General features: G+C 48.7%; 1 non-coding gene across 1 annotated transcript; it reads left to right on the forward strand.

Moving 5' to 3' along the window:
* Positions 1–18037: 18037 nt before the first annotated feature.
* TRNAL-CAA (transfer RNA leucine (anticodon CAA)) lies at positions 18038–18114 on the forward strand. The gene has a single exon. It is a non-coding gene; the product is annotated as a tRNA-Leu (tRNA).
* The last annotated feature ends 53975 nt before the right edge of the window (positions 18115–72089 follow it).

The following is a 72089-nucleotide window of genomic DNA, read 5'->3' on the forward strand; positions in this document are numbered from 1 at the left end:
TAGTGGTCCCCAGGTGAAAGTCCCCAAGCAGCACAGGTCATCGGCCCAATATTGCACCAGGATGGTCCCATCCTGGCCCTTTGTAGGGCCGACCTTTGCCAATACGGTTCCAATGTTGGGCCAATCACTTGTGCTGCTTGGGTCGTGTCCTTTCTAAGCAGACCACTGAGGGGGCGGGCGATGTAGGAAAACCGAGCACGAATCGGTGGAAGCAGGAGCACAGCCCCAAGAAGCTCCGTACGTCGTTGCAGGAACGCGGCACCGGGAAGTCTTTCACGGCTCGGATCTTAGCTGGACCAGGGTGAACACCCGTGGCATCGACGACATGGCCGAAGATTGTGATCTGACGACGCGCGAAACGGCATTAGGGGGAGTTGAGCGGCAGGCCAGCATGCCGTAAAAGTGAAAGAATCTTGAAAAATTCATTGTGGTGAATGGAACAGCTGGTGCAGACGACAATGACATTGTCGAGATAGCAGAGGCATGAGTACCATTTTAATCCGTGCAGAAGGGCGTCCATAATCCGCTCGAAGGCGGTCGGCGCCTTGCATAACCCAAAAGGCATCACTCGGAACTGATACAGCCCATCAGGTTTTACGAACGCGGTCTTCTCACGGTCCTGGTCATCCACTGCTCTCTACTAATAGTCGAAACGAATGTCTATGCAGGAGAAGAATTTGGCACCAGAGCGGCAATCAAGGGCGTCGTTGATGCGCTAGAGGGGGTACGCGTGCTTTTTAGTTGTCTTGTTCAGGTGGTGAAAGTCAACACAAAAAGGCCATGAGCCATCATTTTTCTTCACAAGGTCGACTGGCCACGCGAAGGGGCTGTAGGAGGGTTCGACTGGCCACGCGAAGGGGCTGTAGGAGGGTTCGATAATGTTCTTATCATGCCTCTTCGTAACCTCGGCGGTAATCACCTGGCACTCAGCATGGGAGTCTCTGTATCGTCGACGACGGATAGGAGAGGCATCCACGGTGTCGATGCGGTGCTTAACACAAAGAGCTTGGCCCAGTGGGATGTTATTCAGATCGAAAATGTCCAAAAAAAGATTCGAGAAGGGCTCGAAGCTGAGATTTTGTGCGTGTCGCAGGTCGGAGTGCATCAAGTTCGTGAAGGCGCCTGTAGAAAGAGGTAGGCTGGGGATGGCCTGCATGATCTTGAGAAGGGGCGGTGACGAATGTAGCGACTTGGCACAGTGCGAGGGGTGAGATCGTAGCAACGCAAATGCCTGATGGAAAAAGTTGAGGGGAGAAGCCGAAGTTGAGTAACGGCAGAAGCAGTGCGTTCGCTTTGACCGAGACGATGGTATAGGGCAGAGCAACGTTGCGGGTCAGCAGGAGATCGGTACTAGGTGCAACGAGGTCGTCGCCATCGGGAACGGGGGGAGAGGGTGTCAGTGCAACGAAGGAGGCGCCTTGAGACGGCAGGCGAGCAGAGTCTGCATTGAACAGGCGGAGAGATGGATCGACGTGCTCCGGACGGAGTTGTGGGAGCTCGAGTTGTAGGACACCCTCCGAGCAGTCAATCAGCTGAATGGTCGGAGAGGAAACCCATGCCGAGAATGATGTCCTGGGCGCGGGTGGAAAAAACGGTGAACTGAACCGGGGTACTGTGGCCGGCAACAGTGATGCGAGAAGCACATAGTCCGTCCACAGCAGCTGCGCGTCCATGCGCCACGCGCACGCGAGACGTTCCTGCTCGAGCACTTTGCAGAGGCGACGGTGAAGGGAAGAACTCATCAGAGATACGTGCCCACCGGTGTCAATTAGGACGCGCACAGGAAAACCGTCGACTGGGACGTCCAGTAAGTTCGGTCGGGTTGCTAGCAGAAGCTTTCTGGTAGGGGTCATTGATGCAGCGTAATCTCAGGGAGCTGCATCCACTAGTTTTCGACAGTGCAGCGGACGTAGGAGGCAGTGGCCGAAAGACGGGGCGACTGCGGTGAGCGTGAGTGACGGCGTTGGGGCGACGGAGAGCGGGAATTGAGGAAGGAGGTTTAAGACTGGTCGGGCTGGGAGCGGGGCGAGAAGTGGCGCTGAGGGTCAGGTCAGTAATTGGAGAAGCCACCGCAGGGAGGTGACGACCAAGGGCTGCGGCAATGTGGAGAGATGTGTCCAACGATGGTGCAGAGAAAGCAGATGGGTCTGTCGTCAGCTGTGCGCCATTCCGACGAATTTTGGTAACGGGACGAGGAGTGGTAGATGGAGCAGAAAGCAGGGGAGAGAGGCTGTCGGATGGCTGGGCAGCCAATAGAACACACCTGGGGAGAAAGATACAGGTTTTCCAGTTCTTCTTTGACGACAGCCTGAATAAGCGGCACGAGGGTCAGCATCGTATCAGGGACGTATGATGGAGATATGACAGGTGCGAGGCCTCCAGTTCATGTCGGACGATCTGGGTGACTGAATCGGTGAGGAGAGGGGCGTCCGAGGGCACGCGGGATGGAGATCGCTGGTCCTCGCAGGACGATGTCGCGGCTATATTAGGAAGGTGGAAAAACGGCTGCGGAATGCGGTGGCCTTTCACTTTCTCAAATCTACGGCACTCTTTAATGATGAAGTCATTAGTGGAACAGTCTTTACAAATAAACAATTTCAAAGCATCCTCTGCAATGTCTTTGAGCACGTGGCCCACCTTGGCCGTCTCACTCATGGCACCTTCGACCTTATTGCAAAGAGCCAAGATATCCTGGATGAAGGCCATGCAGTTTTCTGTTGAAGATTGAGTTCGAGACGCAAGCTGTTTCTTGGCGGGTAGCTGAAGGTCATCAGGCCTGCCGAATTGCGTGCTCAACTTCTCCTTAAAGGTGTCCCAGGCTGTTAGGTATTTCTCGTCGGTACCGTACCACACTCGTGCCGTGCCATTGAGGTAAAATATGACAGTGGCTAGCATTAACGTAGCGTCCGACATGTTATAGGTTCTGAGTGGTGACGCGTTCATAGAGGCTACGCCAGTTTTCCGCATCCGTGTCATCAATGCAAGAAAAGATGCCGGGGTTGCGAGGAAGATCCATGATCACTAAAGGAGCGGTAGTGGGGCCCGTTGACTTGCCGGGTGGAGCCATGGTGGTTGACGCGGCCTGACGACCACTACGAAGCTGCGTGGTGTTCGCAGCGTAAAATCGGCGCCTTCACAAAAGATGTTACGTGGTCCATGGCGGGAACGACGCAAGAACGCTCCGGGTACAGCACACAGGCCGAGAGCACAGGACCCGCACATAGCACAGAGCACGCAAGCCCAGAAGGAAGGAAGGAAGGCCTCAGACGTTGCTGGCACGTACCCACTACGGGGGAGTGGCCAAGACACAGGCGGTTAATTACTGGATGCAGGAAAGTTTTGACGGGAAAAGGAGTGGCAATAGTATGTAGTCTGAAGATTGGAAGAGGGAAGGAAAGGGGTCCAGTTAACTTGGAGATCGAAGACGGGAGAATTGCCTAATGTGCATAATAGTACACAATACCTGTAATGCTGCAATGTCGTACTGACTGAGAGCGGGAAAAAGAAATTAGAATGGGAGTCGCTGCGTTTCTTGAAGAAAATTTTGCACAGCAGAGCGCACACTCCTGTCGCTTCGTCCAAGCAAAGAAGCGCCAATGAAAAGAACAACCGCGGAAGACACAGGCGAGCCCAGTTGATGAAATGGAATTTGCAAAAGACGCTTCTTCAAATGAGAAAAGCGGCGGCAGAACAACAGGAAGTGATCTATTGTCTCAGGTTCGGCACAAAAAGGGCAAGTGGGGAAGCTGCCAGGCCAGACCTATGAAGGTAGAAATTTAGAAGGGGAACCCGGCAACGCAAGCGCGTGAAAGAGACCTCTAGTCTGCGTGAGCGCCAGTCTTTGCTACTCCAAGGATGCAGAAGATGCTGATATTCGGGAGATGATGTAAGAGCCGAGGCAGCAAATTCCTGAAATATTGTGTAGCTTCGAAACCTCACCGCAGCTGTATATGCACACGATGGAAGGACAGCAACAATTGGACCGCTGAGAGAGGCTCTTGCTAAGGAATCTGCAACCTCATTTAAGTGAAAGCCCATGTTACCGGATACCCAAAGCAACCTTACCGAATTTAGATGGAGCGGAATCAGGAACTTAAAGAGGCGTAATGGCCGAGAGTCAGTGGGTGAGGATAAGGAAGAGCAAATGGACAGAGAGTCTGTCATAACCACGACCTGGGAAACGGTAGATTCTAATTTTCGTAAGGCTACGATTACTGCGAATAATTCAGCCAGAAAAATTGGAGTGAAGTCAGGAAGACGGAGAGAAAAAGATCAATCCAGTGAAGGCGAAAAAATTCCCACACCTGCCTTTTCGCGATCCTGCGAGGCATCGGTAGCAATAAGAACATGAGAGGGAGAGGACCTTATGTGGTCCTGCAATAGACCCTGAAGAAGCGGGAAGGGCTGCAGCTTTGCATTCGATGGGAAAATGTCATCGAATTCAATCTGGACAGATGAGGAGTTGTTATATATTTCGCGGACATCTGTGAAATGAATATTAATGCGATCAAGGAGGGACTGCACGTAACATATCGGCGGGGTATGAAATCGAGACCAGGCAGCACTAAAAAAGGCGGAAGGTTGACTAAGAAATATACTGGAAGCGTGAAGAGGTGAGTCGCACATTTTTAAAAATGTTTGAACTGTTAAAAGGAGATACCTAGCTGATAACGAAGGCATTCGCGCCTCAAGGTGCAGAACAGCACTGGTGACATATTTTGGAGGCCCCAGACAAAGGCGCAACGCCTCACGCTCCAAAAGCACAAGAGGGCGAAGTTTATAGGCAGGAGCTCCTGAGAATAAAACACACCCGAACTCCAAAATTGGGCGGACGTACATTTTATAAATCATCAGAAGCGTATCCCTTCTCAAGCCTGACCTAGCACTACAAAGCCTGCGCAGGATGCCAATGGCCCGAACTCCTTTTGCAGAAACTTGCTCAATGTGTGGCCGCCAGGAGAGAGTAGAGTCGTAGATTACACCGAGATACTTCACCGTCTGAACTTGAAGTATTATGTTATTTCTATAGACCAGGCAGATATTTACTGGAACAGAAACTGGAAATACTAACAATGCGCATTTCTTCACATTAAGGGACAGATGAATTCTCCCTAGCCACTTGTCAAGAACAGTGATGTAATTTTGCAGGGTTTGATAAAGAGTGTGAATGTCACCTGCTGATGCAAAAAATGCAATATCGTCGGCGTACACGTAAGTTTTCACATTTTGAATGCATGGAATTGAGCTTAGAAAAATGTTAAAAAGAACAGGTGAGAGAACTGATCCTTGCGGAACACCTCTTGTCTGCGGAAATCTCCTTGAGGAAACACCATTTTGGCAGCAGTAAAATTCTCTATTTTCCAAAAGAACAGAAACCCAGGATACAAAATAGCTTGGGAAGTTGAGTTCCTGTAATCTTAGTAATAGAGTCGAGTGCTACACGCTGTCGTATGCTTTACTGAAATCCAAGGTGACAAGCGCAGCAAACTCTTTTCTATTGCGAGCTAATTTAATACGGCTCTCAAGGTCAGTATGAGCACACCAAATTGAACAACCCGGCCTGAAACCACTTTGACATGAATTCAATACAGCATTTTCTGACATGAATGACATGACACGGCTGAGAAGGACCCTTTCCACCAATTTCACTAGGCTCGATGTTAACGAAAAAAGGCGTATATTGTCTAAAGTTAAGCCCTCCCCTTGCTTTTTAAGCAATGGAACTATTTCAGCAAGACGCCACTCATGCGGTATCCAGGGACCTTTAATAGAATGGTTAATTAGAGCCAACAGGTCTGCAGGAGATTGATTGAACAAAATTTTGATCATAAATGAAGTGACCTTATCGGGGCCAGGAGCCGCTGGGGATAAGCGCAGAACAATTTGCGACTGCTCAGGCATAGAGACCTCAGTGAAATCACTTGAGGTGCATGTGAATATAGTAGAAGAAGATAAAGCAGATGTAAAGCGAAGCTCTAGGCCACACGCAATATCCTCCAAGGCCTTTGCGATGTCAGCAGGGGACTGAACGAGGGATTCAATGTTGCCAGCCGGAGGAATCACCTTGTTGCGCCTCATGAAATTAAAAAAAGCTCGTTTATTTCCTGACTGGGAAAGGAAATCAAAATGATTTGTATTATACTCCTCCTTTGCACGGGCGACAGTGTGCTTAAATGTTGCTACAACATACTTATAATCCAGCCAATTTCTTGGGCATTGATTGATGAGAAGTTTCTTCCAAGCTGCTTTCCGTCGTCTATATGTACGCGTGCACTCGGAATTCCACCAATTGTTCGCGATTGCACCCTTTGTTCTCTTAACCAAAAATTCAAACTTTTGCCTTGCATGGTCCAGTACTGAACATAGATGTGCAGCCTTGCTTTCGGCACTTCTCTGAGCGCGAGTGTCTGAAGATATTTGGAGGGCTGATTTTAGCGTGTCTTTAAAGCAATTGCAATTTAATAACGTGCGCTGATGTCGCTCAGGAAGAGTTAATTTACACGCAAACGTGAAACTATTCGGTAGATGATCACTGTTTTTTGCACAGCCAACAGGCGCCGAAGACATAACAGAGACTCCTAGGGAGGAAAAAAGTTAAATCCAAGGCAGAGCGGCATTCACTGCGAACAAACGTAGGCAATCCGGAATTGTTGCAGATCAAGTTGTTGCCAGAAGCCCAATCAAATAGTCTAGAACCAAAGCTGTCTGTTTTAAACCCCCAAGTCACATGGTGCGAATTGAAGTCGCCAAGTAACAGAACCTGAGATGGGCTACTAGACATGAGTGAGTCAAGGGGCCGAGTGTCACGCACACCAGACGGGAAATAAGCATTAGCTACCGTAAAAGGCTGTTGACCTGGGACGCTGACGTCAACCGCAAGGATTTCACATTCATTGTCTGCATATTGGAAAGAAATGCATGCCCTGTGGCAAAACTTTGTAGAGATGAGCACTAACAACCCTCCCCCTCGTGATGACCGGTCAAGCCGGAACGGATGGTAATCCTTGAGATGATAATTGAAATTTGAAGTTTGCCATGTTTCCTGTAAAGCAACTAAATCTGGTAGAAGCTGATTGCATAGGCAATTTAAATCTGTTGAAGCTGAGAATATAGATCAATTCCACTGGAGTACACTTAAGAACCCTATCTTGGCGGAAGTGCCGCAGCCGCGACTGCCTTTTCTAGAATCCTGGTCTTAGCGTTTTGTCTTGCGTTACTTTTCTTAGTCTTTGACTGGGGGCAAGATGGACCTGCAATATTCAGAGGAGACCCACTTCGTTTCTGGGCGTGGAGATCAGACTCCATATCCATACAATCGATGGAGGATACGTCCATAACGCTATTCGAAGGAGAGGCCAGAGAGGTCTTTTGTTGCTCACATTGTTTTTGGCCCTGTGGAGCGGAATCGATTATCACAGAAGGAGGGGTAGCTTCCGAAGCCAAAGAAGACAAGAGCGGAGCGGTGGACGCCTGCAGAAGATTGGTCATATGAGCAGCTATGACCTGCGAAATGCACGTGGACACGTTTTCCATAATGCGATCCATTGCATTTGCCACAGCTTTCTCAACTGCCGCTGTAATAGCCTGGGACCAACTAGAATCCATTATGGGTGGCCATTTGGCGGCCACACTAGAGTAGGCTGAGGCTCTCTCCTTGACTGCGGCAAAAGCCTCTCTCCGCGTGCATCTGCGCTTGTCTATAAGCTCGAGCACCTAAACTTCTTGTGCTCGTTCAGGACAGTCAGGCGAATCAGCAGGGTGAGCACCGCTACACAAACAACATTTCTCTTGCTGTTCAGGACATTCCTCTCTGCAATGACGTTCCCCAGAGGCACAGCAGCGTAAGGCCGATTTGCAGGCTTTGCCGCTGTGGCCAAATCGCCAGCAGTTTTGACACTGAAGGGGCCGAGAGGTAAAGGCATCTACTTGAAAAACCAATGGCCACACCTTAATCTCTGACCGGCAAAATATTCCTGCAAATGTGGCAATGACGGACTCCGTAGGAATTTTTACTCCGTCAACGATCCTGCTGCATCGATGGACAGCAATAACTCCCGGAGGCGAGAGGTTCTCAAGCGTTTTCGCAGGGCTCAATCGAGAGTAGACCCCTCGGACCAGGCCCTTGGAACATGCTAGATGAGGCGGAATGAATGAGCTCACCGGGTGGCTGGCGAAGGTAGTACACTTTAGAAGATCTTCAATACAGTCTTTATCCGGCGACCTGCACAAAATACCACCCCTGCTGAACTGCTGGGCATCGGTAATGTGCATGAAGTGCTGCGATGTGGACCTAAGAGCCACCTGCACTGCATCCGGGTTGTTCAGTCGGGTAGCGCTGCCATCGGAAGGCACTAAAGCGACCAGAATGCTTGAAACACCACTGCGGAAAAAGAGATAAATTGGGAGCTGGTCTTTAGGAAGAGATGCCGACCAAGGGGAAAACCCCTGGCCAGGAGAAGAAGTAGACATTAAGCTCTCGTCCCGCACCCAATCATCCCAGAACAGGAGCAAACAGGCACAGACAAAAAGGAGGAGAAATCTAGCAAGCTAGCGCAACACCGCCACGTACTTAGCCACTGCCCCGCAGCCTGGGTAGCTGAGCCAACTCAACAGAACAGCAACCAGCGAACAGTGGCCGCTCCCAGAACACGCGCACTCTTCGAGACACTTCGCTCACCTCGTCTTCACCAAGAATATCCGTTGGAATATCTTCTAAACCGGCTTCATGCGACGCACTTGTTGCACCCACCAACACTAAAACGCGGTGACGCTCAGTTTGGAGCTCCCAGCTGCGCCTTGGTGCCAGCGACGCAATGCACCAGAAGATGAGAGTAAATGAGAGCGACGCGTGACCTGGGCACAAGCCAGGTATGAGTAGTTCAAACCTAGAAGCCTGCTTGGTTGCTCATCTAATACCCCTGTCACACGGGCACTTTCGATCCTCATTGAGTCAATGCTCATCGAACTCAATGCAGATCGACGGTTGTCACACGGCCACTTTCAAGCGCAATCGAGCTCGATCCTGCTTGACTCGATGCCGATTCCTCAAGAGTGCTTGAGGTTCCAAGCACAATCGAAAACACTCTCGCTCTCATGAAGATATAAAAATAAACACAAGTTAACAAAACCAAACCACAATTGTTGTTGCTGTAATTGATTAAAATGTAATACAGAACATTTTTCAGGTACTATGCCTGCCTACATGCAAACACCTGAAAATAATCTCCACACCACGGTCCAAGCTTCGCCGTCAGTGTAAACAAAGATGGCGTCCTCCTGCTCGTCGGCGCGGAAACTGTGGAGCGAGCGCGAGACAGCCGCTCTCATCGACTGCTGGCAGGACCGCCTAAATAATTTGCGGCGCCAGAAGAGAAACGCCGCAGTCTGTGCAGAAATCGCGGAGGCGTTGCGGGCCCTCGGGCTGCATCGCACAGCAGCAGAGGTGCGCCACAAAAACCTGGCGCAGATACGCAATGTACCGATATGGCTACGGATTTGGCTGCCGCTGCCCCCGACTGCACAGTGTTGCCGGACATCGCCATGTTATGGCTGTCGGCGGAACATTTGGCGCCACCTAACACACATGAGGGAAACTTCTCAATGAGCATTGAAAATGCCCGTGCAGCACCGGTTGTTTCGAGCGTGCTCGAAAATCTCGATGCAGATCGAGCTCAATGAGGATCGAAAGTGCCCGTGTGACAGGGGTATAATTTTGGCGCTCCGCTATAACCCCGCGATGCTCTCGATACTGGCGACTCTGGAGAAAGAAATGACCGACCCCATAAACCTACAACCCTCAGACGACCGTCCGCCTGACGCTACCTCGCGCTCCCGGGCCGTTGCAGCAATTGAGCTCCGCCTGCTATCGTTCTGGCGCAAGAGCGATCAGGGATTGTTCGCCCAGGTGGAAGCCATCTTCCATCTTCATCTCCACCGCGTCACATCGGAAACTTTTCAGTTTTATCACCTGCTTTCCATTCTCTCTCCTCAGGTCGCTCAAGAGATCGCGGGCGTCATCTTTGGACCTTTGGGTGATGCAAGATACGATGTTAATGTTTTTTCTCTGCTCTCTGCTAGCTTCCTAAATTGTTTCCGATGACGATACAGTGCAAACGGCCGTAATGTACGAAGAGACACGCCATGAGATACTGCGAGCGCAATAAACAGGTTATTTATGAGATTCCTGTAATTTTGTGGCCGATTTTACACCCGACAGACAGTGCACTGCTTCAACGTAAGGGCAAAAGAACATGCAAACACAATCTTGAATAAAGCAGGCAGAAATCTGTCGCAGCACTCCTAGCGATGTGATTGCAAGAACACCTGAAGGAAACTTTTGTAGAGGACTAGATACTTGGCGCGGGCTTATGACAAAGCAGAAACAAAACTTCTCGAACAGCTCTTCATAAAGCAGTCAGCGAGTGCCGCAGCACCACCTCCATTTATCTGATTGAAAAAGAAGTCTACTACATTGAAATCCAATTGTAGTGCCCTTCTTAATGCTGCCTTGTGCTTTTGATTGTTTCATGCTCGCCTCAGTTTTAAATTTTTACACGATTTTTCTTCCTGACATCCCCGTGCTGTTTTTTTTACGCAATGGCTCTTTACACTCCCCGCTTGTTATCAGCTTTGCTCTTGTAATGTGAAGTTTCTAGCTTCTTTATGTTCATCTTTTTTTTGGATTGCACCCGTTTTTATTTCATGAATTCGCTGTACTGTTTTTACCTATCGGCTCAGTCCAACCCATGCTTGTTATGCTGTTTCTTTTTATGCCCCATTGCCCCTTCTTTCGCTTCCTTTTAACCAAAAAATCTTTTGTTTATGTCAAGGATTTTTTTATATTCTTTTGTATTCGGCTCTGGACCAGCCTTGGATTTTTACGAAGCCCTGCTTGCGCCCGATTCTGCTTCTTCAAAGATTTCCTGAGCGCGGAAAACTGTTTCTATGCTGATTAGTTTGATCCAGCTTTTTACTGCATTCACCTTGCCGTTTATTATCAGCCTTGGCCTTCTGTATTGCACAATAGCGCTTTTCTTGTGATCATTCAGTTTGGCAAAAAATAATGTTTAACCTCTTATTATTTTATTGCTGCTTGGTTGCCACGTAGTGATGGCTTCCATTAAGAAAAGGCGCCCGCTCCTGTCAAGTTGTGTCTTTAGCCCTTGCCTCTTTCGCGCTTTGAAGTGCAGACGAGATTAAGAAGTTTGCGAGGATAAGGACACCAGAGTTAATTCGCGAGGCAAAGCACATGCTTAGTTAGCAAGCCATCCTAGAGGCCTTTGCTATGCAGGGGGCGTAGCTAGGTTTATGATAATGATAAGGCTTCTTATAAACCTAGTCTTGAAGAGGGAACTTAATTCACTATTTTGGCGGAACTAAAATAACGACTTAGTGGTATGTAGAAAAGATGAACTCGAGATATCGCTTCATAACAGATATTCGGCTTTAACAGAGGACAACGACCTAATGTCTAATCAATTAACGATGATTGCTTATATATCACCAGCTTTCGCTGGCGAATGCGCCAGCAGTGCATGAATAGAGAAGCACCACTGCATCCGTATATGAGTTTCCATCAAACAAAACAGCAGCGTTCATGTAACAGCCTTTGCCGCTCCATCACATGTCTCTATCTAACGCAATCAAAGCGCCAAAAAGTTTGTCTCCAAACTCAAGTGAACACCTTGGAAAGCTAGAAATGAAAAATTTTCCGCCAACACTGCCTCAGTGTTCGACTTATGAGCGTTAACTAGAGGAACTTCCCGTTCATCGGTGTGCTACGAAAGTGTGGATAAGATCAAATCCAAACATCTGCGAATGTTTCCTTTCCAGAAAAATCCCTTCTAATGCACTAGCAGCGCCATCTGCATCATGTATTTTGCACTACACTTGATATTTACAGTCACGTTCGCTATATCCGGTATAATTACATCAGTTAATATATCAGTTCACACACACACACGCACACGCACATGCACATGCACACGCGCACACGAACACGCACACATATATACATATACATACACATACATATGCATATACACATACATATACATACATACATATATACTTATGAAGGGAGCGAACAGTCACCGACACCAAGGTGCATAGGGGAACGTTAATTTTTTTTATTAATGTGCTGTGCTTATCAGTGGGATAGTAATACTTATATTAATAAATCGCTTAAAGGAAATTACTTATAAAGCAGCAGAAAAAACAACCATGCCGCCGGTGGGATCCGAACCCACGACCACCGAATATCACGTCCGGTGCTCTTACTAACTGATCTACGGTGACGGCTGTCCAATCTGCTGCTCTCGTGGGCATTTATGTTTATTAGGTGTAAGCATATATTGAGAGTGTTCACCAGCGCCACCCTCAACCATAGCGGCGGACGTAGCGCGTTCTGTAATACCGCGAGTGTGACGCGGAACGACATCTAACGGCGAGGGCGGAAACTGTGCGAGAGCCCTCTTATTCTACCTATGGCATCAAGACTACCACAACTGAGACCCCAGTTAAGCTATTAGCAGGCAAGGTAAAGGAAATGAGGGGCCCGTCATATATATATATATATATATATATATATATATATATATATATATATATATATTGTGAGCGCTTTGCGCGAACTTTCACCTCTTTCATCTGCATATCCCCATAATCATCGTCGTCGCTTGCCTGGGCTCCGGGGAGCACGCGCTGAGTGCCCGGCTGTTCCCGAATAAAGACGCCTGTGCAAGGGGTGGCTCACAAGTGGCGGAGGTGCTATTCGTATCCCCTACCTCTCGCTTCGGACCCGTCTTTCGCTCTCCCTGGAGCTCCGATCAGGCCGTATTTGCGTCTGCAGCCCTCAGGTATGGAGGAAGGCAACGGAACGCGCTCACCCCCGTCGCCTTTCCCGGCTGCTGCGGCTGCCCCAGCCTGGACCATCACCAGCCGTCAACGCGACTCTCGGGTCTTCGCCGGACTTCGTGGCGACGACGTCGACGACTGGCTCGACAACTACACCAGGGTCAGTACGTTCAACAGGTGGGATGACTCCCACAAGCTGCTGAATGTCGTCTTTTACTTGACTGACGTCGCAAAGACGTGGTTTCTTAATCACGAAGATGACATCGCCGACTGGCCTACATTCACACAGCAGCTGCGGCACATTTTCGGCACGCCGACAGGCCGCTCTGAGCTAGCCAAGAAGAAGCTTGCCGCGCGGCTCCAGCAGCCTGGGGAGTCCTACACCTCTTATATCGAGGACGTTCTTGCTCTTTTCCGCCGCGTTAGTGCTGACATGCCTGAGTCGGAGCGCGTTGCCACATTCTTAAGGGCATTGGGACCGTTGCGTTCAACGCCAAGAACCACTCCAGCGTACCTGCCATTACCTCCACATGCCAGCGCCTGGATGAGCTGCAGTCATGCCGCCTTCAGCCAGACCCCAGTGATGGCAGCGTCCTCGTCGATGGGAACCTCCGTTCCGTCATCCGTGCCCTGATACGCGAGGAACTCTAGGGGCAGCCCACCACTCTCGGCCCTCCCACCTTTAATATCCCGCCTGCTACACCTGACTTGCGGAGCGTCATCAAAGATGAGCTGGCCGCTTTCACCTGCGCCGTAGCCCCTGCCACCTCTCAGACACCTTCTCGCCCGCCCACCTATGCCGAGATTGCCTCGAGGCCACCCGCCCCGCTCCCTACGTCTACTCCAACGCCTGTCTGCGGTCACGTGGCTGCCGTGGCTCCGTGTCCTCCAGCAACGCCTTATGCTCCAGCCTGGTGTACTCCCCGTCCTATTTGCTACTACTGCGGGATCCGCGGTCATGTCTCAGGTGTCTGTCGCCGGCGACAGCAAGATAAACGACGCGGTTGTGCTGCTTTCGAACGTGCACCTGTGCGCCAGCCTGATACTTCCACCTCGCCGTTCTCCCAAATTTACCGTCGCTCCCCCTCGCCTCCAAACTCCCAGGATATCACTCGGTCCTCCCGTTCTACTCGCCGGCGCTCCCCTTCACCTTTTCGCCGCTCATCACCTCTTCGTCCCGCCTCGCAGCCCTTCGCTCCTAGCCCGGAAAACTAAACGAAGCAGTTTTGGGAGGGAAAGCTGCTTGCCGTGCGAACTCTAAATTTCATCCTGACCGCCCTTCGAATATGTTGACACTGTGTGTTGAAGGGGTGTGGACTCAAGCTCTCATAGACACGGGTGCCGCTTTCTCCGTCATTCACCTTGCCCTGTGTTCCCGTCTGCGCAAAGTCACAACTCCATACACCGGTCGGCCTCTCCGTGGAGCCAACGGCACGCTCATCCACCCCACTGGCCAATGCACTGTGCGTGTTTTCACCACTAACCAGCGCTATCATATTGAATTCCTTATCCTCCCATCCTGCGTTCATCCGATAATCCTGGGGTGGGACTTTTTGTCGTCCTCTTCTGCCCTCATCTCTTGCAACGACCGCCTCATCCACATAGCAGATCCAGACTTGGCACCCTGGTCCTACTTTTTGCCACCACGTGTGGTTGCTGCTGTCGACTTCGCCCTGCCCCCTGGCCGTGAACAGCTCATCCTTGCCACTTTACACTTCGTTTTTGACGGCGATGCCTTAGTCATGCCTTCGCCACGCGGACCTCCCAAGGCATCGCTCTTGCCTCTTGCCTCACATCTGTCGTCCGTGGTTGCGCGGTCAACACGGCACTGAACACTACCAGCCAGTCCATGTTACTACCCAAAGGCGCTACTATTGGTTTCCTTTTTGAGGTTAAACCCGTCCCTCTCGACACCGACCCGATTTCATGTGCTGTGCTACCAGCTGATACTTCCGCTCCGTGTTCTTCCTCGGCGCTCGGAGCCGCCATGAGCGCTGACCTAACATCTGAGCAGTCGACAGCCTTACTAGAAGTTCTTATGACCCACCAGAACTCCTTTGATGTGTGCACGTCCGCTTTAGGCCAGACTTCTGTAACGTCCCATCGCATAGAGACGGACGGCTCAGCTATTGTACGGCGCCGTCCGTACCGCGTTTCCGCATCTGAGAGCAAGATCATTGAGGACCAGGTTGCAGACATGCTTTCGCGCCACATCATTCGACCGTCTACAAGTTCCTGGTGATCTGCTGTCGTTCTCGTCCGTAAAAAAGATGGCTCAATTCGTTTCTGCGTGGATTACCGTGCCCTTAACAAGATAATCCATAAAGATGTCTACCCGCTCTCTGGCATCGACGACGCTTTGGACTGCCTCCAAGGCGCTGAGTACTTTTCAAGCCTCGACCTCCGCTCGGGCTATTGGCAAATCACCATGCACGAATCAGACAAGAAGAAGACCGCATTTGTTACCCCGGACGGTATTTACGAATTCAATGTGATGCCTTTCGGACTGTGCAATGCACCGGCCACATTTGAGCGCATGATTGACACCGTGCTACGGGGCATGGAATGGAAGACCTGCCTTTGCTATCTGGACGACATTATCATCTTTTCGTCCGACTTCTCCCAGCACTTGCACCGTCTCAACGCAGTTCTCACGTGCCTTGCGAAAGCCCGTCTTCAATTAAATACCAAAAAGTGCCACTTTGCTAGCAAAAGCATCAAAGTACTCGGCCACATCGTTAGTAAGGCCGGAATCCGATCTGATCCTGAAAAAACTGCCGCTGTCCTCATTTTTTCTCGCCGCCAGCGCCTGAAAGAACTTCGCAGCTTCCTGGGCTTAGCGTCCTACTTCCGCCGTTTCATACGTAATTTTGCATCCATAGCGTCCCCCCTCCATAAACTATTGACTTCTGAGACGCTTTATCTGTGGTCCACTGAATGCGAAGAGGCCTTCCAAGCCCTCAAGCAGGCACTCACTTCAACGCCTGTTTTTCGCCATTTTGATGAGGCAGCCCCAACCATTCTCCATACCGACGCCAGTGGACAAGGCCTTGGCGCTGTTCTCTTACAACGCAGCGATGCCAACCAAGAGCAGGTTGTAGCGTACGCCAGCCGTTCTCTTACTACAGCTGAGCGTAACTACACCATAACAGAGCAAGAGTGCCTCGCCGTTGTCAGGGCCATCCAGAAATTTCTCCCCTACTTTTACGGCCGTCACTTCACCATTGTCACCGATCATCACGCGCTCTGTTGGCTGCCGACACTGAAGAACTTGTCCGGCCGTTTGGGTCACTGGGTGCTACGTCTTCAGGAGTACACCTTCACTGTCACCTACAAATCCGGGAGAAAACACCTCGACGCTGACGCCCTGTATCGATGCCCGTTGCCTGACTCCCGGACTCACGCTGCGGCCCCCTCAACAATGTGCCCTTCACCTCAGGCGTCCGACCTCCCTCTGTATTGTGTACCCATTTTTTGTTGCACCAGTCGACGTCCACGCCGATTTGCCCTCCCATCAGCTGGCTGATCCATACTGCCGCACTATCATCGATCGTCTCCGAGGCCAATCAGCGGCACCCAACAGTCGCTCGCACCGCCAGCTTCGCCGGTTCAGATTTCAGCACGGCACACTCTACCGCTACACCTACCACCCTACGGGCCACCGGTGGGTTCCCGTTGTGCCTCGCTCCCTTCGTCTTCAAGTTTTGCAGGCTTACGACGACGACGCCTCAGCCGGTCCTTGGGTCACCTGAAGACGTATGACCGCATCAACTGCCGATACTTCTGGCTCGGGCTCTCTACTAGCGTCCCCAAATACATATCCTCCTGTGTGTCTTTCCAGCGTCGAAAGCTGTCAACATCCGTCCCTGCCGGCATCCTACACCCTCTTCCATGCCCATCCGTGCCTTTCGACACCGTCGCCATCGACTTGTTTGGTCCCTTTCCCCTTACGCCAGCTGGCCACCGTTGGGTTGTCACCGCCATTGACCACCTGACGCGGTATGCTGAAACAGCTCCGCTTCACTCCGGTGCCGCTTCTGAAGTCGCCGACTTTTTCTTGCATGCGATAGTGTTGCGGCATGGTGCTCCTCGTGTCCTGATCAGCGACCGTGGGAAGACATTTTTGTCCCATGTGCTTGAAGAGGTCCTCCGCGCAACCAACACTGTCCACAAGACATGTTCTAGCTACCATCCTCAAACCAACGGTCTCATCGAGCGCTTTCACCGTACCCTGTCTGACATGTTATCTATGTACATTCGGCCTGACCATAAGAACTGGGACAACAGTTTCCCCTTTGTCACCTTTGTTTACAATTCCGCAGTTCAACGCACTACTGGCTACAGCCCTTTCTTCTTGGTTTATGGCCGTGTTCCATCCTCATTGTTCGATACCGCCTTCTTTTCTGCTCCCGCATCTCCGTCTGCGTCTCTGGGCGAAGAGTTCGCTTCTCGGATGGCATATTGTCGCCACCTCGCCCGCGTCAACACCGTAGCCACACAGCAAGACCGCAAACACCGCTATGACCTGCACCACCGTACGGTCTCCATCCGACCCGGAGATGAGGTCCTCCTCTGAACACCCGTCCGCACGCCTGGACTGTGCGCAAAGTTTCTCCAGCGCTTTATCGGACCTTATCTTGTCGTCCAGCAAACATCTCCGGTCAACTACGCCGTTGTTCCCTCGCACCCCGTCATCGACCGCCGTCGCCGCTCTCAAGAAGTGGTTCATGTATCGCGGATGAAACTCTACACCCGTCGCCCCTCTTCTATTTAATCCGCGGCCAGGATGGCCGCTTTCCTGCCGGGGAACTATTTGTGTGAGCGCTTTGCGCGAACTTTCACCTCTTTCATCTGTATATCCCCATCATCATCGTCGTCGCTTGCCTGGCCTCCGGGAAGCGCGCGCTGAGTGCCCGGCTGTTCCCGAATAAAGACGCCTGTGCAAGCGGTGGCTCACAATATATATATATATATATATATATATATATATATAATATATATATATATATATATATATATATATATATATATATATACATATATACTTATGAGGGAGCTAACAGTCACCGAAACCAAGGTGCATTGGGGAATGTTTAATTTTTTTTAATGTGTGGTGCTAATCAGTGGGATAATGATACTAAGTTTAATCTATCGCTTAAAGAAAATTATAAAGCAGCAGCCAGCCCTCGCCGTAGCTCAGTTGGTAAGAGCACCGGACGCAATATTCGGAGGTCGTGGGTTCGGATCCCACCGGCGGCATGGTTGTTTTTTCTGCTGCTTTATAAGTAATTTTCTTTAAACGATAGAGTAAACTTAGTATCATTATCCCACTGATTAGCACCACACATTAAAAAGAAAAATTAAACATTCCCCTAAGCACCTTGGTTTCGTTGACTGTTAGCTCCCTCATAAGTTTTTCAATACGAGTCCCTCATTTCCCTTACCTTATATATATATATATATATATATATATATATATATATATATATCATTTGTTATATCTCTTTATATCAGGTAATAAGTTTATAAACTGGTGTATCAGAACACGACGAATCCTTTGACAGCATCCACCTGCGATCAACGGTTCGCCCGTAATGGCCGTCTGAAGGTCCTCAGAATGCACAGTGTGGGGGCGGAAAGGACGTCGTTGCGAATCCCACCCATATATTGGGCTGAATCTCAATTAGTTTTTTTATCGTCAGGATATGCAAACCTTTTCACAGCACTTCGAACACTCTGCATTAAACAAATGGCCCCCAAATTTTATGCAAATGGTGGTCCCAGGAGCGTCTCACTTCGATAGCAGCTATATTGGCACATATACAGGATGTTTCAGTGAAGACTTTAGGTAATTTTCAAAAAAAAGGTTTTTGTTGTAAAAATATGGGTTTCACGACATGGTAATGAAAGGACTGGCGGGCACCGGAATACCAGTGAATACCAGTGAATCATATTAACTACTAAACTCTCTAAGAACTTCCAATATATAACTTTTTAACAATTAGAGTTATGCGCGTAGCTGCGATTAGAGATTTGTAGCCGGTTGCTAGTAATAGCCGTATGAGTTATAATAGTGAAAACGCGATTACACTTGGCGCTGTGGCACGACAAAATTCGGCCTTTTCTACTACTTATGTGCACTAGAGGGGTTGCTTTACCTGCATGCTTTCGAAAGCGCATGTATTTTCGCACGTTGCAGCCATATTTTGCCCAGCCAAAGCAGCGAAGATAATTGCGTTTTGTAAATTCCAAAAACTGATATGGCAGTTACTAATGGCCGGCTAGAAATCTCTAATTGCAACTAGACGTCTAACTGTAATAGTTAAAAAAATTATTGTAGATTAGCTAGCCAGCTTACTATTTAAGATGATTCACCGGCTCTCTAGCATCTGCCAACTATCTGAATAACGCGACGCAAAATTCATATTTCTGCCTCAAAAATTGTTTTTTTTATATATTTTAAAGTCCTACCTGAAACACTAGATATAATGAATCGAAAGTGTAGGTGTCGATTAAGGCGCTACGCGCGCACTCTTACTGCGTGTTGTAATGGGGTCACGTTGGTATTCTTTTGGCCAATTTGACCTTCACTCCAGACAGACGCGTCCTTGAGAATCGTGAATAGTAAAAGCTAACACTCTAAAATGCCCAAACTAGGTGACCGCTTATTTGCACAGTCGGCATGAACGGCCGAAAAGGCGTGGCAGAGGTGGGTGGTTAGCGCTAACGGTTCTTCAGGTCTCGTTCGAGCGCGAACCTCGTCTGGCACAACAGTTTCAAAATTTCGCCTGCGAATGGCACGAAGATTAATCTTTCTGCAGTGTTGTAGCGGTGCAACCGTGTAGGGGCTGCGTGAGCGGTTGTTTGAAAATGGGCGTCTGAATGCGAGGGAAAATACCTATATGAACGCCACAAATTGCCATGCAAAAATTCGTGAGGCAGTGCCACACGTCCTTTTCGGGAATAATGTCACCGGAAAACGGCCATATAGAAAAGTTTTAAGGCGAGATATGGTACTTTTCTTAAGGATGCATGTTTATGAATTCTGAGAAAATTTTGCACTGCCCTTAGCAAAAGAATGAAAAGGGGGTGACATTTCCTGGGCCTAATTTTTTTCCCTTTTTGTCGCCTGCTGGGTAGCCTAGTGTTGTTTGAGATAAAGCTTTGTCGCTTAAACTTATACTTGAAATACGAACCGCACCGGAAATAACACCAGACTATTGGCGCAAATCACTTATTGACATTGGTGTCATTTGTGCTCCATCATGAAACGCGCACAGTCTGGATAGGCAGCAAGTCACAACTAAAACACCAAAAAGTGTGTTGAGCGCAGGTAGTTAGAACCCGTGCTCCTAGCAGACAGAGAACGCTTTGAGGTGGACCATATGAACGACTTCCGAATGAGGAGCTCGGCAGGATAACGTATGTCCGAGATGTTGAGCCGCACCGCCTACTGCAAAAATACATATCTTACCACCCGCAAACTGGCTCATCGAATGCTTTAACAAGAGCTTGCTTGGCATGATCTCTGTGAATGTCGACATCGAGCACAAAGCCTGGAACGAAGTGTTATCATTTTCGTGTTACTTTTACGTACAGCACCGCGATTTGACAAAAAAACACGGATTTTCACCGTTTTTCCCAGCTGAAATGCAAGGAAGTGACAGCCATACTCGACGCTATGATGCCACACCCGCCATGTCTTGTTAAGATGGCGTGGCCGCGGAGGGTCTATTTCCGGGTGACGCCATGAGAGGGCACTAGTGGGTCGAAAAGTCATCATCATCAACAGGATAAGCAGGCGCGGCAGGAAGAAGAGAGGCGAGTGGAATAAACGTTGTTGTCGCGGGAGCCCGTGTGTTTTGAAGTTGTGTGAGTGTGTCACGACCAAAGCACGACAAGCACGAGAAGTGGCCTAAGCCGGGATTCAGCCGCAACGTGAACTCCAAACCTTTGGCGAAAATACTGCAGCGAAGAGAAAGTTGAAGCTCGATTGCCGCGTGCCGACGACGATGCTTCTGCTGGCGGACCTGCCAGTTCCTGTGTTCTTGCCTCGGCAAGCTCTACGAAAAAATTCTGACCAAAAGAATTCAAAACTATCTAGAGGATAACGAGCTGTATCCTCATAGCATGTTTGGATTCAGGGCAAACTTGTCAACGCAGTACATCCTGCTACAACTCAAACACGCGGTCATTGCCGAGGCCCCGCAACATGGAGAAAATCTAATTATGGCACTCGACATCAAAGTAGCTTCCGACCTTGTCAGCCATGCGGCTATAATGGAAGGCATCAACAACACCCACTGCGGGAAGAGAGTCCACAACTACGTAAGATCTTCCTTGATAGGAAGAACGGCCACAGTGGGCTTGGCAGATATAAGAAGCGAGACCATAGACACTCCAAACAAAGGCACGCCGCAGGGCTCGGTCATATCGCCAAACCTTTTCAACCTAACCATGATTGGCCTGGCAAGAAAATTGGAAACCATCCCAGGCATAAGACATGCCATATATGTGGACGACATAACTGTATGGTCGAACCAGGGATCTCTGGGGCAGATGGAACAACAAATGCAAAAAGCAGCGACTTGTGTCGAGCAATATGTCAAGAAAAGGGGTTTAGCCTGCTCAACTGAAAAAATCAGAAATCCTTAGTATAGTAAAGAAGCCGACAGATGCAAGAATAGAGATAAAGCTCGAGGGCAAGATAATCCTGGAAAGGGAGATCCTTCGAGTTTTAGGCATGTGGCTACAGAGCAACGGCAAATGCAACCACACGATTGGCCTCCTTAAAAAGTCAACGGAACAAGTTTGCCGTATGATAACAAGAGTATCATCCAGAAGATACGGCATGAAGGAATGCGACTCGCTAAAGCTGGAGCCTAGTCATGAGCAAAAAAACTTACTTCCATATCACAGCATGCTGAAAAGTGAAGAAAATCAGGCAGAGGTCCTAATCAAAGCAGCCTACAACAGAGCTTTAGGCTTACCCAGAAACACGTCGAACGACAAGCTGGCAGAACTGGGGTTGCACAACACGTTCGACGAGTGAAGCAGGTGCCGCGAATATTTGCAGTGTGTTCATTTTTCAAATCTGCCGCCACATCACTTTATCGCTTTGTTTGCTACGCAAGACGCGACTAGATTTATCTCGATTGATCGCAGCCAGGCAGAGCTGATTCTACGTTGTTCCGGAATGTTCTAGTAACTTTGCGCTCTTTATCTCGAAAGTTCGCTATCAGCTTTAAATTGAGCACGGCCGACAGCGGCCGGCATTCTGTTAGACGACCGCCGAGCACGCTTGTCGCTTCGCCGCCGCCGAGTGATTCAGTCCATTTTGGGTGCAAGTCAGCCCAATAAACAGTTCTTTTAGAGGACCCTTTCGTCCGTCTTCATCGCTGCCTCGACTGCCGTCACCACTACGTGACATCTGGTGGAGGTGCTGGGTAGCCTTCCATGTTCCGGGCGCTCCCTTCAAGTCGTGAAGCAAGCCCTGAGCGCTTCGCACCCGAGGACGAGCCAGCAGCTCAGCGAGCCAGCCGACGTCTCCAGGAAGAGGAGCCTGAGTTTGGGAAACTGCCGGACCGCACAAGACAGCGAAAAGACGCGGCTACGAGCACCGCAACCTCGCCGAAGATGTCGACACCGATCATACTGCAGCAGCCGCGGGTGCCGCCAACTTTCAGTGGATCCCTAGGCGAAGACACTGAAGAATGGTTCGATCAATTTGAGCGCGTGGCGTCATTCAACAAGTGGGACGATGCGGCAAAAATTGGACACGCGTTCATCTCATTGGATGGCTCCGCACGCACGTGGTACGACTACGAGTCGTCCCTTACGACATGGGAGCTATTCAAGAGAGAACTATTGAAGGTATTCACCAGTGTCGTGAGGAAACAAAGAGCCGAACGACTACTCGAGTCCAGGATCCAGCTTCCGAATGAGCCAGTCCGCGCTTACGTCGAGGAGATGAAGCGCCTATTTCGCCGCGCCGACACCGGGATGACCGAGGAAAAGAAAGTTCAGTTTTTAATGCGCGGCGCAAAAGAAAAACTCTTTGCAAGCCTCGTCCGCCAGCCGCCAAAAACAGTCGAGGAATTCATGCAAGAAGCCTGCACGATTGAGAAGACCCTCGACGTCCGAGCTCGGCAGTACAATCGTCCTTCCTCTGCCTGTGCAATCCGTTCGGACACACCGGCCACCACCAGCGACAACTTGCGGGAAGTTATCCGCGAAATCGTCCGAGAGGAGCTACGCCGATTACTGTCATCCTCCCCACAGCCACAAGCAGCGACTCTGATGGCCGTGGTATGGGAAGAAGTGCAGCAGGCACTTGGCACCCCGACGGCCACAGAACCCCACGCCTTGACCTACGCCGCTGCAGTAAGGACTGCCCAGTCCCAATGACAACCTACATGTCCTCCCCGAGATGAGCCACTTGTTCCACAACGCCGCCTCCCAGCCCCCGCCCGCAAAAGCTATGACCGACGCTCAAGCCCCAGGAAATGCGACGCTTGGAGGACTTCCGACAATCGGCCGTTGTGCTTCTATTGCGGTGAGGCCAGCCATATTCTTAGTCACTGCCCGTACCGACGTATCGGTCTTCGAGGATTTGGCATTAACGCCCCACGACCACGCTTCGGGCAACGTCCGCAGGAAATCGACGAGTACCTGCGTCGAGAAGAGTACACGCCGAACCGCTTTTCACGCTCACCATCGCCGTCAACCTCGCGCTTTGCGTCGCCAAGCCGCAGCTACGCAGCCGCGGTACGAGGAAGGTCTCCCAGCCCCCGTAGGGGAAACTAAAGGCAGCAACGTCTGGAGGTGAGGTTGCTCAAGAGCGAAACGCCGAAGATCCTCCACCGACCATGCCCCATGAAGACGCCGCACCCGCGACGCCGCATGAAGAACCGGCACTCGCTGCACCGACGCCGCACACAATGAGAACCCCGACCGCGACGCAGGCCTCCTTGAAAACGACGCCGCCACCCAGAAGAGCTTCGACCACACGCCCCACCCGCGACTCGCATACGCGACGAAGCCGTGACCCGACGCCAAGAGCGACGTGCAATGCAAGAGCCAGGACCTCTGTCTTAGAAGAGACTATCGACGGCCGCACAGTTACCGCTCTAGTCGACACAGGAGCCGATTACTCGGTGATGAATGGAACATTCGCTACGCAGCTGAGAAAAGTCACAATGGCTTGGGACGGCCCACAAATTCGCACCGCAGGGGGCCACCTCATTACGCCATCAGGACGATGCACAGCGCGAGTGACTGTCAAAGGACGTACCTATCCTGCGACCTTTATTTTCCTACCGCAATGCTCCCGCGAAGTGATCCTGGGCATGAATTTCCTTAATGAGCATCAGGCGATCATCGACCTGCGATCCAAGCTGATCACGCTTTCAACGGACGAAGCCATCGCTTCGATAACTCGGGAAAATCACGTTGCCCTGAGTGTCCTGAAGGAAGAAGTGAGCGTCCCACCCCGATCAAGCGTTATCCTGACCGTAGGCGCCACGAAAGCCACTAACGCTGAAGCCATCATCGAGGGCAACATGCAGTTGCTCCTAGACCCAGGAATCAGCATCGCAAGAGGCATCGCACGTTGGCGCAATGGCCAGGCCGAAGTACTGCTGACTAACTTCAGCCAAGAATACCTTCACGTTTACAGAGGAATGACGATTGCTTTCTTCGACGAAATATCTGACGTACGAGACTCCTTCGCCCTTTACGACCCCTCCGCAGAAGATTCGCCTGACCAAGAGAAGTCGCCCACTTTCGACATCAACTCAGCCCTGCATCGGAACAGACAAGACCAGATCCGCAACCTGCTTCAAAGCTACAGTGAGTGTTTTTCGACATCGCCGAAGGTGCGACAGACGCCAATTTCCAAGCATCGCATTATAACGGGTCAACACGTCCGACCTCTCCGTCAAAGCCCCTACCGTGTGTCACCGCGAGAACGACAAGCCATCCGGGACCAAGTCGAAGAAATGCTTCGCGACGACGTCATCCAGCCTTCAAACAGCCCATGGGCGGCACCGGTTGTTCTAGTGAGAAAGAATGACGGCTCACTTCGATTCTGCGTGGATTACCGCCGCTTGAACAACATAACAAAGAAGGACGTCTACCCCCTCCCCCGCATCGACGACACACTGGACCGCCTTTGCAACGCCAAATATTTCTCATCGATGGACCTCAAGAGCAGCTACTGGCAAATTGAGGTCGATGAAAGAAATCGCGAGAAGACAGCATTCATCCCTCCGGATGGGCTGTTTGAGTTCAAGGTGATGCCATTTGGTCTCTGTTCCGCACCGGCGACGTTTCAGAGAGTAATGGATAGAGTGCTAGCAGGCCTGAAGTGGCAAATTTGTCTGGTATATTTAGATTTGACGTCGTTGTCTTCGCCTCGAACTTTGAAGAGCACCTCAAAAGACTTCGAACAGTACTAGACGCAATCCAATCGTCTGGCCTAACCTTGAAAGCAGAGAAATGAAACTTTGCTTGCGAAGAGCTGCTGTTTCTAGGCCACATCGTTAGCAAGGAAGGAGTACGCCCAGACCCGCAGAAAACAGCTCCTATTGAACAGTTTCCACCGCCGGCCGATAAGAAAGCCGTGCGCAGATTTTTCGGACTGTGCGCATAATACCGACGATTTGTGAAAAACTTTTCGCGCATCGCCGAGCCCCTGACTCAACTGACGAAGGCAGATGTGCCGTTTCAACGGGAAGCGCAGCAAGAAGAAACCTTCAAGGAACTTCAGCGTCGTTTACAGTCCCCACCGATCCTTGCACATTTTGATGAAAACGCCGATACTGAAGTTCATACCGACGCAAGCAGCGTGGTACTAAGCGCCGTCCTCGTTCAAAAAAGTGACAGGCTGGAGGAAGTCATCGCATACGCTAGCCGTTCCCTCTCCAAGGCCGTGGCTAACTATTCGACAACTGAGAAGGAGTGCCTTGCCATCATCTGGGCTACGTCGAAATTCCGCCCCTACCTTTACGGACGACCGTTCAAGGTGGTCAGCGACCACCACGCGCTCTGCTGGCTTGCCAATTTGAAGGACCCCTCTGGCCGACTCGCTCGATGGAATCTGTGTCTCCAGGAGTTTGACGTCACCGTTGTTTACAAGTCCGGACGCAAGCACTCTGGCGCCGATTGCCTCTCACGAGCCCCAGTAGATGCACCGCCGCCGGACGACGATGAGGACCACTTCCTGGGACCCATCAGCCCCAGCTCTTTTGCTCAGCAGCAACGCTAGGACCCCGATATAAAAGGCCTCATCGAGTACCTGGAAGGCAAGGTTTCTTCACCCCCCGCTTCATTCAAGCGAGGACTGTCTTCCTTCTGTGTGCAGAATGAGGTCATTGTGAAGAAGAACTTTACAACGAACAAAACAGCCTACCGCCTTGTTGTACCTACTTGTCTCAGCGAAGTTCTACAGGCTTCACACGACGAGCCGACAGCTGGACATTCGCGTTTACTAGCACCCTCCGCCGCATTCAAGACAAGTATTACTGGCCCCGACTCTCTGCCGATTTCGCACACTATGTGAAAACATACCGAGATTGTCAGCGACGAAAGACTCCTCCCACACGACCAAGAGGATTTCTGAGCCCCATTGAACCTCCCACAAGGCCCTTTAGCAGAATGGCATGGACTTGCTTGGCCCTTTTCGAACGTCAACATCTGGAAATAAGTGGATCATCATAGCGACCGACTGCCAGACCCGCTACGCCGAGGCGAAAGCCCTACCGAACGGAACCGCAGCAGAAGTCGCCAAATTTTTCGTGCAGTGCATTCTTCGACACGCGCCCCGACGTGCTCATCACGGACAGAGGAACAGCGTTCACGGCGGAACTAACGCAAGCCATCCTGCGCTATAGCCAAACCAGCCACCGGAGGACAACTGCATACCATCCGCAGACCAACGGACTGACCGAGCGCCTGAACAAAACCATCAACGATATGCTCGCTGTGTATGTCGATGCCGAACACAAAACCTGTGATGTCATCCTGCCTTACGTCGTCTTCGCCTACAACACCGCAGTGCAGGAGACCACCCAGATGATGCCTTTTAGGCTCGTCCATGGCGGGGAGGTCACGACCACGCTAGACGCCATGCTGCCCAACGTTACAGAAGAAGAGAACGTCGACGTTGCCGCCTACCTTCAACGCGCAGAAGCTCGAAGGCTTGCCCGACTACGGATCAAAGATCAGCAGCGGTCCGACGCCAGACGCTACAACCTACGAAGACGCAATGCGGAATACAAGCCAGGAGACGAAGGCTGGGTGTGGACGCCCATTCGCCGCCGTGGATTGAGTGAAAAGCTTTTGCGCCGCTATTTCGGCCCGTACAAGGTTCTTCGTCGGCTGGGTAAACTGGAATATGAAGTCACCCCTGACGCAACGACTGCATCCCAGCGACGCCGCGTACGACCAGAAGTTGTCCATCTGAAGCCGTATTACGCGCGCTAAAGGCCGCTGCATTTTTTCAGAAGATCCGTTTTTTCCTTACTAGTCGCATTATTTGTTTTAATGCATCGGATCGATGCTTCTTTGAGAGGGGAGTAATGCCGCGAATATTTGCAGTGTGTTCGTTTTCCAAATCAGCCGCAACATCACTTTATCGCTTTGCTTGCTACGCAAGACGCGACTAGATTTATCTCGATTGATCGCAGCCAGGCAGGTATGATTCTACGTTGTTCCGGAATGTTCTAGTAACTTTGCGCTCTTTATCTCGAAAGTTCGCTATCAACTTTAAATTGAGCACGGCTGACAGCGGTCGGCATTCTGTTCGACGACCGCCGAGCACGCTTGTCGCTTCGCCGCCGCCGAGTGATTCAGTTCTTTTTGGGTTCAAGTCAGCCCAATAAACAGTTCTTTTAGAAGACCCTTTCGTCCGTCTTCATCGCTGCTTCGACTGCCGTCACCACTACGTGACACAGGGCTCAAGTCATGTCATAGATACAAAGGCTAAGGAACTCGGCAACAGGGAGGGCCCTCCTAACAAGGCTGAACTATAAGGGGGTCCTGGACATAGAGGATAGATCGGCAAACATCCCAGACAAAATACGTCGAACCAACCAGGTTAGCCCTATACCCAGGAATAGGGATCCAAATCTACACACAGCCAGAAGACAGGCAAGTGCTGAATATGTAGAGGCGAAGATAGCCACACAAGATCAGGTAGCCTACACTGACGCCACTCTGTACCCGTGGACTCGTATCCAAAGCATCAAGAAAACGGTATCGGTTGTCACAACAAAGGAGGGTGGCCTCATCAGCGGCGCATCCACGAGAGATGGGACGATAACTGAGGCAGAGGAGATCGCCGTAACTATAGCGGCAGCCGAGGGTTATCGCAACAACAAATCACTCACAATCATAACAGATTCTCAAGAAGCGTGCAGACGCTACATGGTAGGAAGAATAAACAAGAATGCACTAAGGATTCTATTGAAAACACAGCGAACCAACGAAAAGATCCAACATAGGATCTACTGGGTACCGGGACACGCCAGAGTCTAAGGCAATCTGAAGGCGGACAAGGTAGCTCGCAAGCTTACTATCCGAGCTGGTCCGTCAAACGCCTCGGACGGCCCGGAGATAGCGGTAGAGCTTTCGTACGCAAGTATCCTGAACGTCATCAAAGGCAGAAGACGCAAATATCCCCAGCCACATCCTCTGCTACAATATGAAGCGATATGTTGGAGAAGACTCCAAACAAGAGCCTTCCACAACCTTCACATTGTACATAAGATGTATCCGGGGCAGTATAGGGATACATGTCCGTTGTGCGGGGCAACCCCATGCTGTATCATATCACATGGGAATGCGTACACAATGTAGCTTTCCGAGGTAACAAAGAGCCAAATGCGGAGCAGTGGGATGACCGGCTAACCAGCAGGCAGCTCAAGGTCCAAAGAGACCTAGTGAGCCACGCATGCCGGATGGCCAGGGACAGTGGTGCCTTGGACTAGGGGCGCCAACCACGATGAGCCTGGAAGACATCGGCAACCTTCGGGCAAGCAGCAAGACTCCTTTATTAGAGGAATACATTTTATTTACTCACTCACTCCTGTGTTCTTGTGCTCCTGCTATCACCACCTGTGCTCGCCGCCGGCCTCTACGTCAAGCAAGCCGTGACATTTGGCGCAGGTGCTGGGTAACGCATCTCATGCAACGCACCCCGCCTCGCAATTCGAGCCCGGTACTAAGCCCTGGCCGTCTGGTTTTCCTGGAGCCCTCGGGAGAAACAGAGACTCGCTCTAGCCGACGTCAGCAAGGCGAAGCACAGGAAATCGGTCTCTTGCCCCAGGGTTCGCGGACATCTAGGAACAACGCCACCATGCCGTCCCAGTCACAACAAGCTGACCCCCCACGATTGCGCCAAGGATTGTCAACGTGCCTGTCACCCCAAGATCTGTCGCCCCGTTCCGTGGCGATGGACTTGATGATGTTGAAGACTGGGTCCAGCACTATGAACGGGTAGCTCGACATAGTGGGGTGACACCCGACCAATGTCTGCAGAACCTGTACTTCTCCTTAGATGCCACAGCGAAATGCTGGTTCCAGAACCACGAGGGTTCGCTAACATCATGGGACACATGCAAGAGCGAACTGGTACGCACATTCGCAAACCGGCACCGGCGACAGCATGCCGAAGGTGTGCTCCACGCTCGTATCCAAGCTCCCACCGAGAGCGTGAGAAGTTTCATCGAAGGCGTAGTGCGTCTGAGTGCCCGCTCTGACCCACGGGCTACTGAAGAAACGAAGGTGAGGGCCTTGATGAGGGGTGTCCGGAATGACATCTTTGGAGGCCCCATCCGCAGTCCTCCTACCACAGTGGCCGAATTCGGCGCAGAAGCTACCAACATTGAGCACGCATTGGCGACAATAATCAGTCACTTTCAGCGAGTGAGTGCCCTTCCTGTCGTCTAAAGTCGCCTTCGTCTGGCCTCAGCGGTGTTGTCGCCGATGTTCGCGAAATTATCCACGACGCCATCCGATAGGAGCTGAAAAGGCTGTTCCCAGCCCCTGAACAGCCTGCATCTGTCACCATCGCAGCGGCTGTTCGGGACGAACTGCGAGACGCGCTGGCGTCTGAAGACGTACCTGTTGAAGCTGCAGCCGACCAACCATCTCTGAGCTACGCCGCCGCCGTCCGTCGTCTACCTCCCGTACATCGTCAGTACCAGACCACTGCCGATTACGGCTCTCGACGACACGAGTTCGTGCCCCCGTCTGATGCACGCCTGGAACAGCTGGGCCGCAGGAAAACCGACATCTGGAGGACTGCAGATCGAAGGCCGCTGTGTTTCCACTGCAGTGAGCCTGACCACATGTACCGCTACTGTCCGTACCGCGAACTCGGCCTTCGAGGTTTCAAAACGAGCTGATCCGTGACCCCCTACGGTGAACAGCCCCGCGAGATGCAGGACTACCTTCAACGCTCTTCATCGTCAGTGCCAGCTCTACCTCGCACCTCCTGGTCGCCACCCCCTCGCCGATCATCACCCCCTTCTCGCGGATCCTGCCGTGAGAGCCTTACGCCACTTCGGGAAAACTATGTGCGGCGACGCCTGGAGGTGGCGTTGCCGGTGTTGCACGCAGTAAAGAACCTGCGCCTAAGTTGGAATGTCACCGCTCGACTGATGGCACTCTTGGAGGCGAAGACTGTTCTGTGGCCTCTAGCAATGTACACGTTTTAATCGACGGTCGTGACGTAACGGCGCTTGTCGACACCGGTGCCGATTACTCGGTCTTCAACAGCAATTTCCCTCGGCGTCACAAGGTTACCACCCAGTGAGACGGCCCACCCATACGTACCGCGGGAGGTCACCTCGTAAATCCTCTTGGCAAGTGCACTGCCCGCGTTGAGATTCACGGTGAGAAGTGCCCAGCCACATTCGTGATCTTGGAGAATTGTTCCAAAGATGTTATTCTTGGCATGGACTTTCCCCGTGAGTATGGCGCTGTAATCGACGTAGGGCGGAACAAGTTCACCCTCCGCGCACGTTCTTGGTCGCCGATGCCTCCTCGAGCCCCTCGCGCTTTGATGAAAGTTGATGCCGACCATGTTCACTTGCTGCCGTTGTCGACAGTTTTTCTTACGGTGCGAGCAGATACAACCGCATGTGGCGAAGCCGTTCTCGAAGGAAGTGTCCAGATGCTACTTACTCGAGGCATTGGTGTATCTCGGGAAATCGCCATTGTTCAACGTGGGCGTGCCAACATTTCAGTGACCAACTTCAGGAACGAGACGCAGCACTTGACGAAAGGGGTTGTTATAGCCCAACTGAAAGAACTCAGCGACGTTCGCGAAGCTGCATCGCTGCCTGAGAAGTAGGCCCAGCCCGGATCATGTGACTGAACAACAGTTTCCCTGGACATCGATCCCAAGCTTGAGCCTGCCAACACACGCGAATTGCTGTAGTAATAACCGACTACAAGAGGGCTAATTTCGATGCCATCAACCTCGCATTATCGGAATTTTATAACTCTTTTGTTAAATCCTGTTCTGCTCGCTCGGTCAATGCCAACTGGGAACTTTTTAAAACTAAAATGCTCACATTGAAAAACGCACACATTCCGTCCTTCCTTGCAAAATTCGATTATAACAACAAATGGTTCAGTAGAGACCTGAAAAGGCTTCTTAATAGGAAAAAGCGTCTTTATCGTAAGGCTAACTTGCAGAACCTGTCTGAAACTTGGGAGCGATACCATCAATGCGCTAAAGAATACAATGAAAAATTATCCTCCGCCAAATTCGTTTTTTTCTTCCCACTTACATTCTATCCTCCAAACAAACCCTAATACATTCTGGCGTATTCTCTCCCCCAAACTGCGATCCTGTAGAATTGAGCTTCTTGACGCTGACCGTGAGCCAATAGACAGTAATATGTGCGCGGCTATTCACAATAATTACTTCTGTTTAGTGTTGTCCTCAGCAACTAGCAGCCCCAATTTGTTGCCAGCCATCGCCGCAATACCGATGCCACAAGTCACAGTCACACGAGTAGGAATAGCGAACTTAATCAGTTCTCTCAAATCTTCATCATTAGCTGGCTGCGATAATATAAACAGTAAACTCCCGAAATATACTAGTTCAATCTCAAGCCTTATCCTGCATCTAATTTTTACCCAGTCATTGGAATCCGGAGAAGTCCCCGATGACTAGAATATAGTTCAAATCATTCCAACATTTAAGAAAGGTGACCGCACAAATTCTTCCAACTATCGTCCCATTTCGTTAACCAGCATTCCTTCAAAATCACTTGAACATGTTATATCATCAAACTAAATAAGCCATCTAGATTGAATTAACTTCTTTTATCCCCACCAACACGGTTTTCGAAAGCACTATTCCCGTGAAACACAGTTGGCCGAATTTGCTCATGACATCCTACACTTTATGGACAATAACATTCAAATAGACGCTATTTTTTAGACTTTTCCAAAGCCTTCGACCGTGTTCCTTATTCGCACCTGCTCGCAAAACTCTCCTCCCTAGGCATTCCCCATAACCTAATAACCTGGATTGATCATTTCTTAAATGGGCGCATGCAATTCACTTCATGCAATGGCTACCGCTCATCCCTTACCGATGTATCATCAGGTGTCCCACAAGGGGGCTGGCTTATCCCCACTGCTTTTCCTCATTTACATCAACGATCTTCCATTAAACACAAGCACCAAATTAAGACTGTTCGCGGGCGACTGTGTAATATACAGCCCCCTTCGTGATCCCACCGATAGTCACCTGCTACAAAAAGATATCGACACAATAGCCACATGGTGCCACACATGGCTGATGCCTTTAAACCTTGATAAATGCTTACTGTTGTCGTTCTCTCGCAAACGTGCAGTTATTCATCATTCATACAATATAAACTCAGTTCCGATTGTCCCAACGACGTCATATAAGAATCTTGGATTGCATCTGTTATCTTCACTATCTTGGGTAAACCACGTCCAAAGAATACGTTCAGATGCCTCCCGTGTCTTAGGTTATCTACGACGTAACCTCAAGTCAGCATCTCCCGAAGTTAAAAAGCTTGCTTACCTAACATTTGTTCGTATTAAACTTGAATTTGCATCATCCATCTGGCACCCTCTCAAGCCTACCTCACCATCGAACTTGAGGCCATCGAAAACCACGTGACCAGGTTTATCACCTCTAAATACACAAAAGAAATTAGCATCACTGCACTCAAACGTTCTATCTCCCTCCCCACACTTGAGTCACGCCGCATTATTTTACGCCTTTGCCTACTACACAGCTTTTTTTACCATCCGACGTCAAAGCACCCCCTGCTGAAACCACCAATCCGAACTTCCAGTCGCCTCAGCCATAGCCAGCTCATAGGCACCAGCATCAAGAGCCGTACTTTAGCAATAAGCAGTTCTTTTTTTCCTGACGCAATAACACATTGGAATGCCCTGTCAAACGACATAGTTTCATGCAATGATCGCAAAACATTTCGCGCGAAACTCACTAGCCATTTTCAGAACACGTGAACTTGTAGTTGCCCTGTACTTTTTCCTGTATTTTTCGCAGTATTTTTGTGCTTTTTTCTTTTTTGCTTACCCTTTTTGTAACCGCTTGATATTCCTTCTTTAGTGCTTTTTTATGTTTACAGTTCCAGTGTTAGGTTCATTGTGCCTATATTTTCATCATGAGTGCATTTACACAAACCTATTTGTAAGCCGCTCCTTATGTAATGCCTTCGGGCCTTTAAGGATGAAATAAATGAAATGAAATGAAATGAAGGTCATGCCGTTTGGCATGTGTACAGCGCCTGCGACATTTCAACGAGACATGGATACTGTGCTCGCCGGACTGAATTTGCAGACGTGTCTCATGTATCTGGATCACGTTTTCATCTTCTCCAGCACTTTCGTTGACCATCTTGTGCGCCTTGAAGCGGTTCTTCAAGCTCTTCTGACAGCCAGACTCACGCTCAAGCCTTCGAAGGGCCGCTTCGCATACAGTGAGCTGAAATTCCTAGGCCATGTCGTCAGCCAAATTGGTGTGAAGTCAGATCCAGAGAAAACGGCTGCCGTAGAGTCCTTCCCTCCACCATCCGACAAGAAGACTGTCCGCAGCTTTCTCGGCCCCTGCGCGTACTTCAGACGTTTCGTTCGCAACGTCGCCCAGATTGCAGCCCCACTTTACCGCCTTACAAAGGATAGCGTCGCCTTTGAGTGGACCGAGGAGCAGCAATCAGCATTGCACCAATTAAAGCACGCCCTTGCAGCGCTTTCCGTATTAGGCCAGTTCGATCACGACGTCGACACTGAAGCCCCACGGTCGCAAGCAACCAAGGATTAGGGGCAGTGCTTGTACAATTCCAGGACGGCGCCGAGCGTGTTATTGCCTACGCCAGCCGAGCTAAGAGTGTCTCGCTGTCATCTGGGCGATCACCAAATTCCAGCCCTATCTGTACGGTCGCCCTTTTCGCGTCGTTCCCGACCACCATTCGCTGTGCAGGCTCACCAATCTCAAGGATCCCGCAGGCCGCCTTGCTCGGTGGAGCCTGCGGCTACAGGAGCACGACGATACCATCATCTGCAAATAAGGCCGCAAACATCATGATGCTGACTGTTTGTCTCGAGCCCCCGTGAATCCGGCGCCAAGGGGCGATAATGACGACGAGGACGGCTTCCTTGGGGCGTTGGAGACGGCAGATATGGCTACTCGGCAACGCAATGATCCTCAGATTCGTCGGCTGATGGCACACCTGGAAGGCCACGAAGACGTGGTGCCCCGCGTTTTCCTACATCTTCTGCCTACGTTCCGGATTCTGCACGGCGTATTGTACAAGCAGAACTTCGACAGCAGCCCGAAGTCATGGCTCCTTGTTGTGCCAGAAGACTTGCGCGCCGAGGTGGCCGCAGCTTGTCACGATGATCCTACAGCTGGTCACCTTGGCTACAGCCGAACACTTGCACGTATTTGAGAAAAGTATTATTGGCCGCAACTTCCTCAAACGTGGACTATGGTTAAACGGCGGAACGAATCACTGACCCGTCAACACACGGGTTTTGTCCACAGCCCTTTTTCCAAGATTTCGCCAATTCTGAGCAACCCGAGAATTGGGGAAAGCTTGGAAAGACTTGTCGACAGTGCCAAAGGCGGAAGAGACCTTCTACACGACCAACTGGACTTCTCCGGCCGCTGGACCCACCACATACATCGTTGCACACAATCGGAATGAAATTTCTCGGCCCATTTCCAACGTCCATAACAGGCACATGATCATAGCCACTGACTACCTAGCCAGATACGCCGAGTCCCGAGGACTTCAGTGGGCGACGGCTGCTGAGGCAGCCCAGTTTTTTATTGTTGTGTATCGTGCTGCGTCACTGTGCCCCTGCAGTTTTGATCACTGACCGGGGTGCCGTGTTTCCGGCACTGCTCACACAGTAGATCCTCCGTCTCAGCTGCACCAGCCACCGCCGAACTATGGCGTACCACCCGCAAACCAAAGAGCTGACAGAGCTGCTGAACAAGACGATGGCTGACATGATCGCCATGTATGTGGATGTCGCCCATCGCAGTTGGGACGAGGTACTGCCCTACGTTACATTCGCGTATAATACCGCGGTCCAGGTGGGTTACCCGTGGTACAGCAGTGGAACGGGGAGTCCACCTCTTTGGACTCATCTACTATCTGTCCAGGTGGGTCCCCGGGAGTCTAAATCCATTGGCTGGATCCACCACACATACTTCCGGAGTCTGAAAAACCGCGAAAAACACTTGACGGTTAGTAGGTGGGCAGCGATTCGCAAGTCCGAACCGGACCCCTAAAAGTCGTGGAGGAGCCCGAGGCAGCTGCCCCGGGTTAGGATTTCCTGTCTCCCAGTCGGAGCTATTGCGTCGTTGGGTGGTCGGGCATCCCGTGAGTGGAGCCGCACCATTGGTCAACATCGACACCCTCCCTGTCCTGGCCAGACAGGAGTCGAGCAATGATAAAATGAGGGTCAATGTCTCGCTGTCCCCAGTCCCATCCCATTACCCATAACCCTTCCCTCATTCCCATTCCCACAACCTACGTCCCAGGGGAGATCAGGGGAGTCTCCCCGGGCCCGCTCCCCCGGCTGTGGGTCGCTTAGTAGCATTACCCCCTCATTTTTTTTATTTTCCAACCTATGGGTGACAAAAGCACAACATTGCCTTCGGGCCTTTTATTTATATTACGATTGGGTTAAGCCTGTTATACTTAAGTGGCACAGGCAGGGGCCTATTGGTTTACATTCCTTTTCTGGTTGCCCCACCATACTTATGTCCAGGAGCCGACAGGTATGTCCCCTTTCCGACTGGTTCATGGCTGACAGGTCACCACGATGCTTGACGCTATGTTGCCACACGAGCCGTCTGTCGACGTAGTCGATGATGCCCGTCTAGTCTGCTAGCGGGCGGAGGAAGCTCGGCAACTCGCTAGACTCCACCTCCAGCACCAACAGCATACAGAAGCTCGTCGGTACAATCTCCGTCTACGTGACGTCCATTTTTACCCTGGAGACAAGGTCTGGGTATGGACGCCGGTACGCCGTCTAGATGCCTCTGAGAAACTCATGAAGCGCTACTTTTGCCCGTATACGGTTCTTCGCCGCATCGGTGACCTGAACTATGAGGTGCTGCCCGAAGGAATGCGACCGTCATCTCGTCGTTCCCCCCGCCCTGAAATTGTGCACGTTGTCCAGCTTAAGCCGGTTTACGCGCGATAATTGCCTGAATTTCCCACTGCCTTCTACATCGGCCAGCAAGATTTCTCGGCCCCTGTGTAGATTTCCGCCAACTGTTTTTTTTGCTCTCGTGTTAGCATCGGGACGATGCTTCTTTATAGGGAGAGGTAGTGTAGCGAAGAGAAAGTTAAAGCGCGATTGCCGCGTGCCGACGACGACGCTGCTGCTGACGTACCTGCCTGTCCGTGTGATCTTGTGCTCATGCTATCACCACCTGTGCTCGCCGCCGACTTTTGCGTCAAGCAAGCCGTTACAATATAATGCAGCTCTTAGCGAGCCAGATGGTCGCATCCGCGCTGCAGCGGGAGGGCGTTGCCGCACTGGTTCGGGAGCGTCTTATGACGGCACATGTGCCCTCCGGCGTCGGCGGTTAACAGGAGGCTGAGGCGGCTGTGACGGCGATGGGTGCTGTACATACGCCCAGAGATGCTGTGCCATGGATTACCTCACAACTTCCGAGATTCACGGCCTTTAAAGATGTCTAGACGCCCGAAGAACTATTTCAACGCCTCGAGAACCGGCATTGCCGCAGACAAAAGTCTTACTTAGGGGTTGCCGGCCGCACTAGATGGTAGTGCCAAGTTGTGGCAGCGTTTTGTCGGACAGCTCGCCGCTTGGAACGACTTTGTGCTCGAATTCAGCACGGAAGTCTTCTCCATCGAAGCCAAACGCCACCTGAAGGAGGAGGTGGAAAGCAGGACACAGGAACCGGAGGAAAATTTTAAAGAATTTATGCACTTCATATGGACCTATTACGAGCAGATCAGTGGCGACGTACCAAACTCTGAAATGGTGGCCTATATCCTCCGACAAGTGCACCCACAGCTGTAAGAGCTGGTGGTTGGCGTGCAGTTCGCTAACCTTGCGGAGCTGACGAAGGCGGCCGACAGCCTAATGGAGCGGGTTTGGCGTCGACTAAAGTACAGTCCATCTCCTTCCCCGGGCAACCAAGTGGCCAGGGACTTGACCTATAGGCCAGCTTTGCCCGCACTTGGCGGTCCAGTGCTGCAGCTTGCTCTGAAGGCGCCCCCCTCCCCCGACCGCGTATCAGTCGGCAACCACGACGGTATACCAGCCCGTCCCAACGTCGCCTGCATACCAGTGGCCCGGCATCCAGCCATCGTTCCTCAGGGATCAGCTGTACGCTTCAGCTATGCCAGCGCTACCGGCATTACCCACTGTTTTGCCTTCGCCTCTGCCCAAGCGGGCCTACACTGGGTGGACTCGGTGCCAACGCTGCGGAGGAGTGGGCCACGCTGTACGCGACTGCTCGACTCGACGCGGAAACAAACCACCAGTGTGGTACCGCTGACAGTGGCCAGATCATCTACCACTGCACACCAGTCTGCTACCGCTGCCAAGCCCAGAGCCTGAGAAACGGGCACCAGTAGACGCTGCCCCGGCGGGCGTCTACGACAGTGCGCTGCAAGTACCAACTGCAGCAGGTGGGAGAGAGCCCCTCTTGGATGTCCAGATCGGACCAACTACATTCCAGGCACAGCTCGACAAGGGCCCCACTGTTAGTTTGCTGCGGCTGCAAGCGATGGCAGCTGAAAAGCCTACTGGGGCCACGCACAAGAGAGAGGCGGACAATGCGTCTGGCAACAAATTGGTCCCAGTCCACCACATCGGTCAGGCGCAAGATTAAGTGGGCAGCCAGCTATGGCAGACAACGGTTCTTGGGTGTGCCCGATCTCTGCAGGGACATTGTATTGGTAAGGGACTCTTTTTCAGTGACTGACGTTTCCATACATGTGGCAATAGGTGGCTGGAGAGTAGGGATGGCACCACAATGCACTATACCCTTCGTCAAGGCTGAGATGGCGATGGTGAGAGAACCCCTGCCTAAGGAAGATTCTTACTGTGCGGACAGCATCTATTCAGAGCAAGCCACCTTTGATGCCGGTGTGGATGAAGTGTTCACAAATGGCAATCACTCAGACAACATCACCACGGGTCTAACCGAAGGCATGTAGAGGGTGTTAGAGACCTTGAAGCCAATTTTTACCACGGCCATTGGCTGCACCACTCTTGCTGAACATTGCATTGGCACCGGAGATATCCTGCCAGTTCAGCCTGCGACCTGTGAATAAGAATAATCTTAAGGTAATTGAAACCTGCATTGACGATGTGCTCCAAAAAGGCCTCATACGCCGTAGCACAAGCTAATAGACCAGTGCTCCTGTGCTTGTGGCGAAGAATTCAGGAGGCTATCGCCTCGCAATTGACTACCGCCCATTCAATTAACGTACCAAGGTGCCTGTCCCAGTGCCGCTGACAGACTGGCTGCCTGCTCAAGTTGGTCGAGCCCAGTTCTTTTCAAAGTTTGACCGGTCCAATGGTTCCTCGAGATATCTGTCCGGGACGAGGACGTTGCGAAGACTGCATTCATATGGCACCAGAGAGCATTTTAATTCACTAGAACGTCATTTGGTGTGGCAGGTGGTCAAGTCAGATTTCAAAGTTGATGGATACGGTTTTGAATGGCTTAAACCATGTGTGTGTCATGGCCTTCCAGGACGATGTCCTGGTGTATTCCAAAACCCTGGCGAACCATGCCACACATGTCTATGAAATACTGCAGCGCCTCAGCTGCGCAGGTTTTACTATTAACCCTAACAAGATTCAAGTGTTCCTTCAGTCAATTAAGTTCCTGGGACAAGTAATCTCCCTAGGACAGCGCCAGCCAAATAAACAAAAAGAATTAACTGTGCTGGACTACCCTCGTTCAAACACAACGAAGCAGTTACAAGCATTCTTGGGGTTAGCAGTCTACTACCGGGGCTTCATCCCTCAGTTTACAGCGGTCGCACGGCCCTTTACAGCTCTTTTGAGGAAACGCCAGCACTGGGTATGGAACACCGATCAAGAGGAAGCACTTACTACTCCAAAGGGATCGTTGACCCACGATGTTGTGACAAGCATTCCAGACTAGAGTCAACCATTCGTTGTTGAAATAGATGCCAGTGAAACCGGAATTGTGGCCGTACTTCTACAGGAAGGCCCAGACACCCAGCTGCGAATGGTGTCGTTCATATGTGAAGTGCTAACAGAGGCAGAGAACCATCACACAGTCCAAGAGTGAGAATGTCTTGCAGTGGTTTGGGCAGTAGGCATGTTCGGACCCTATATGTAGTTCACCGAGTTTGAAGTACACTGTGACCACTCCTCGTTTGTCATGGATGTTCAGCACTAACCAAGCTTTGCCAAGAGCTTAGAGCTGGGTGCTCCGGCTACAATGTTTTTATTGCAAAATCATACACTAAAGGGGGCTTGCAAACATTCTCGCCGATGCTCTCAGCAGGGCCCCTCTTCCACGGCCTGACATTCTAAGCCCTATCCTTAACTCTAACGCTCTTTACCATTGCTGCTGCAGAAAGCGAGTCCCACAACACCCCTGAGACAACAGCAGTGCTCTCTGCACGAGGCGGCATTTCTGTGCTAAATGACGTCCTACAGTTTATTGATAGCCAGAAAAAAGACCCCCTGCAGTGTGTTCTTAACGATGCTTTGTAGGGAATAGGGCTTCCTAACAAGGGCACAAACCAACGTATCCTTCAAGTCCTGGCAAAGGTGACAGAGCTGGATGCCAGAGGATTGCTCGGTCAGCGCAGCGGCAACAAGAAGGTGACTCGGCATTGGGCTTACCAGCGGCAGCTTGACCTTAAGATGAAACATGATCATCCGACAAGTGGCCATGCTGGATTCTTCAAAACACTAAACGGATTATCAAGCTGCTTTTTATGGTAGGTTACACGACCTTATGTGTCCAAGCATGCGTAATGTTGCCAGGTATGCCAACTTACAAAGGCCCCTCGTCAAAAGCCTGAATGTCTCAAGAGCAGCCAGTGATCCACTGCTCCCATGGAAGAACTCAGTGTGGGCATAGTCACGCCGCTTCCCCCTTTACCATGACACCACAAATATCTCCTTGTTGTCATTGACAAGTTTGCAAAGTGTATGGAGCTGTTTCCTCCTGCGTGCGGCGCCGAGCAAAATGTTCTGGACTGTATGGTTCAAGTTTTTTGTCGGCACGGAGCTTTTTCAATGTCAGTGACAACGGGAAACCTTTTGTGAGCACAGTGTGGCGCGGTCTCCTGGAGCATTGGGGCATAAAAGATCGAAACACTGTGTCCTAGAGACCACCCGGACAAATGATGTAGCGCCACAATGGCACAGTAAACGTGTACCTCCGGCCCTATTGCACAAACCAGAGGCTGGGACGAGCATATCCCCGAGATTGCTTTAGCCCTACGCACAGGTAAAAAGTGTAGTCACTCATTACATGATGAAGGATTCGCAAGCATGGTTCTGCTTTCTTTGTTCGTATAATGTAGCGGTGCTGTAACGCCACATGTGACCTCTATGCATAGCCAATTATTTCTGACAATAATTCTGCTGAAAGACTGGTATTAAAAATTTTTTCGTATCAGCTGAATATATTGAATTTATTCAGCGCAGTCTCTCACTAACTGCCATTCAACGATGGTATGCAGCTGCTTACACAAGATATAAAAGACATATTTTCATAACGACGCACTTTCGACGTAAAAGATACATATTTGTCCAAAGATAATGTTCAAAGCCCTACTGAGAGGCATTCACTGTTTTAGCGGGAAAGCACCAATCCAGAGGGTCAAAACCAACCGAGAACCTTCTGGCGTTCCTTTACCTAGAGGCTGGAGAAAATATTTTCCCCCGACTGGGTTCATATCTAGAGGTCGTATGAACAGCCAGCTGCCGATCACACCTCCGTTAAACTCCACACACTTTCGCTCCGTGCCTTCCACACCGTCGTCTTCAGCAACTTCCATATGCGGCTCGAATTGACCAGATCAGTTTAACATCTATCAGAGCTTAATCTTAGTGTAATGTCGGCGCCAGACGGGTCGACGCAACAGCAAAGCAGGACATAAACCAATCAGGATAAATACGTGCTTGCGCATGCATATTTGATTTAACTATTTTAAAAGCTACGACTTTTTTTCAATTATATTCCTAGAGTAGACTTTTCAAACTCTCCTGTTTCTTCTAAGTGTGATTTTATGCGAGAAATAGTTTGGTGCCGGCCTTTTATTAAAGAACTTTCTTCCAGAGTGTTCAATATTTATTTCCTGGGACAGCAATGTTTTATTTGATGGGTCTCTTAGAAAAGGGCAGAATCCAATTGCTCATATAATAATATTTCTAGCAATTTGCTTCCAGGTAACCTAGCTTATAGTTCGACATATTTCTGCATTTTAGGCGACATAGTACACCGCTTAACATTTTTCTGAGTACCGATTGGTGATATCCATACCGCAAACTCTTCTAGAATATCAACATATCAGCAATTAATACTGCTCCCAACATGTTTCAGAACGTCACGCCTTCGGCCCCCTCTTATTACGTGAAAAAAATGTGCCGTGGCTTTTTGTACTCTTAATGTTTTTGCAGTCGCTTCCCCGCGAAGGTGAACACACCGAATGAAATAAGTCCTTTGAACTGTCTGTAATGCCACGTATTACAACGTCTCCTGTTCATGGGTTCGTAGTCGGCATGCAGAGGGGTAGGGAGAACGCTCCTGCAGGAGTCATATGTAAAATGCTTGCTAATGGCACTGACTTCGTTTGTACCCTAGAGAGTTCAGCTCAATGCATCAATGTCAGATCGTTATGCCAGTGTCAGCGTTGTAGTCCGCAGCATGATCCCAGTTGCTGCAGCGTCGAAGACACGGCCAGTGAATCAGGAGGACGGCTTTCGGGATGAAATGTTCCTTGCAATTCAATCGGGAAAGTGGAATCTATATTAATATCGTCTTAGTGAAATTTATATTACTCTTTTTAATTGCAAAATTTTAGAAAATAGGGAGCTAATACAGAACCACCAGATATATATTTGCGAAATACAGGGGTTTGCACCTAAGACTTTGCACAATTTTACACCTTGAATGTGGCGTGCAGCTAACTGTATATAATATGGTTATAAGTTTTAGAATTATGAAGTGCCGGTTGACTTCGTTGCTGTAGCACAACGAACTTTGGCTACATAGCGCCATTATACATGCGCTTTCGAGAAGTTTGTAAACAAAGCCATCTCTCCAGTGCACGTAACTGTTAGAAATAGGCAAAATTACTTGGGCCATAGCGGCGAGGGTAACAGCGCGTTCAAAATTATAAAAACTGTTAAGAATACTAATTGCAGTGGACTACTTATTTCTCAATAATTAAGGAGGCTTAAAGTAGTACTGAAAAGTTCACCGCTAAATATTAATTAACCATCCACCTAGTTATGGCGTTTTAGCTTTATTCTTTTCTACAGAAGCGCTGAGAATGCTATGCCGAAAAAGGTGCTCTTTTAAAAGAGAAGGCTTATTTTTAAAACATGTAAAATCTTAAGTTAAGAACCTTGTATATTTATTATACATGTAGCTTGCATATTGATGGTCTATCCACTCAGTCATTGAATGTGTATTCCCTCACACATTTTGTAGTGCTGCTGCTTGGGCTTCTGACCAGAGAAAATTATTATTTTTTTAATGAAAACGGAGCAGTTACTGCTTCAGTACTCGCGACATGTTTCAGCTGTGCCGTGATGGTAGGTACATAGGAAGAAGCAAAAGAAGGGAGCAAGGAAGAGGTTCCTGCAGGGTTGCCGAATAATTTCGACTGCGCTAGGATGTCTCGCGATATACCGTTGCCAGGATGGTCAACATTTCTGTAGTGTGGAGTAGGGAAAATGGGATTAGGCATTGTGGAAAGAGGGTGCGGGTGGGTTGAGGGCGCTTTAGAATGGCGGCAGAGCGGCAGATGAAATTTCCTTATTTCAAGCAGATACGACGGCTTCGACTTCCCATTCACGCCATTCACGCCGTTCTCTGGACGGTGAATGAGGTTTTCTGCATGTTGACGATCGCTTTTTCACAATGGAGGCTTACTCGCTGAGAATTGAAATGCGACTGTTTTTATGAATGATGGTCTCGCTACTCAAGCACAAACACGGTATTCCTTGCGAGAAAATTACGAGCTGACCCAAAGGAGCGTACAAGCACCGCGAGTGGAGAGAGCAGGAAAGGAAAATACTGATTCCAAGATTAATACACGGAAACTCGACATTAGGTTTTCGTTAGATTTCAGTCTATCAGCGACACAGCGGCTGCTGTAACTATGGAAAAGACATCAATTCAGCATATATTTCGAACTTAAGCGGCAAACAGCGCTAGACTGTTTGGCCCAGACGTTGGCGTCTTCACCACCTACCTGCCAAAGACTGCTACCCTCTCCAACACACTATGCCAGCACCTGTACTACTTTAAGCAGCGGGATTACTACGCCTGAATTACAGAATGGCTAGTTCGATAGTTCTTGTGTCGCTATTCTGCCTTCGTTTTTCGATTCCTATCATAATGCTCGCGTTTGAACAGGAGAAATCAACGCCTTGTCTTAGCCATCATTCAGATAATGGTTCAGTTCTCAGATAATTCTTCAACGAACCATCGGTCGTTTTCATGAAGAAGCACTGTAGGATTTTAAAGGCCTGTGGTATCGAAGCTCTGCATATGTATCCTAAGGCTAGATGGTTGTGACGCACATCGCTTAGAAAAAAAAGGGCCTGTAGCTTTTGTGGCACTAATATTTCCACTAAATATAAAAATCACTTCCCAGGTGAAAGACGAGCTTTGTTTTTGAGCTCCATGAGTAGCATCGTGTTTCCTAGAGTGAGATATCCAAGAGTGCAATATTTTTTGCCATGCGCTCATGAAAGCACAATTGTGACAGCGCTCGAGAGTTGGGAGAGAATGAAAGCATTCCAGAATGTCTTTGTTCAACGCAGAAGGTTGTTAAAATGGTGTACATTGTTGCATTCCAATATCTACTTCAAGGGACTGCACAACAAGTATTGTTTCTTGACGTGCGCTGGATCACAATATCCCCAAATATACTGCAGCGGTTACCATCAGGGGTTGGGGCACGAAACACCAGTCCAAGCATTGACGAGCAGAACCGTTACCGACGAAATTACAGCGCAACTGATAAAGCCTGCGTCTCTGTTTTGAAGCCAAGGTTAAAACTTATTATAATACATACCTCGTGTCTAAATGGCATGGCCCTATAAATTACAACATATATGAAGACCTCTCGAGAATGCAAATCTTCCGAAGTCAGCAAAGCAGAGATTATTATTGTGGTTTCAAGAGGGCTCAAGCACGTACCAGCAACGGCAGTAAACCATGTGCGGCACGGCAATAATAGAAGCAGATACAAGGCAAAGGAGCACTGCGCGGCTGGCTGGTTATTCATGGCAGCGCTTTGTATGACACGTTTGTCAGTGATGTAGTAATTTAGTAGCAGTTACCAACCATTCTACGCACTAAGCATGCATAAAGAGGCCTATCCTTGCGAATGATTGTGGAAGATAAAGGAACAGAAAAGGCCTTTGGCACGATACCTCTAACAGCATCTCTGTACTTTGAACGTAAACGACACGTACAGAACTGAGGGATCGAAAATGGTCGTTGAATTCCTAAAACGAGCACATACCGTGAGTTGCCTCTCTATAGACGTTCAGGAGATGTATTACAACATCCCAAAACCTTCTGCCATTGCCACCTGCGAGGAAGCTGAGTGCTTTTTCACAAACAAAATTTCATAATCAATGTGGTGCCAATGTTTGTGCTTTTTTGGACTTGCAAGTGTTGCGCTTCGAGTCTCTGTCGAATTAGAAAGCAGCGGTTTCGCGCAGCGCACTGGGATCTGCATCGGCTCCGGTTTGGCTCCAATACTGTATGTCCTATAAAAGGCGAAAGGAAACAGGGCATTGAATCATCAGTTGGAAACCTTCGGAGTGCTCGCTTGTTTCCACTATGTCGACGATGTTTTGCTGTTTCCCCGGTGAAGAATGCAGTAGTCAAAGCCAGCTTTGTTATCGATCTGTTTGAAACGGGGTTGAAGAGCTGAAACTTCACCTTTAGACTGCCGGAACAATCGGTGATTGGATTATTAGACCTCCAAATTCATAAGCACGCAGATCACTCAGGTTGGTTCTACGAGAATAAAGGACCTTAGGCAATTTTAAGATATGATTCCGGACACTCAATGTTTCCTTAACCCATTAATTCCCATGCACTGAAAACGTCAGATAAAAGTTGTGAATTTCCAGGGCTTCATCATAAATGGCTCCTCGATCGGAAACATGTAAAAAAAGATTAAGAAAAAATGATTACATATTTGTTGTTTTGAGCTATTATTTATACTATCTCACTACCTAAGGTCCTCAATACCATGTACTAACGCGCAGGCGCATGCAGATATTCAAGTGGAAATTTCCAAACTCCTCTATCATCGCTGAATGCAGCAATACGACCACCAAATTTAAGGATTTTTTGCGTTAGAGATAGCTTTTGCACGCATTTTTTTTATGGGCCTCCTGTATCTCTGGCAGCTTATATTTTTATCATATACGTTACGTAGGGCGTTAATGGGTTAAAGGTTTATCGCGCACGAGTGTATTACTCAGAGCATCAGGAAGTTATGCCTACGCAAGGTAGAGCAAGGACTTCGTCAACAGATTGCGGGGTTGAAACACAGCGGGCATCCGACATCTTCCTGTCCTCGATTTCGGACACAGTTATAAAAACATTGAAGGCAAAAAACATAAAGAAAACTCGGATGCTTCCAAGAAGAACCCGCGTCCGGTTGTTATTCCTGATGTAAAAAGAGTTTCGCATGGGCACATAATGATCATGAGCAGGTACTGTGTCCCTGTGGTTTCCACGGCCAACGAAAAATTATCGGGTATGTGCGCAAAAGTACATGAATATGGTAAGAGCCCCAAACCACACGCACTATCAGACGCCAGAAAAAACGCGCCCAATGTAACACGGGTGTTGTTTATTGCACTTTGCTACCCTGCGGTATGAAGCATGTTGGCGAAACGGGCCGTTGCGTACATAAAAGGCTAAGTGAGCACGCTAACAGCTGTAGCTCCGTCACGCGTTCAGGAAGGCTGGTGACGCGTAGTCATCGCTTTCGCATTCCAAAAACAAAATAGAAAGAGAGATCATAGAAGCTTTTGAAAACAAATCTGCTGGTGCCAAAAAGGTGTATCAGCAACGTGTCGTTGTAGCTGTCCGTGAAAGAAGTTAGGCTGCTTAGGCTATCGCGAGGAGTGTGTTTTGTTGTGCGGATCTGCCTATATTTTCTGGTATCAATACGTCTTTTCGTTCCTTTCCGTACCATGTATAACGCTCAAGACTTGTGTATAAAAGAATACCCGGTTCCCACATTAAAACGAGTTGTACATTCGCGCTCTTTGTTGTTGCCATGCGCTCATGAAAGCACAATTGTGAAAGCGTTCGAGAGTTGGGAGAGAATGATAGCATTCCAGAATGTTTTTGTCCACCGCAGAAGGTTGTTAAAATGACGTACATTGTTGCATTCCAATATGCACTTCAAGAGATTGCACAACAAGTATTGTTTCTTGACGTTCGCTGGATCACAGTGTCCCCGAATATACTGCAGGGGTTAGCATCATGGATTCGGGCACGAAACGCCAGTCTCAGCTTTGGCGAGCAGAACCGTTACCGACGAAATTGCAGCGCAACTGAAAAAGCCTGCGTCTCTGTTTTTATGCTGAGGTTAAAACTGATTATAGTGCATATCTCGTCTCTAAATGACATGGCCCTAAACGTGACACATTTTTGAAAACCTCTCTCGAGAATTCAGTTACCATTACCGTTTTGAATAGCAGTGAGAATTCTCATCGCTTCTGTTCACGGATTTTGCAACACACCGAGCCAGAAGCCTTTTGGTGCATTATTTCAGAAAAAAAACAGCCAAGATATTATTTGTATTCGGTACTTTGGACACAAAACTGCGATTAAAAACACTTGTCGTGACAGAAGTTCAGGCCTCCGAAAAATAAAAACATATTGTTAATGAGGGATGAGAAGTGATTCAGAGAGGAATAAAAACTTATTGCAAATTGGCTTGTGTATACAGGTTGGGTTTGTGCACTTTCTGCCCTTTTTGCGGTTTGCGTTGTACCTAAAGAGATACTGAAATCAATATTTAGATAGGCGGCCAGCGAAACGACATTTATTTTTTTGCATTGACTTAGGTGGACTTTTTTTGCTCTTGGAGCTGCGTTTCCAACTTGCTGACGAAATATATTTATCAGTTGAATCAAGACAAGACCATTATTTATTTAAAAGCATTTGCCCTCTTTAGCACATGTCTCTTTGAAATGCAGTCAATACGCGAAAATATGCAACTCCAGAATAATATGAACACATTCGAAAGCAATGAAGGAAAATGTCCAAACTAGTTGACGGCTTGGCTAAAGAAACAGTGCTAGGCGGCGGCAGGGCGTAGGCAGCGGAGGCTGCTTCCCGCTAACGCTTCCAATTCCCTCGATGCGGGGTGTGTTTTCCAGTCACTAACCTGAACCGATACTGCCGAAGTTGAGGTTTCGCCCTCTACGGGTTGTCGCCGGCGCCACGCTCAATTTCTGGGAGGTCTACGGCGTCCTCCGCTCCTCGGGGTGGCTACACCACCGATAGGCTTGTTCCTCGGCGGACAGCACAACTGGGTCCGGCCAATGGCTGTCCTGGCGAGCATGACGATAGTATAACCAATGATGAATTCGACAGTTCTAGCCCAAATTTTAACAGTGGTACATCCGGAACACAGGCTCACATATTATGGAGATGCGTGACGCAACCGCCCCCCTCCCCCAGGACATTCCTCCAGCTCCCACTGAAAAGGGATGGAATGGACTGCTGACAACCCCAGACAGTTGCACTGACATCGTGGGCCCAGTTAGTCGCCACATCTGAGGGCCACTCCGCCCCTTAATGCCTCAATAATTCCAATTATGGCAATAAAGTTTATTAATACGAAAGCACTACTAAACTACGTCGGCAGCTGATGTGTCTGCAAAAAGAGGACGCAAAATGAGGAAGCAAAATGTTTCGCACGACATAACGTCATCAGCTAGTGCATAGTAGTCATGATTGAGTGGGTATGACAGTTGATATATAAATGGTGTCAGATCATTGTTATGGTCATGTTAGTCATTGTAATTGAGCCATGAGTCAAGACCGGAATCATAATCAATGTCGTCATTACCGGAGTCATTGTCTGAGGAAGGTATTAAGTCGTAGTCATCAAAGCCATGATTCATGATCATGTCATGGACTCCAAAAGGGCCACAAAAAGTTTTGAGTCAGGTCACGAAATGAATCACAAAAAGTGTCGAGTCATGGGTCAAAAATTTTGTCACAAAAAGTGTCGAGTCATCAGTCATAAAATGGGTCGCAAAAAAGTTCAAGGCGAGGTTCAGGCGTCCACCGAGATGTAGAGATCTGAGAGCTACTGCGCCGTTTCCTCGAAAACGTTTCCCTTTCTCAAAACAAATGCTTTCGCATTCCTCCAGGCAAGGAGACTTAAGTGCCCTCAGAATTTTTTACTCCTTCGTGTAGCACATATCAATGTGCGAAGCAATGCAGTCCCTTCCTTATGGTTGCGCACAAGTTTTCTCTTTGTTATTTTTTTCCCAGCTTCGGATGGCGGAGTCTTGGCGGAGTGCACTCGCGACGAGCATTCAGTTTTGAGCTGCAGCCGTTCGTTGGGCTTGAAATACACAGAACCAATTGGACCGGCTGCGGAGGTTTTGGGCCTTCGCGGCTCCAATAGTGAGTGACGGTTCTCTTAGCTGCTGGTGCTTGATATACAGGTCTTTCTATTCATCTGTTTGCATCAACGTCCGTTCATTCTTGCACCTTATTGTCTTTTTCGCTTTAAGCTGCAGTCTTGTCTGCTTCCTCTCGCCTTTCTCTCCTGGTCAGCGCTTTCGGTATGCGTCCCCTCAGCATCTTTTTCGGCAAGAACGTCTTTCCATTTTCTCCCCGTAGTTATTTTCTTCCTCCTGCCGTCGCCGTCCTTCTATTTGTCATCTCAACTTTCTAGCCTGGCTTCTTTCTTCGCACACCTTGTGCGTGCTTCATCCACGCCATAGCTAGAGCTGTGCGCTCCCTAATTTTTAGTTCCGTAAAACATGACAAAGATTGTAATCGTTGATATTTAGACTGAACAGTGCCGATGAGTGGGCATTCAGCTCGTCTACAGCCTCTGTATCTTGCATTTTGAGACCGGTTTCAACGAGGACTCTCTCAATTGAAAACTGCTGTGTTCACACTTGCAAGCACCACTTGGAAGACGACATCGATTTAATTGGAGCGTTTTTCGCTCCTAGTCATTTGTCATCTCACCTTTTCATCTGAAGATCTCCTCACCCACCCTCAGGCATCAGCGATGGTCGCCGCTCAACGCGAACAGGACCGCTTAAAATTGCGCTGTAAACGCTCTGGAGACTCAGCGATTCAAAGGTGCCCCGTACAGCCTCATTTGCGCTGTCCCGCAGCTGTTTCTATTCTGTGTTGTGTAGACGCACGCTAGCAATATTGGACCTTTTTATGTCATGTCGTCATTTAGTAGCCTCAGTTGCGCACCAAAATTTTGTAGTAAAAGCCGGTTTTTGTTATGCTCGGTTCCGCCATAAGTGTGCGAAAGCGGAATTTAAGCACTATCGCACCTTCTTCAATTTTTTTGACCCAAATCGTACGACGTGCACTTCCTCGGCACGCACGTCTCTAAACTTTCTCGACTTTACACCTGCTGCTCATTCTTCCTCATGTCAGTCTTTCCTGTAAAATATCGACACCAAAGGAATACTCAGCACAAAAAATCGTAATTAAAAGTTGCACTCGAAAATCGATGAACGTGTGAACATATCCGCCATGCGCACAGTCTCTTTCAAAGGGCCATACCGACGTCTTTATGGCGGTTCTGTTTCGAAGTCTGTATTCTGGGTCTCCTCTCCCCTTATAGCGATTTTTTGCAAATCTTGATTTGGCAAGTCCTGGGAATACACTTGTTCTCAGATGAAAGGAGCACCTCTGGTCACTGTATGCAATGCAGAACTATCAAGGAATCTCACCTAGAAAGTGCTAACTGAATAGATAATGCCAATAAGTGGCTCCAAATGACTTTTAGTGCGCTAATCTTGCTAGGGGTTCTGCACCAAGTCTGTGCGGTCGTGAACAGGCGTGCGGAGAGTATGAAAGCTGAAGTCCATATTCGGTGAGAAGACCCTGGAAAGGAGGATTCCTAACGGAAACAGGGACGTATGGGTAGAGTGGGAGGACGCACACGCTCTTTAACGCGTCGCCGGATATCAGCTACTTTTCTCCATTTAGTAGTGGTATATATCAAACTGATGTCTCCCTACTGTGGCATACATTTTCCTATTCATTCATAGTTCTACCATATAATAGAACAAACGTTTCTCTGCACCGCGTTGAATGATTCACATTACCCATTTTCTCTGGCATGGAAAAGAGTGAAACAACTTGCATGCGCACACAATGAGAGCAAAAATAAAGGTGCTTACTGAAAACAGAGGTGTTGCCACGGATGCCAGCTGCATATCTACACGGACGCTTGAATGAACCCTTCAGCTTGTCGGGCTCCGTGGACATCGCCGCACGTCCCACAGTAGCAGGAGTTGACACTGGCTGCTCTTCGTGGCTGCAATTGGTAATGGCGATCGCACTATATTTCAAGAGAGCACCAGTAATGGCCCATTACAATTAGACTCTTGATTTGGGCTTTTTGGTCAGAGTGCATAAAAGGAAGAAGCAGCGCATAACGACAAGAACCAGCGCTAGTCCGGTTGTTTTATGTTCTTCCTAGTGTATTCGCGCTGCTTCTTATTAGTGTGGTCCATTTTAAGGTATTTAAAAGCAGCTCACAAACATTTTCAAGCAGCTCCTCGCTGTGCATCGCATGAACAACCTGCCGCGGAAATCTGGGTGCTACGTCAGTCTACAATCTCTAAGAGACACGATATTTCCTACCTAAAACTACCACGACAGCAGGCACTACAGCAAGTGACCGAATGCGACTGGCTACGCGAGGCGCTTACCACGACGGCGACGGTGCACTGATTCCAGTTGCGAGACCAGACGACGAGGGTAGGCTTGGAACGTTTTCGATAGACGTCACGCTCGCCTCGTGGAATTCGGGCGAGCTATCGATGCACGTCTGCATTCCCATAAGCAGCACTCGAAGCTCCAGCTTCCACTAGCCCTTCCACAAAGAGAATCAATAATTATGTGCCGCCTCTGCATTGGAGTCATACTCAGGAGCGACTACTCCTATCAAGGCGATAGCCTTTACAGGCTCACGACTCACGAGCGCGGATGTTTGCAGAAAAGTGTCATACTATAGTTGTCAATAAAACTGATAACGTCATCAGTGGTGTGGTATGAGCACGCTGTATATAGATACAGCATTTTCAAAATTAGACTTTACTGATTTAAAAAAATAAGAAAGACCGTGCGCCAATGCCGCGTTTGCACGTTGTTAATGCGTCCAGGCGGATACCAAATCGGGTAATAATTTCCGCGTAAATTTAGTAATGAACAAAAATTCATTAAATACCTTTTATTGCCTAAAGTTAGCAGGAGTTATATATTGAGGACTTGGAGGCAATTGCTTTCGACGGTTCCATTTTGTACAATTTCAGTAACGTGCCTGTGTCCTAAGATGCGCACGTCTAAAATTTTGTTCCAGTTCGTCTAATTTCGCATGCGAAACAGCGGCTCTTTGCGTAAAGCACCTCCCTCGTGTGATGCAGCTGTTGGGTATGGCACTCCGCCTTGCAAGAGTGCGCAGCGAGTGCCATCGCGTCTATCTACCGGCTGTAGAAGCGACCGCTTAAAGAATTAGCTCGCCCTAATCGCCTATATATACCCAACAGTGATTCATCGGTTTCGATCGCCAAGAAGGAAAACGCTTGCCCAGAACGAAAAGACATCCACGTCGCAGCTCGCTGCACACTCTTGCTGCAATAACACCACGGTGCCGCATATCATCGACTCGCTCTGCAATTACAGGGTTATCTGTAGGTGAGTAGCTGGTAGAGAGGAGAGTGAGTGCCCATATCGAAGTTGCGGGAGACGGTTGTCCTCTGGACCAAGGAACTTGCGGCGTATCGAACGAGGAGGGGCAATGTTGCCGCAGGTCAAGAAACTTCTCTCGATGGCGTGGCTCGAGGGCGTTGTCAACAGATCAATAGAAAATATCGCTCTGAAGCGGGTCGGAGCTCACTCGAGTATGTATCAAGGCGTCAAATAGGCAGCAGTTTATGTTCGGAGGCGTCCAGGTCAAAGAGTAGGTCTTGGCTCTATGCGGCCCACGCGCTTCCCACAAAGCAACGTGGCGAGAGGCGAGAGAGTTAGTACTGGCCATCAGAAATGGGCTGGCACCATTGCGCAGGTCATGCGCGACGAACGACCGGGATACATTGGTGGTAGCGGTGACAATCATTGAATAACGTTACAGAGAGGTGATGGGATGGGACCCTATTGGCCTCCTTCCCTAATAATACTAGGTGGTGCCCTTATTCCGTGGCCACAATTGCAAGCAACGCCGCCCGCGTCCGCTGAATCAGGGCCTGTTTGGTCTTCTGGTCTTCTCAGGCGAGTAGGGCTGCCTCTCAAACCTCTCTGGTGTAGTTGAGATTAGGAAGATAGATGGATTCACACGCCCAAACCATGTGGAAGGTGTCGCCAACTCCACACATAGCTGGAGTCCGGCATCAAATGTTGGCTTGAAATGATTAGGCACCGCTGTGCAGAGTTCAGTGTTAGTGAGAATTTTAATGCTGAGGCGCACGTCATCGCGATCCAGTCCCTTACAAGGGTCCGGGAACGCCGGTGCTCTTACTTGTAGTAATCGGGGTTGTCTTAATATAAGGGACAGATTAATTTCCTCACTGGGAGTAGCTTCCGAGAACTGGGAGGCAGACTGGAGAGAGAGTACACGGGCGGTCTGTTCATTTCTCTTGAGTCCCTGGTGACGGGGGCACAGATCAAGTTACGCCGACTTCGATCTACGTATCGGCACCTTGATTGCAATAAGCGATAAACTGAGGTGGCGGGAGAGAACTTCGGAATGTAAAATCAAGTCAGTGGTGTCGGCGCACACTATCGAGGAAGCGCTAACAAAGTCCTCTCCTAGTCTGAAAATCTCGGTGGCTTCAATTACTTTCCGGGTAATTTACTGTGCATTTTCGCGAAAAAAGCGCATTGTTGAAAGAAGGCCGGCAAGAACGGGAGAAACGCTCTCAAGCAGCGATCTCCCAGGTACCCCCTTCACATTACCGTAAATGCTACTAAAACGCTCCCTTGATCTTTCACTTACTCATCATCCGGTTTGCACTACCTGGATTTTGCTATAGCTCAACAAAATTCCCTGTACCACGTGAACTGGGCTTGCTACAAATGGTGACTGGTGCTCGACTATGCATGGTGGTTTTGCGCTGCAGGGGCGCTGACTCTGACTTCTTTGGGCATCGAAAACAGAATACCTACGTTTGCTCATTCCGCTTTTCTCTTTAGCCGGTGAGGAAGAATTTGCAGGAGCGTAGAAGAGCAACTTTATTTTCTTATTTTTTTCCGAAGCCCGTCAAGTCCTGCTTTTATTTTTTCATGAGGCTACCTCTTGACGAGTTGAGCAGGTACTCAAGGAACTTTCCTTGAGCAAGCCGAGAAGTCTGCTAATTGAGGCTGCGGTCCATGTAATGCAAGCCAGACTTCATTAACACATTAGTGAAACTCCGGTTCTGAAGGGCGAAAATTACAGCCTTGGAATGAGCACCATGGTAACGTGACAGGTACATTTCCCCTCTCGGCTCATACACCCAACTGAAGAAGCTTTCTCTATAGGTAATTTTAAATTGAGGGACCGAAGGAACCTGTTCTCAGGTATCTCATGTATTAACGCGAGAGGTACTGCTCGAAGGAGAAAAGCACATCTGAATCTATACTTTGAATGGAACATGAATCAATGGCTAAGGAAGCCAGGTAACCATCTACAAATACGAAAATGTTTTTAACAACGGGTGTGGCAAGTCGTTTCTCTGTTGTATATCGTTCCCAATGGTATCAATCGAGTGGGCTCCACATGGATCAACATATTTCTCCTAAGCTGAAATGAGCGCGTTCTAGAAAAATGACCTATATATTTGTAAAGTAGTTTTTATGTTCAAGTCTTCAGATTTCATCAGGTAGTGGATGTTTCGTGAAATGAAAAAGCAGCTTGTTTTTTTTTTACCTTTTTTCTCTATTCTTTGGGAAAATTTCAGTGCAGAAGAGGATGTCGACTTTTTGTGCTTCGTAAGCTAGAAATGTGTCTTTTAAACAATAAAAAGGCCCTAGTCTTGGAGACATGCTTATAGGGCGCCTAGGTTCTAGGATTACTTTGTTTTGCAACGATCTGTCATTGTCGTGAAGGAGCATTGATATGGTACATGTGGCTTGAGGAATTTCAGCTCTGACGTTCATCTCTATGTTGGAAGGTTGTGACGCACATTGAATTGATAGAAATCAACCACCGCATCCCTTGGACGCACGTGTACAGCAAATGTAGCAAGTAGCTCCGAGATCAGCCATGAACTTCCATCTAGGTGACCTTTGTATAGCGCTGTCTTCCCTGTCACATGCTAATAAAGATATGTATTCTCGTGAACTAAGAAAAAAAAATGAAATGCTCAGAGATTTCAATCTTCAAGAGTTCAAGAACCACAACTGGAAAGACGACCCTATCCACCCGGTATATCGTATATCCACCTCTCTCTGAACAGCGTCAAAGTCGTGCCACGTATTCTCCACATTCGTGTATAATTAATCGGCCAACCGTTTGCCGCAGAATGTTGCGGATGGTGTCATACAATTGAACGTTTCGTGCCACATAAACTTACAAGTTAGAGTCTAGCTAGCGGCAAGGATTCAAACCGGCAACGTATGTTAGGTGTCTTAACGTTTGACACTTTATTGCTGCCTCGGCGTGGGCTCATATTTTATCTTTTAAACGGTAAAAGTATAATAATAATTGATATTAAATAATTTGTTACCGCTTAAAAGATAAAATATGAGCCTACGCTGCCTGTAGAATTAATTTTCCAATCATCAACATCAGAAGTTATTCCCTCTGCTCATTGGTTGGGTAGAAAAGGCAAGAAAGAAACGTCGCGTTCTGTTAATTCCTACCGTGGAAGAAGTAACATTGAAAATTGCTTTTGAGGAAAGGAAATGACACAGTAACTGTCTCACTTAACTCTGTGTACACTCTAACCGCGCCTTAAGGGAAAGGATAAAGGAGAGAGCGAAAGAACAAATGAAGAAAGATGTGGCATATTGGAGATTGAAATTTCATTTCAAACCTCTACTATGGTACCTTTTTTTTCCTTTGTTCTGGGGAATAATCTAGGCCACCTGGGGATCTTTAATGTGCACTGACATCGAAACGCAGACGGGCGCCTTTTGTGTTTTGCCTCCATCGCGGCAGCTTCGGTCTGGTTCAAACCCGGGTACTCATGCTCAGTAGACGAGCGCCTTAATCACTGAGCCACCTCGGCGGAAGTAGTGCTCCTGTAAGAAATTCGAATACATGTGGGGCCAGCTTTCCGCTTCTCGATCCCAGCTTTACACCCCCGCTGCATAGGGCATTAATAGAGACCAAAGCACTTTATACAGGAGTGAGCTGTTACAAAATGATTCCAAGAACAATGAACAAAATATTCTAACATCATTATAGAGTATCGTGGCCTAAATGAAATAAATCACGCCTGTAGATTAACCCGCGAAGAACTAGGATTCCGTTGTATCTAGTGCATGCTCAATTTTCAAAAAGTAGAAAGCACTAAGTAGATGACGACGGGATTGGTGAATGTCAATGGAGTACTTAAGAAAAGGGAGGAAAATTGGCAGTTAATCCAAAGACATTCAGCACCTAGGAATTAATGGCTCGTCAACACATATCACCACCCTGATATAAGGAGAAGGCTAACAATTATATCCCTGCCTGCCTGTCTGCCTGCCTCTATTCCTGCCTGTCTGCCTACCTGTCAGCCTGCCGGCGTGCCTACCTACCTACTGTTGGAGACGAGGTGTCCTTGAGTTAGCTGACTCTCTCAGCGCCGCAGGTCCCTTATCCGAATGACGTTGTCGTACACACACACACACACACACACACACACACACACGCACACACACACACACACACACACACACACACACACACACACACACACACACGAACGCACGCACACACGCACACACACGCACGCACGCACGCACACACATACACACACACACGCGCACACACACACACACACACACGCACACACACACACACACACACGCACACACGCGCGCGCGCGCACGCACACACGGACACGCCCTCGTCACAAACCTCGCCGGAGAGAGAGGGTGCCACTGGACAATCGCCCCCAACAGAGAGAGCGTTGTCTTCGCGTCCGAACGACAGTTCTCACGCTGCCCAGTCGGACACGTCTTCCGGGAAGTCCGAATGGGCAAGGCGCCGGCGAGCAGGCACAGTTGAAAGGGTGAACCACCCCTGCTCGGTTCTGGCGGTCTAACTGCCTCCGTGCCGCACGGTCGATCTTCCGGGAACAATGTTGTTTACAAACGGCAGCAGAATCCTCCGTCTCGAATCCAATAAACCAAACGTGGACCGGCCGTAGGAACCAAGATGCCTATCGCTGTGCAGTGACCCCGGTTGCAGGTGTCCGAGCCCAATACGCAGCTGAATCAGACCACCGGCTGTTGCCAGAAACCTTACAGCTCCTCCGCGGCCCGAAAAATCTCGAATGTCCAGCGTTGACGACCGCTCGGCAGGAAGAGATGAGATGGCGTCCGTGTTGGTCCCCTGGATTGCAATATCATTGCCCCCAAGGCAGAACCCAAAGCACCACCAACAAAGGAAAGCGCAGGTGGGACGTTCCAAACCGCAAAGCACTGCCCCACCTGCAAGCGCTCGGAATTCGCCAAAGAATCACCAGGGTTTTTCCATTGACAACAATACACTTTTAAAAAATTGTGTTTCAATTTGTGTTTATTTTGTGCCGACTGAGCGCGAAACATCCCCTTTTGAAACTGCCACAGCCGGATTACTCGGAACAAAGTAAAAAAGAAAGCACTCACACAGGAGGAGATTCCTCTTAGTTCTCCCGCTTACATCAGTCTGCTCAAGCCATCAGCATTTCCGTGCATTTACCCCTTCTTATAACGCACCGAGAAATTGTACTGTTGGAGAGCCAGACTCCATCTGAGCAAGCGACCATTTCTGGGGGACATCTGTCGCAGCCTCGTTAAAGGACAATGGTCAGTCTCAATTACAAACTTTTCTCCGTACAGGTAACACGACAACTTCCCCGCTGCCCAAACTGAACACGCGCACTCTTTTTCGGAAGCGCTGTACGCTTCCTCTCTACTGGTCAGTTTGCGGCTGATGTACAGAACTGGGTGTTCTTCATGGTCGTAGCCAACTTGGCTTGAGACAGCACTCAGCCCTCTATCACTGGCATCACACTGGACTATGAACTCATTCACATAGTCAGGGGTCCTGAGAAGGGGTCGGGACCCGAGTGCTTCCTTCAGGCTTTTGAAGGCGTTTTCTTTTTGGTTATCCCAACTTACGTTAGCAGGTGCTCCCTTTCGCAAGGCGTCAGTTAAGGGACTAGCCCGCTGTGAGTAGTTTGGAATATATCGCTGATAGTACCCAACTAATCCCAAAAAGGAGCGAATGTCCGTTTTCGTCCGTGGTTGCGGAAATGCTGCGATCGGGGCAATCTTTAACTCGGATGGGCTCCTAGTTCCCTGGCCTACAACGTGGCCCAAGTACGTAACCTGAGCGCAACCAAATCTACTTCCCCGCTGCCCAAACTGAACACGCGCACTCTTTTTCGGAACCTAACCTAACCTAACCTAACCTAACCTAACCTAACCTAACTTAACCTAACCTAACCTAACCTAACGTCAGTCCAGCCTGTCGTAAACTGGAAAACACGGTCTTTAGGTGTTCTAGATGCTCTTGCCAGGTTTCCGAAAAATAGCCACATCTTCTAATTAAGGGAGTGCAAAGCACTGCATGTCCTTCAGTACGATGTCCATGAGTTTCGAGAAGCTGTAGGGGGCATTCTTCAACCCAAAACTAAGCATTAAGGGTCGAAAGGTGCCCGCTGGGGAGATGAAAGCGGCATACCAGCTCGCGCTGAGAGGGGAACTTGCCAATATCCCCGTACGAGATCGAGGGTGGAAATGAATTTCGCGCCGCTCACCCTTTCTATCCTTTCCTCTATGTTGGGAATCGAGTATAGCTGATCCCTGGTAATTGCATTCAGCTTTCTATAATCCACGCAGGGACGAGGATCTTTCCCTGGGGCCTCAAAAAGAATTAGCGGTGAGGTATAGTCACTTTCCGCTGGCACTACAACCCGTAACTCCAACATGCGCTGAATTTCCGCGTCCATTATTTCTTTTTGCCGCGGTGATACCCTGTAGGGTTTCGACCGTACCGGTTCATCAGAGGTTAGCTCGATTTCGTGTGTCAGGAGGTGTGTCTTTCCCGGGCGACTGCTAAATAGGTCAGCGAATTCGCTCAACAACTGCTTTAGCGTGTCGACCTGGGTCCCGCTTAGGAAATCTGCATTCACGGAATGAGCCAGAATGTTCTCCACGTTGTCACTAGCGTCCGCACCTCCCTTCCTACCCTAACTCTCGCTGTCCAGCTCTTCTGGTTCATTTAGAGTCAGATTTACGATCCCGCTGCGTTCCACGAACGGCTTCATCAGATTGCAATGATGGATTCTCACCTGTTTTCCCCTGCCTGGAACCCTTAGCGCGTAATTCGACTCCGAAAGTTTTTGCAACACTTCCACTGGACCATCCCAGTGAACTTCCAGCTTGTTTTTTCTCGATGGCCGGAGGATCATCACGCGATCGCCCGTGGTGAAGCCTCGAAGGCGCGCGTTTTTGTCATAATAGACCTTGGCGGCCTGCTGGACAGCTTTCATATTTCGATTTACTAATTCCCTCGTGTTTTTAAGGCGGTCCAGTAGCTGAAGCTCGTACTCAACCACTGTCTGGTTCTCTCCTGTCCCTTCCCACATTTCTCTCAGCATTCGGAGGGGAGAGCGGAGGGCTCTTCCGTACACGCGTTCTGCTGGCGTAAACACCGTAGCTTCGAGGGGGACTGTTCGTAAAGCGAAAAGTGTGGCCGGCAGACAATCCTCCCAGTCTGCTTTATGCTCATAACAAAGAGCGCGTAGCACCCGCTTCAGCACCGAATGCCATTTCTCTACACTGTTGGACTGCGGATGATACACCGAGCTGTGTAACAGTATTATTCCGCATCTTTCTAGGAATGTGGCCGTCAAGGCGCTTGTAAAGACCGTCGCCTGATCGGCTTGGATTTCGGCCGGAAATCCTCTTCTCGCGAACACTGACAAAAGGGCGTCAACTATTTCTGTTTAGCTCAAGTCCTTCAACATAATTGCTTCGGGAAATTTTGTGGCGGGACATAGCATAGTAAGCAAGTACTTATAGCCTGATTTCGTTTTAGGCAAAGGGCCTACTGTGTCTATTAAAAGCCGGCGAAAGGGTTCGGAGATCAATGGGACAATTTTCAGTGGAGCCTTCCATGTCTCTCCCGGCTTGCCCACGCGCGGGCACTCATCGCATGATTTTACGTAGCGTTCTGCATCTTTGAAACAACGCAGCCAATAATATTCCATTAATAGCCGCTCCTTTGTTTTATTGATTCCCAGATGTCCTGCTCAGCCATTTCCGTGGCAGAGACTCAGAATGTCCGCTCTGTATTTTTCGGGCACGAACAGCTGATCAAATGTTTTGCCTTTTCTGTCCTGGTAGTGTCGGTATAGTAAGCTTCCCTTCTCATGCATCGTTATGTTGCGTCTCGCGATGCCCTCTTTAGCTGTAGGATGCAGTCTTTCCAAAGTGGGATCCTGCTTCTGTTCTTTTATTAGGGACTCCCTGTTCACCTGCAGAAGGGATCAAAACTACGCGATGTTGGAGATAAAACGGATCCTTCAGCGTTTTCTGCCTCCTCTACCGACTTAGTGGTTGAAGTCCCTCGTCGCTCATCTGCTTGGTCAGCTATCTGGCTTTCATTCCTCGTTGGTTCCCTTCCCTCCTCATTTGTTTGCAACGATATGCTGGCTGGTGCGTCTCTGGCTATCTGAGGTTCGGGAATCTGACTTAGTTGAGATGTGAGCTGAGGAGTTTTCGACCTTGTCAAAGCTTGTATCACCCCCGCTTCCGAGCTTCTGGCCTCTCTCGCGTAGCAATTGGTCTGATCGATTCGAGAAGAGGTAAGGATATTGAAGTGGCACGGCCTTCGAAACTGCGGCCTAAGTGATTAGCTCTCCCAAACGGTCCACAAATTCTCACTCTAGCTATGGGAAGGCATACACTGTGTTCTTCTACGGCCTGTTTTATCCACGAGACTTCTCCCGTAAAATCGTCCACTGACACTTAAGATGGGTAGACAACGTCCATCGTCGCGGCGCAATCACGAAGCACCCTGCACGGTTCCCGTTAACGTGCAGCTCGTGCAGGTATGGCTTAAGGAGCTCTAGATTCTCGGCGTTATCCTCGACGCACGAGAACACCAAACGTTGCTTTGTACACTTGGCTGCAAAGTGCCCGACAGCATTGCAGTTGCAGCAACGAAATGGCCTACTAGCCTCAAACTCTTTTTTCGTGGCTTTGTCTGCTCCCTGTCTCTTTGCCTGTTCTTCGCGCTTTACTGGCGCTACCTTCTTTGCCTCCGATTGTTCCGAACTTCTAGCACTTCGCGTCTTTCTGCTAGGTCCTTTATCTCGCATCGCGTTTCGAGCGTGTGACGCACCCTCTTCAGTGCTCAACCTTCTGCGCGAAACGTACTCCTCGGCTAGCTCAGCGGCCCTTTCAACTGTGTACACTTTTTCCCTGTCTTGAGCCCACAGTTTCACCACTTGGGGAATGCTTCGGTAAAATTGCTCAAGGCAAAAACACTCGATGATTTTGTCTTGGCTTTCATAAACCTCGGCTCCTTTTAGCCACTCTAGCAGATTCGTCTTTAGCCCATACGTGAAATCCGGATAGCCCTCGCTATCTTTTTTCATTGTGTTCCTGAAGCGCTGTCGGAAAGCTTCGGCTGACAGCCGGTACCTTTTTAGCAGGCCGGCTTTGACTTTTTCGTAGTCAGCTGCATCTTGTGTGCTAAGTCTCGCTATGACTTCAGCTCCTTCACATGGCAAGAGTGTCAGAAGCCGTTGCGGCCATGTACTGCGAGCAAAGTTCTCCCTTTCGCAAGTTCTCTCAAAGTTTCCCAGGTACAATCCTATGTCCCTTCCACTTTCATAGGGCTAAATTAATCTGTTCATTCTATATGATTGTACATCGCTTGCTCTTTCAGGAGACCCGGCTCTCGTACTGTCGCCTATTTTTCGATTTTCGCTTTCAAGCTGCAATCGCTTTAGATTTCTTTCTTTTTTTTCAGCTTCCCACTTTTGCCGTTTTTTTCTCTTTTTTCCCATTCCGCTCCCCGTTTTCTTTTGTCCTCCTCTACCAAATTCCACGTATCTACCAGCTGATCGTCATCTACGTGTTCTCCAATTGTCTTACATATTTCAAGTTTTGTAATTTTGCCCTGTACTTCTATTGACAGTTCCTCGCATAACAACATCAAGTCCAACTTTGAAGATTTCATAAGGTCCATAACAACGCTTTCTCCGCTTTGGCAATGCTATCTTCAAAATGTCGTGAGATTACCCTTTCTCAATTGACATACACTTACCAGTGATTCTAGATTATTCTCTCAAAATCTGAAGCCTGGCTAATCCTATAGCAAAATGCCGAAACGCTTACCGGTTGAGAAAGTACGATGTCGCACGGTCTATCCCAGCTGCTGCCAACCAGTTGTTGGGGATGATGGGTCCTTGAGTGAGCTGACTCAGCGCCGCAGGTCCCTTCTCCGAATGACGTTGTCGTACACACACACACACACACACACACACACACACACACACACACACACACACACACACACACACACACGCACGCACGCACACACATACACACACACACACGCACACACGCACGCACACATACACACACACACGCACGCACACATACACACACACACACACGCACGCACGCACACGCACACACGCACACACGCGCGCGCGCGCACGCACGCACGCACGCACGCACACACGCGCACACACACACACACACACACACACACACACACACACACACACACACACACACACACACACACACACACACACACACACACACACCACTTCACATAGGGACATGCCCCCGTCACAAACCTTGCCGGAGAGAGAGGGTCCCACTGGACAAACGCCCCCACCAGAGAGAGCGTTGTCCTCGCGTCCGAACGACAGTTCTCACGCTGTCAAGTCGGACACGTCTTCTGGGAAGTCCGAATGGGCGTGGCGCCGGCGAGCAGGCACAGTTGAAGGGGTGAACCACCCCTGCTCGGTTCTGGTGGTCTAACTGCCTCCGTGCCACACGGTCGATCTTCCGGGAACAATGTTGTTTACAAACGGCAGCAGAATTCTCCGTCTCGAATCCAATAAACCAAACGTGGACCGGCCGTGGGAACCAAGATGCCTATCGCTGTGCAGTGACCCCGGTTGCAGGCGTCCCGCCGAATACGAGGCTGAATCAGACCACCGGCTGTTGCCAGAAACATTACAGTTCCTAATTACATACCTGCCTACGTAAGACTTGCTGCTGGGCCAGTTGGCCTTCTATGATCTTTGATGACCGAGCGCGAAAAGACAACAGGAAAGTAGAAGTACGGCACGGACGGAAGCACTGAATTAAAACTGTTATTTCAAACGAACGGGATCAACATATATGTAAAAACCTTTCTGGAGAGACAAGGAGAGAGCCGAAGAGGAGGGAGAGGAAAATTTCTCTGCCTGTCCCGCCGTTTTTAGTTTTTGCTATCTCCTGACACATTTCCAAGATCGCAATGGTTCTCACTCGGATTTCTACATTACGGGTCTGGACAAGAAATTGCAAGAGTAGGTTATCATCGTTTCTCCTCAAACAAAAGTTTTCGGTTGAGCGCTTCTGTCCACATCGCCCTTGTATTACTTGTTCTTTGTCATTTCGTGCTGGTTCATCAAAGATCCGGTACATACATACCTATTTGCCGGCCTGGCTGGCAACCTCCTCAGAAAAGACAACTGTGGCCAGAGGGGACAAGATGATGACGCACGTCATGCCAAATAGCGAAAAATCCGGTCACGTGGGGCCACGAGGGGGCTACTCTCGTAGTAAAATACCGAACGAATGATCGGTACCAGTGGCGCAGGCAGAAGGAGCCAGGCCAGTTCGTCCTGCTTATCAAGACTTGGGAGAGGGAGAGGCGTGGTCGAATAAAGAAGGCGGTAACATGTCCCGTCGGTGAGGTGAGCGTGATTGGCATGTTTGCCATGTTTGACTTTTATGCTTGCAAGTATATCTTTCTTCCTCATGGTCCTGAGGACAACAACCAAGCAGAGTCAAAGGAAATTCCTATGGGCTCAAAAACGAGGAATTAGGTTAATAGCGAAGTTACCATAATGTGCTCTCCTGGATCTGTACTTAATATTGTTCAATTAAATCAAGATCGCGCAGTTATTTTCATACAAGCTGATATGTGTACTAAACGCTGTTTCAGCTAAGGATAAATTATTTTATCAGATCTGAACATCGCTTATACTGTTTCAGGCTACAATGTAGTCCTCAAGGCATATAGTCTTTATCTTCCGGCCGCATCACCTATTCTAAGCAGTCATATATAATTTAGCTTGAACCTGGATATTTCAAAAAAGAATAACATTAAAATATGAGACCTCTAGGTGTAATTTAATCGGTTATTCACGTTTTTACATCTACATAGAAAGAACGCCGCGATTATTACCAATATATAGTCTCTGTATACTTTGGTTTCACTTCCAGCGTATGTGTGTTGATTGCAAAACTGAATACAACAGTGTAAAACATGCCCGTGATAATTTTATCTTACGAAACCAAAGTATTTGATACAGCTTTCTGTAGCACATATGTTTGGTTGTGTTTGTTTTCTGTTTGTGAGTGCGCTCTTCCGCTGCTATGTAGTCAGCTACTTGGGCAACATTCCCCGGATGAGAGCGCAGGGTGGCTTCCAAACTGCATCAAAGTAGTTTTTTTAGCGAGAGCTACATTGTGCTACCAGCCGAGCATTTCGCGGTGCATGGGACAGGCCAGTTGCGCTGATGCTCCGTTACCATGGCAACCGGAGAGGAGCAAAGTGCGGCGCGTGCTTCGCTGTCGCCGCGGCGGCGCGCCTGCTCCACCATCGGAGCCGAGCATGGCACCACGCGAATGAGCAGTTGTGCGCATGCGCCGATACTATAGTGATCACAGAGACCCCACAGCTGCACGCGATCTTCGTCGCCGCCTCGCTGCACTCCACTTTATCACCCGATCCATGCGTCGAATGCGCAGCATTGCTTATGAAAGGTGGAGATGTAATGGGCGTCTTTGTTACAGAGTCCAGCCGCTGCTGAACGGCGGTATAAAGCAGAGAAAATTAACTCTTCCGATCCTGAGGTTGCCGCCTGGCCGTTGGCTACTCTAAAAAGAGAGAATAAGAGTCATAAGGCGAAAAGAGCAGCGGAGACTCCCGAACAGAGAGAGGAACGCCTTGCCAAACGGAGATGCCAGATTGCCGAGCGTAATAGACGGCGCATAGCCGCCAAGATGTAGCCTATGGAAGGCGTCATCAACGGGAATCATCAGAAGATGGTGCAAAGGCCCGTCGTGTGACTGTTCACACCATTCGAGTTACCGAAAAACAAGCTCAGCCAGGGAAACGTGCCTCTCGCTACGTATATCTTTGCATAGCCGAGCTAACCCACTACCATTTTTTTGCCTTGCGCACCGTCTCCTTTATTGCTTACGTAACCTTGAGAGAGTTAACAAAAGACTTCATTCATTCATTCAAATTGGCACAAATAATAGACGTCTGAAACTAAGAAAATACATCGAAAAGCTGAGTATCACAGACCGTTGCTCGTAGACAGGAAGCTCTGGCCGTCCACAGAGAGCAGGTAAGCCAGGCGGCCACTCTGCATTCGTGGCGAGTAGGGGAATTCTACCCTAACTTTCGCTCCACTATCGCTAAAAATTTTGTGTCGTGTATGTTAGGCCGAAAAGTAACAGAGTTTGCGGCCTTAGACAGTTATCGGCGTTTGCGGTCGGCTGGTCGTATTACCGCGCAAGAGCACCATAACAAGCAGTTACAGGTGTCGGAAACGAAAAGCGGGTGGAAAATGCAGAGCAGAGCCCCGGATAGCGAGGTCACTGGTGCACTTAGGAATCGGGGTGTGGCGTGTTTGATGCTGGCGATGTGTACTGCGGCATTCAGCTTGATAGCAGCAATCATCTAGCCGAAGCTGTGGCAAAGCTGGTGGAGCGCTGCTCATGCAAGTACCTGCTCTGCGCGAAACGGGATGGGCGCTGCTGACGCAGAGGTGGCATTGCTAAGACAGCGATAATGTCAACTTCCGTGCAGACGTTTAAGAAGCTCGTTAGTCGAGGGGGCGGCCAGGTTGACGGGAACGCTGACTGGGAGCGTTATTGAAAAATGTGCACAGGTTTGAATAGGAGACAAACAGGATTATGGCACATTTCGTTTAACATTATAGGATGAAGCTTCAAAGTGATTTAACCTTTGAGCGACTCCTTAGTGGAGGTCTCCGTATAACTACCATTACCCGTGGCTAATTACCGTGCACATACATCACACAGTGCATGCAAGGCGTGGGTTCGAACCCGCCCTCTACGGTAGCCCTTCGACGGAGGAAAAATGTGAAAATTCCGTGTACTGTGCTTTGTTAGTGCCCGTTAAGGACCCCAGGTGGTCAAAATTATCCGGAGCCCTCCACTACGGCGTCCCTCATAGACTGAGCCGCTTTGGGACGTCCATCCTATAAAGCCAAACCAAATGTGTCACAATCCTATTTGCTGACCCGTTCAAACCTGTAAACATTTTTCGGTAGGGAGGCGAGGGAGCAACAGCAATCGCACAATATTGTCGTTCACCCGTTGGCATCGCGCACCGAGAACATAATTCATGGGATGTAAAAGCTCGCTGGGTGACCGTCACTAAGCTCTTAAGGTGACAAACTGCTGCATACGCGTGCGCTAGGACGCTGCAGTGTGCTCAAGGAGCGCCGATTTGAGCTGGTCGTAGCTATATTGCAGGGGCTCAAGTGGAGCACGACCAGGTTGTCGGGACCCTCTTCACCCGCTGAGACCTAATACTGCTCATGTAAATGTGTTACTCTACTTAGAAGAACTTTAGGTTGCTCTCCCAGTAGGGCGAACCACGGTAAGCAACAGCCTAGATGGGTTCGGCGGCCTCGTGCAACTGAGTCGACACCAAGTTGCGTTCCGCAGCACTTAGTAAAATGAGTGTGTCGTCGTTGTGTGCTGTTACTCTACATCTTTGTAGCGACAGCCAGAAAGATGAAATCCGCCGGTCGTCAGTTGTAGACCTTATGTGGAGAAAGGAGCCGTACTCAGGAATCGGCCGGAACCAAGAAGACTTATTTTTATCCTCTCGAGAATACCGAATTCTGAGCTGTATGTCATGCAGCTCAAATCCTCACCCTTGTTCTACCTCTCAGCTAAGTTCATGGCGAAAATATGGCGACGCTAAAATGCCATTTTATTTTTCGCCTGCAACACATACTTTTACCGAGTGCGTTCGAAAATTGGTTCTTATTTTCACAGCATCTGGTCAGTAGTTTAAAAAATTACGGCACATGAGTGGATGGATTCTAGCCTCACCAGGCAATAAGCTCAGGTTTGCTTCTCTTGCACTATTGAACACAGTTTGCTAAGATTGGTTGTCTGGCTTCCTATTGATGGCGAAAGACTGTCTGTGTTTCCGGACAAATATCGCGATTTGGCTGAATATCGCCGCACAGAAACAACAGTTGGGCGAAACAGTATTAGAGACAGGTATGACGATAGACGCAACTTTTAAGAACCGCCAGTGCAATCGCCGCTCTTACATTTAGCTCCATAAGAGCTGCGGTGGTTGCGAGGCGCGATAGGGAAACGGATTTGCTCGTAGTGAAGCCGCTGCGGTAGTTGTCTCTTCCGCACTTCCAACTGACGAGCCGCATTCATGCGTGCCCTGCGTATCACTGCAAAACTGTCACATCAATTTATGATATGCTGGTTCCTCTTCCCGATTGTAGTCTCATGTTAGCAGGGAACATCATCTGATTCAACTGCACCAAGGACAAGTGCATGCGTTCAGAACAAATCTCTTCAGAAGTTTTACCCGATTTGGTAAAGATCTCGTACTGCCTAAAACTCCTCGCCGCCCGTCGTCCGACGTCACTCAGAAAGAACCCCAAATTGCTGAAATCAGAATATACAAAAAGACAACGGCCGGCATTCGATTTCGAGACCGAGTCCTCTTCGTGCCCGGCATGCACGCAACGCATGGGACACGAAGGGTTCTTCGTTCAAGCACGTTAGAGAGGCACCTAGTGAACGCGTTATGGTGTGAATGACTTAGTAACGTGCGTTTAGGCTTGTTGATTTCTGCGGGGTTCAACGTCCCAAACCGATTGAGGCTATAAGGGACGCCATTGTGAAAGGCTCCAGAAACTTCGGCTAACTGAGGTTTCTTAACTTGAAGAGACACCGCACAGTAGATGGGTCTCTAGCATTTCACCTACATGGAAATACTACATCAAAATGCGGCCGAGATCGAACACGCGTCTTTCGGGTCAGCAGCCGAGCGCCATAATCACTGAGCCACCGCGGCGGCTTTGTCACGTGTGTTGAGGGTGTGTAGGTATGTTACGGTAATTTATGAAAAATAAAACAAAAATGATATGCTAATTAGGCAGCATAGGTATGGCGGAATAAAAGGCAGTGTTGTGGTGATTCATTATACTAAAACAAATGGTGTGTATGAGTATGCAGTGGCGCAGAATGTAGTGCTGAGTAACCTAGGCAGTGACTGATGATGATTAATCGACAACTAGGATTCTTGATTGGTAATCAGTAATGCGATTGCTCGATGTGATTGTAATCTATGACCCGAATAGGTAATGTTTTAGCGGTCTAGTAATCGGTGATAAATCTGAAGGAAAAGGAATAAAAAGAAGAAAAAGGGGAGGAATGCGCTATCGCGTCAACTTTTAATGCGAAGCTTTAGTGACCCCCTAATTTAAGATATTACGAGCAAATAAGTAGTTGAGCAATACACTGTGAGAGCTACTCTCGGGAACATGACCTTATAGAACCGTTATTTAGCAAGATTCCGAACGCTGTCAATTACGTTTCTGAGTCCACTGTTATCAGTGACTATGAAATTGCAACCTATATTCATTCAGCCGCAATTATTTATCCTTAGACTTGAAAGTCGAAAAGTTTTTGACTACTCAAGTGCAGATTATATTGAAATCAGTTCAGTTTTCACGCCTTGTTTGACAATTACGCTGATAATTATTCACAGCGCTGAATTTTCTCGCACAAAGTAAGAATGTTGATATACCGATGACATCTTGCAGATTTAGTTGTGACGTGGCTATAAGAGCAATTCTTAAATTCTTGTTAAACTCGCAGCAAAATTGTGGAACATATAGGCTATAGTCCAGTGAAAGTTCTCACCTAAAAAGATTCTGTAGAGCTTTCGAGAGTTTGGATGCTTTTGCCTTACGCCTTTCGCAATAAATATGCTCCCAGCAGCCCTCAAAGAAGTCTTTTTGCTGCTTTTGGCAGTTGGCAAATTGCGCTTGCTACCGGCATAACACACGCCATTTTGTATTTCATTTCAAAGGAGCCTTTGTTATAGACAGCAGACGCGTGAACCCAACAGCAGCGTCCCCTGTAATTTATGGCTCTGAACGAACCAATGTAACCCTACACGAACGCGGAAGCTTTGCTAGCCCGCCACAAGAGTAGACGACATTTTTTGGTGCTTACGTGCGGAATCCGAGAGTAAGAGAGAAATCCAGATGAGCGGGAGTAACCTTGGACATCCTCAATGATTTCCTTTTGTGTATACATGCTTCCGAACATAGTATATAGCTAAGAAGTTAGATTTATGGGCGAAAAAAAGTTTCTTTGGAACCTAAGATAGCGCCACTTCTATTTGTGCAGGAAATCATTAAGCTTACAAGGCACTGATTTTTTTACCCTTAACAAAATACAGAATGCGACATCAAGGCCCAGTATCTTTTGAACATTTTAATTTCATATGCACACATAAGTACATAGTTATAGGGTATATAAACAGCACGAGGCCTATTGTCGAAACTGCAAAAGGGGCCTCCTATTGTTATACGAATCGTTTATAATAAATCAGCGCATGTGCAGCAATCCTAAGTGGAAAAACAAGGGAAAGAAACAACAAAAGAGAAACAGATGTACGCTACACAAACGTGAAACAGAATTTCCAAAGACAAGAACGTAGGAAATGTCCAAGGATTCAAGCATGCGGTGTTTTAATATTTTTTGAACTTGTGCAACCACATTTGTAATTCGAATACAGGGTGGAAGTTATTTCATGAGGAAATGGCAAAGAAAGGTGTTCCCTTGCCATAATTAGTCCGTCTTTTTGGTAGCAAGAAAATATTCAATAAAGCAAAAGATGTCATAATTTTAATAGTAATTGTATATGCAGAAAAGCAAATACCACAAATATTTTGATTGATCACTTGAAAGAGTAAAATCAGGACCTGAAATTTGTGTAGTTGCTCAAGGAGGCGGGGGGGGGGGGGTGAGGGGAAACATGCAGCAACTGGAACAAAGGTGCAGATATTTGGGAAATTAGGAGTAAGTGATTTTACTAAGCACTCGTTTTTGCACTGACATAACTCTACAAAGATGATTTCTGTATATGCTATACAATGCGATACTTATAGTGATAAAGTAACTAACATGATAGTCTATAAATGCAAAATGAAGGGTTATAAATACAATTAAACAGAAAAATGGCCGTGTTCTGATAAAACTACTTTTATTACCAGCACAGTCAACATGATGAGCCAACTTTAACTTCGTGTCAGCAATCACACGATGAAAGAAGCTACTGAAGGTTAATATAATATTATTTGTTTGCAGTTCTTTCCTTCAGTTTTCAGCCACGATATTTCATGAGAGCATAACAAAGCATAACATAACATTTGAGCTCTTTTGATTGTTGAAAAAAATTTATTTGGTGTTGTTTTGTGATTATAATAGCACGTCTCCCTTAGATGAATAATAAAGCAAACGGCTCGTGCTTATCAAAGATATAAAAAGAACACTTGGAGTGAAATTTAGCTCAATGTGCCAAAACTTCACACAGCCCATTCTGGGGCTACTTACAGAGCCATAGAGGTATTTTTCCCAGGAATACTTCATTTGCTCTGCATGAGCTGCTTCATTCAGCAGCATATAAAAGCATGTAGCGTGAAAGAGACTACAAAAGGCTTGAGTTGGACGGGTCAACCGCTTGTACCTTTCATATGCTGTCTTCAGATTTCTCTGTCACGGTTCTTGCATTTCCAAAAAGAATGCCCATCAGCACTAAGAACAAAGCATTTTTAATTCCGCTATGAAAAACGCTGAAGGACGGAAAAAAGGTATTCTAAGCGTGTTTCGCTCCGGCATTACCCTATATAAGAATTTTGTCGTAGCAGGTGTTTTATTTTTACTTTCGGTTGGACTTTGTCAAGAGGAAGCAAGGTGCACACTTTTTGCAGTATAATTTAATGTGTGGAGCACTATACTCTCGCTAACTGTATCGTTTTAAAGTTTCTCTGATTTTAAAACAAATATAATAAAGTCAGAGCAACTGGAAATGATTCCATTGTTTAAGTATGATACAAAAACCCTGTTCTTTCATTGCATGCTGTATCCCAATATGCAGAGACAATGTTGTCAAAAGAATTGAAAAGTGGCGTCGTCCCTCTAAATCGCAAAAAATCCGGCGCACTTATAATCTTAAAGCGCGGTCCAAAATCTTTTTTTTTTAATTTAAGGCTGATCACAATGTATTGCATGGGATGTCAAATATTTTTCCACATATTCTATGGCTTTAGACTTAGGACATCGTTAAGTCTTTTTTTTTTCTTAAGCAGCATATGTAAACTTTTTATGTGAATGTAGATTGTGCAGAAAAACTTTACCTGGTCGTGAATATTTCAACGCTAGCGCAAATCATTTGATTCTGTCTCACATGAACTATTCTTTCTGAAAAGAAGAGCATCTCTGATTTAAAAAAATATAACTAAGTCAGAGCATTTTGTAGATAAAGCATTTGCAAAAGCAACCTATGAGTTATAAGTTAGTGGGTATAAAAAACAGCGCCGCCTAAGTTACATCAAGGTACTAAAATGCATATATGAAGAAACCTAAATAGAAACATATCGAACAGGTTCGGCTGCAGTCAGGTACCACAAGCATAAGGTGAATTCTTCCACCTCAATGCATAATAATTGTAAAGGCATTGTGACCAAAAATACCTCGAAGTACCGCACTGCAT

Source organism: Amblyomma americanum, chromosome 8 (assembly GCF_052857255.1).
Source record: "Amblyomma americanum isolate KBUSLIRL-KWMA chromosome 8, ASM5285725v1, whole genome shotgun sequence".
Classification (NCBI taxonomy): domain Eukaryota; kingdom Metazoa; phylum Arthropoda; class Arachnida; order Ixodida; family Ixodidae; genus Amblyomma; species Amblyomma americanum.